General features: G+C 39.1%; 2 protein-coding genes across 4 annotated transcripts; both read left to right on the plus strand.

The window, feature by feature from the left end:
• The first annotated feature begins 4,252 nt into the window (after positions 1-4,252).
• syt9a (synaptotagmin IXa) lies at positions 4,253-29,308 on the plus strand. Its single transcript, XM_086070672.1, has 7 exons — positions 4,253-4,729; positions 10,257-10,755; positions 11,421-11,976; positions 21,991-22,111; positions 22,206-22,377; positions 22,502-22,631; positions 27,733-29,308. The coding sequence occupies exons 1-7, from the start codon at positions 4,582-4,584 to the stop codon at positions 27,799-27,801; spliced, it is 1,695 nt and encodes a 564-aa protein (XP_085926798.1). The 5' UTR covers positions 4,253-4,581; the 3' UTR covers positions 27,802-29,308.
• Positions 29,309-32,885: 3,577 nt separating this feature from the next.
• ppfibp2a (PPFIA binding protein 2a) lies at positions 32,886-54,526 on the plus strand. 3 transcript variants are annotated; one of them, XM_086070671.1, is made up of 22 exons: positions 34,737-35,216; positions 36,676-36,762; positions 37,688-37,801; positions 39,813-39,947; positions 42,625-42,903; positions 44,202-44,294; positions 45,194-45,305; positions 45,427-45,488; positions 46,780-46,858; positions 46,998-47,122; positions 47,193-47,257; positions 47,330-47,390; positions 48,369-48,480; positions 48,976-49,090; positions 49,194-49,322; positions 49,928-50,078; positions 50,324-50,435; positions 50,514-50,602; positions 50,678-50,800; positions 51,840-51,965; positions 52,046-52,234; positions 53,283-54,526. In XM_086070671.1, exons 1-22 carry the CDS (start codon positions 35,169-35,171, stop codon positions 53,505-53,507), a joined length of 2,631 nt encoding a protein of 876 aa, XP_085926797.1. In that variant the 5' UTR covers positions 34,737-35,168; the 3' UTR covers positions 53,508-54,526. The 3 variants fall into 3 exon arrangements, with proteins under 3 accessions (XP_085926796.1, XP_085926797.1, XP_085926795.1); XM_086070670.1 differs by lacking the exons at positions 34,737-35,216; positions 42,625-42,903 and adding an exon at positions 32,886-33,028; XM_086070669.1 differs by lacking the exon at positions 42,625-42,903 and having other exon boundaries at positions 34,741-35,216.
• The last annotated feature ends 17,563 nt before the right edge of the window (positions 54,527-72,089 follow it).

Here is a 72,089-nt window from a genome sequence, read left to right on the forward strand (position 1 = left end):
CTAATCTGAGTAACTCAGTCATGAACGCGTGGCAGAATAATCAAACTCTGAGGTTTTATATACATTTGCACAAGTTTTCTTAATTTCATTTTATTCAGTTTGGATGCATACGTGATACGTTTGGCATGCCCAAAACAGTGCTCTTTTCACGACAGTGTGCGTAATAAGTGTTTTAATAATATTATTTGGGGGGTATTATTTTCTGCAACATGTCATTTGATAAAATGAGTCATTTTTATTAGGGTGAGTTCAATCATACAAAAGCGGCTCAGGGTAGAGCCAGATGAGGTGGCTCGGGCACTAGATTGCCCCCTTGTTAGGTGTTCCGGGCACGTCCCATTTGTGGGAGGCCCTGAGGACGACCTGGGACCCGCTGGACAGACTACGTCTCCCGGCTGGCTAGGGAACGCCCTTTAGATTCCTCCGGAAGAGTGAGACGAAGTGGCTGGGGAGCAGGAAGTCTGGGTTTCCTCGCTAAAGCTGCTTTGCATTGCAAATATGGAGTTTTCCCCAGAAACCTGGTGGTTCGGGATGGACTGGGAAACAAAGTTGGCACAGGAAATATTCTTTGGTTGAAGAACGAACAGCGTCGAAACGTATTCATCCACGGGATGAACGACAAGCGCTGAAACAACCGATCGACTAAAAGCCTGGCGGGCAGCCAGGCATATAAAACACTAGGGAGAACCCTAAAATTCAGTTCAGGTTCAGTTCGATTATGATTTTTCCCAATTTGATTTGATCCGCTTCAATTCAATCAATATTGATTAACTCATTTGCTCCCAAAAACGTATAAATGTTTTAAGTGTCCCAAAGACGTATTTATACGATTTTTATGTTTGTTTATGCTAGTACATACAGAAGGCCCTGATGCAGCCTCTCAACTGCAGAGAATGTTTGAAGAAATGGTACTTATTACAAAAACGGCCAGCAGATGGCAGCAGAGTACAATAGATAAACCAGGGCCATTTTGCAACAAGCTCTTTCTGTTTTCAACAGATTTGTGAACAATGATGTAACTTAGCTGTATTCTAATGCTAATTGCTGCAAAATGGAAACAGATAAAAAAAAATATTTCCCGAATGAAAGAAGAGACTCTAATCTTTCTTTTTATAGCAATATAACACAATATTCTGTGAGGGGGGGGGGGGGGGGTTACTTCTGTGAAAATAGACGGGAGTGAATGAGTTAATTATGGAACATCAATTATTTTTAAAAATCGGGAGCATGCTTAAAAACTCCACAAACAAATTCCAAATAAAATTTTGTGGAGGCTGTATTTGGTTAAATGATTTTGGTTATTAATGGAAGTAACCCGTGTTACACAAACATTGACAATATATTTAATATGAGACAATATTTCCATAATTCTAATTCAATTACTGTAAATAAAGATTCTGAATGGTCTTAAAGGGCAATAAGTCACGTAAGAAAATACGTTTAAATTCATGTGAACAATACATTTCAAGAAAAAAGTCAGATTTAAAAAAAATCTATTTTCTTATGAATTTATGGGAACAAAGAGATATTAAAATAATCGATTCATGGTTTTATGAATCAATATCAGGCTCAAAAAGGAAAATCGATTCAATATTTATTATTTGGTTTTTTTTAACCCAGCTCTACTGTTTTTTGACTGCAAAAAGAGTACCCAGAGACAAACCCTCAAAACCTGAACCCTCTTACCTCCACAGAACTCACCAATGGACTATTATGCTCTCCCCGATTGTGCAACATGATAAACTTGCCTCCAGTTAGAGATAAAATAGACCGCGATTAAACTCTTCTAATCCTGTGTAGAACAGTGAGAGCCAGTTGGGAAAGACACAATTATAGAGACGCAACTCATGCAGTGCCAAGAGCGTCTGCAGGCATTTTTCACAATGGCCTTTTAAAAACGGAGTGAACACTGCGTGGTGAGCTTGCTGCATTAGTTCACGACCAAGACTGTGAGTTTGAAGCGGATGAGGAAAATGTGACGCCAATGGAGATGAACAGGAACTCGTCACAATCATCATAACCGCTATTACACACTCAGCAACCTCACGCATTCATAATTGCCAAAGATGGACGCCATATTTTGTGTGATATTGGCTGCGCTTTCATGATTACGAGGCGGAGCAGCTCGACGGCGCATTTCTACAAGAGTAGAGCAACAAGACAAAAAGCACGCGGGCTACGGCTCATTAAACGTACTTATTGTTAATGGGCGATGGCTGCTGTTTTTCTTTCTTGGTGCGATAAGGATGAAAATGACGCCGCTCGCGCGCTTGCTTCTTTTGAGAAATTCAAGCTGATAATATCCCGAAAGCTGCTGTCAATGACATTTTGGAACAGCAAATCTCTTGAATACTTTTCTTTGTTTCCAGTGATTAGCTGACTGCACTGTACGACTTTTGAGTCAGCGCATGAATTTGGTAAGAACGGGTAGAAAAATATTGCAAGCATGACATGTGCTGTAACAGTCAATCAAAACGTGATGCTTGACAGCACAAGCAAAACAACAATAGTGTGTGTTCTTGTAAGAACATGGCTGTGTTTGATAGATATGCGCTTTTAAGACAATTCCCTACTGCTTTAAGAATAAACCATCCACTGACAGTTGATTATATGCACCTGTAGATCACAGGGAGTTCATCATATAATTATTTGTCAATCAGTGAACTGTGTTCAATGAAGCAGGAAGTGATTGTGTGCCGATTTGGAAGGATTTCATCTGGTCAGTTGTGAGAGTGGAAACAACTCAACAGTGGATGTCATTGATGATCCCTTCACTTGACAACAATTAGAATCGAGCTCAGAAAACTAATTCAATTGAGGAGGAAGATATTATTCATATATGAGAACGTGCTTAGCACATTTTTCGCATTAGCAAAAATGGAAAGGTCCCCCCCCCCCCCACACACACACACCCGCCGCCCACCCGCCTATATTCTCATATGAGCTCGGTTTTATGACAGTGAATCAAGCTGTCATATAGTTCAGCTCATTCAGTTAAATATAATTGAATTCATAATTCATACACTGTAGAATAAATTAAGCATTACATTGCGTGTCACTTTTTTTCATGTCAAAAGACAGACGCTCAGCAGCCACAACATTAGGCACACCTGCATAATCTAATGAGATACAATACGCAATCAGTCTAAATTTACAAATTGTATAATACTAATGCTCAGTTGTGACGGATAATGTCATTTTCTGACTTTATTTAGTGAATGAAGTCAGAGAAGGACAATGAAACTGAATTTATGTACAATACTACGTACTACAGGCAACTACTGTGACAGTATTTCTGATTAGTTGTTATAGGACCTTTTTTCAGGTACAAGGTACTCGTAAAATGTTGTCCACAAGTTGTACAATTATGTAAAATATTCATGTCACCAGCAGCAGTTAGAGCAGGGTTGTCAAACATGCGGCCTGTGGGCCATAACTCGCCCAGCAGAGGGTCCAATCTGGCCCATGAGGACAGAACACAAACTGCAGTTTCTCACAAAAATGAACTGTTGCTGCTAATTTTGTCCACCGGAAGGGGCACTGAACACCACTTAAGTGACCTTCTGAAATGTGGCTGTTACTCGGGGGTTGATGCAAAAAATTTGCATTCATTTTTGTTACGACATTTCAAATTAATCTGATAATTATTTTTGCAGATTACTCAGATAATAATAACTGGGAATATTTTCAGAATGCATTCATAATTATTTGCACACACAAAGAAAAACAGGAATTTTCCACCTGTTGTTATTTATAGCTGATTAGGCCACAGACATATTGGTCCTGTCCATTTGAGTTCAAACTTGGGTGAAAGTGGTCCCTGAAATAAATGCGTTTGACATCACTGAGCTATAGGATTTTTATCGACAGAATATGATATTGGGGTCATCAGCAGGAAAAAAAAAATCTTGGTAAACCTCCAAGCAAATTATTCAGTATTGGTGACATTTATTTTATTTTAATTTTTAAGCAATTTACCATGAATATAGGCTATTTCAAAGGACGTGGATTGAGCTCCCACTGGGTGACTGTTTGAATGGCTGTATGTCTTCAGATGTGCCTTGTGATTGGCGGGCGACCAGTCCAAGAAAAAGAAAGAATACACGAAAAAATCCTAAATCATACTGAATCGCATGTTATGTCATATCATCGTGGAAACACATTGATAATTTGACACACTGCTCTACTTTCCCGAACATATGAACGCACCACACCACACGGTTTGATGGCGCACCCGTCGTCCGCGGAGGCGCGCGCGTGCACGTTCCAGCACCGTGGACAGAGCGCCACGCCGCAGTGTCAGTGCGTGGATTCAACCGGTGGCTTTCCAGCGTGCGGCCGAGCGTGACAAATGAGTGAGCGGCACACAGCCAGATGCGTTTACTGCACACGTGGGACACGCCAATCGCTTTTTGGCTTACTTTTGGTTTGAGTTTTTCATTTGTAATCGTCCATCGCGTGGGTAGGCGTGCCGCCAGATGAGTGCTGGGCTGGGCTGCGTGGAAAAGCTGAGTGTGAGGAGAGCGGTTGGCTGTGGTGGTGCCTGAGAGAGCCTCCATGATTTAAGGATGCTGTTGGGAAATGCCTGGAGACAGAGATGACGAGATTTGTCAAAAGGCACTTGAACTCCTCTCTGATCTTTGTTCCAAAGGGGAAGTGCAGAGCGAAAACTGCCTGGATTTCATTTACTATTTCCGCGATTTGGCCAGGCCACGCTACACGGACTCAGGTGAGGATCAGCTTCATTAAACGATTTGAAACGAAATAAGGTCAAATGTGACTTTGTTTGAATGTGCACGTTTTTAACCTGTTTGCCATTTCTTCTGTTACCCATTTCCCAGTAGCCGTTGCTTTGGATTTTGATTGCACTATAATGGGATCATCATAATCTAATTTTGTTTGTCCAATCACAGAAGGGTGACATATTTTTAACATTACTGAGCATGTTCCTGCTTGCAGTAAAGCCACACTTATCTTCTATGAAAGTTGGATTTGCATTTGTGCGTGTGTGCGCGAAATCAACATGGATTTATCACTGGACTTCACTGAACTTGCTAAAACGTGTTGCAAAGGGGAAAAAAAGAGGTGTGGATTTTCTCAACATTGGCTCACACATTCAGTCACGTGAGAAAATGAATGGTACGTTTCGAGCACCCAAGCCAGTGCGTGTGCATGTGCGAACGCGCGTGCGTTTGCAATGGAGACAGAGAGCGAAAGCAGAGAGCATGCAGTGTTTAAGTGCACATTTTCAACATGTCTGTTTGATCAATTCTCATCATTTGGTTTGAAATATTTGACATTATCCGCCATCCCATGAAGTCATTAGTAAATATCTGCGTTCTTCTCTTGGACATCCTCCTTTTGCTCACACTCAAAAGGAAGTCATGAGGTTAAACTAGAACACACCTGTCCACAATGATAAAGAGTAAAGAGTAAAATGATAAGGAGGCATTTATGACTCCGAGGAATGGTGCAATATTTGCAAATAAACTTCCTGTAGAAAAATGACAGCTTTAGGGATCTGTAGACTAGGGCAATACCCTTAAATTACTCCCTGGATACTAAGAATAATTGATTAATTGATTATTGGGATTTTCAGTAACACCTATTTGGCATCATTTGCTTGACTTGAATCTTTATCTTATGCTTGACTTTACCTTAACCTGCAATTATTACCTTGGAATTAATTTTTAAAAGAGAGAGAGAGAGAGAGAGAGAGAGAGAGAGAGAGAGAGAGAGAGAGAGAGAGAGAGAGAGAGAGGAGAGAGGGAGAGAGAGAGAGGGAGAGAGAGAGAGGAGAGAGAGAGAGAGAGAGAGAGAGAGAGAGAGAGAGAGAGAGAGAGAGAGAGAGAGAGAGAGAGAGAGAGAGAGAGAGAGAGAGAAGAGTCCAATGGGGTAGGTTCATGTTGCAGGATGAGAAAACAAGGTGTGGGCAGTTCCACCGATGTTCCAGTGACTCAAACAAAGTCTGTATTGCACCTTTTTCCAAAATGCTACCAAAAATGTCCACTTACAATACAATACGGTGGTGCCTTGAGACATGAGTTCAATTTGTTCCTGACATCCTGGATAAATGAAAATGCCCATAGTGTCAATATTATTTGTGGCCGCCATTATTTTCACAACAACCTTTACTCTCTTGGGCATGGAGTTCAGAGCTTCGTGCGTTGCCACGGGAATCTTTTTCTACTCCTTTATGACGACATCATGGAGCTTGCAGGTATGCGAGACCTTACGCTCCTCCACTTTCCATTTGAAGACACCCCAGAGATCTTCAATGTGTGCTCAATTTAGACATTTTCACTTGGGGGTGTACTCACTTTTGTTGCCAGGGGGTTAGCTAGTAACGGCTGTATTTTGAGTTATTTTGAGGAGATGATACATTTACACCATTCTATGAGCTGTACACTGACTACTTTTCATTTTGTGTCAGTGTCATTTTTTTCAGTGTTGTCCCAACGAAAGATATAACGAAATATCTGCAGATGTGTGGGGAGGGGGGGGGGGGGGGGGGATTGTACTCACTTTCGTGAGATACTGTCTCACACTGAGGGAATCTTCAGACAAATAAGAAGAGCTTAAGAGGGAGGCGTTCTCAGATTGCCTTCTCAGCACTAGGTTGCCTCCTACACTGCTGCATCTTTGAAGGGCCCCATACTCTAAAATTGCCTCACTCTCTTTGTGGTTATACAGTCTCCAAATCCTTCTAGATGACGATAGATTTTGCTCATGCTGCTCTCTGGCAGCCTGTCGCTGTCTTCACATGGCAGGTCTCTCCATTTGTCTACATTCCGCTTCCAAACCTCACATCCTCTGGTTGGTATTCACAGGATCTCTGAGAGCAGAGAGGACTCTTTGTCAGTTAGTGTGTGAAGCCTTCTGATGGTGCCCACACACAAGTCTTGTTCTCACTCGTCGCCGTGATTTAGTAGACTCAAATTATCTTAGCCAATGTTATCATAGAGAAGCACCATTTTATGATTTTAATTCAATATAACAGGTAGGGCAATGTTTGTACTTTTCCACAAATAATTATTCAACACTATACTAGAATTATGTTGACTCAAGCTGGAGTAAAAACAATTGAAAGGACTACATTTGAAAATATACCAAGAAAGGGCAAGAATTTTTACAGGATTAAGACAGGCACAATGGGGGAAAAAAATATCTGAAGACATCAAGCATGATATACTGTATACTAGGGGTGGGAATCTTTGAATGTCTCACGATTTGATTTGATTCAGATTTTTAGGCCTGCGGTTCGATTCAGAATAAATTTTCCATTAAGAAAGATTTTTTGATTAACCTAAAATAAAATTAAGATGTTTTTAGAGGCATTATTGGCATCTTACAGAGCAAGCTACAGTGCAGTAACGTATGGTCTTAATGGGGTGGCGTGGCTCAATGGTAGAGTGGTTGTCTTGCAACCCAGAGGTTGTGGGTTCGTTCCCATGCCATTGTGACCGTGTCAAAGTATCTTTGAGCAACATACTGAACCTCCTGTTGCTCCTGTTGCTACACCATCAGTAGGTGAATGAATAGTCGAATGTAAAGCACTTTGAGGGCCTTGTAAAGTGGCAAAAGCACTATATATATGTACCATTTACCATTTAGTTCAAAGGTATCATTTGGGAAAGGCTGAAAAAATAATTTCCAAGGAATTGAATATACAGTTTAACACAATGAAGACAGTTGTCATCAAGTGGACAAAATACTGTAAAGCACAACAGTGACATTGGCAAGAACTGAACATCCCTCCAAAATGGATGAACTGATAGGAAGAAAACAGGAATTTCTGGCAAGTACATATGACCAAAATCTTCTTCATGTCTAGGACATCCACGCTCGGTTAAATTGCGCAAAAACACACTTGAAATCTTATGTTTTATGGTCTGTTGTTGAAATTTTGGCACGCCACCAACATTTGCATTCATGATTTAAATACTGCTCATTATTATGATAATGGTTATCTATATCCAAAGGTCAAAAGGCAGCTGCTAATTTGACACTTTTGGACAAGCATTGTAGAAAAAGTTAGTTGAAAATCTGTTCCAAAACTATAACTCTATGAAATGTACCGACTTTATTCACCAATAGCACGTGGCAGAGTCAAGACACAACCTGAGTTCAAGTCTGCCACACTGCCCTCCCACAGAACGAGGCGAAACGAGCCAATAATAGGTATTGTCAGAATGATACAGCAGACAGCACTGTGCTAGAGCATATGTGTGAGCATGATCTTAACTTCAAGGGAGGTGGTGAGGTCATTTGCCAATTAATCACAGTAGCTAACAATTTGCCACTTCATTTTCCTCAATCATTAGAAATTGGAACCATCTTCACATATAGATACCCATGCTGCTTTTCCCTGCTGCTTCTCAACAGTTGTTGCTGGGCAACAGTTGAGTCCTGCACATGCAGATTAAAATGGTAATGAAACAATATTAAGAGCCTTATTTCATACAAGAATAATTAAATGACAATGCTTGGGAGTCCCGGAGAGAGGATGCAGTCTTTGAACAGCCACAGGAAGAGCATTAATCATGAAATGACCACACAATGCAAAGCTAGCTGCCTATTATATATATATATTGTTACTGTGAATCCAGAGGTGTTTTATGATTTTGCATTTACACACCACTATAATGGATTTGAAATCAAACTCAAGATCCAAAATGGCTTTATGCGCATCAATCAACCGTAAAACTTCAAAATCACTTATGTAGAAACAAAAATGCATATGCTGTACTTTCTTATGTTCCAGCAGCTTCTTTTGATATATTTCATGCATCCCACATGAGACATTTAAGAAATGTTTCACAAAACCTTTGATGATGATTAGCCCGCTCTTCACCCCGCTGCATGGGGACGAGCACACCATCTTGGCGTAAACAAGAGGTGTCCAAACTATGACCTGGGGGCCAGTTATGGCCCGCTATCCACTTTTAAGCGGCCCGCGGCATATACTAAAAATGATACCTGCTTCAAATAAATTGGGTTTATACTGTACAGCTTTTCTAAATATCGTTGCTGCTATAAGAAAAACATTTGAGACCATTTTTGTGTTTAATTTTTTTTTTATTATTTTAAACATTTTTTAGATGTCTGCATTCAGTTTCATCCCAAAAATTTAAAAAATGACAAAAATTAACTTAAGTGTTTTTCCACATAGCAGTGCCAATATGCGAATTAACAATTTACAAAGAAACAAGTAACAACATTTATCTTCCTAACACTGCAATGAATAAAGAGGTTTAGTATAAATTGAAATTGAAAAAAGTTTTCCTGTCAATACATCACACAAATGATTTCCGACTGCTTTAAAAATGGTCATTTTACGGCAGATTACCGTCTTTGTTCTAAAAATAGAGAATGAGATTCAGCTGCTGTTCAGTGCGACGCTGATATTTTCTGGTGGATTATAGGGTCTCAAACACCCCAAACTCTTGTACAATCTTAAACTATTTGCCTTATAGATATCTGGTCGCATAGCACTTTTGCAATAAAAAATTATAAAAAATATGCAATTGCTTGATTGACTGATTTTGGTGTGCTTGATATAGTTAAATAATATTTAAAAAAATCAAAGTAGCCCTTGAAACCTTCAAATTTATTTTGTATACGGCCATGGAAGAAAAAAAGTTTTCACACCCATGGTGTAAACAAAACCCACCATTACACACTTTCCTGCTATTAAAAATAAACATGAAACACTTTTAGAAAACCATTGTTCGGAAGTGTCTGGCTTACTTTAGGTAAATGTTAGTGTATCTCAACATGAAGCATATTGTGTTACTGCTATTTTTGTTTTTGTATTAGAGTTCTACTTTTTTCTTTTGTATCAGTACATGCTGTGAAGATGACAAGTTATTTGTTGTTTGGCAACGTATTAGGAGTTACAGATCATTTTAACTTCCTCTTGCAGAGATTTGACGCCCCAGGGGATAATTGAGAGACTATCTTAATCAAATTCAGGACTTAAGTTCACTGCGATTATAAAATGTTGTGCCTGTAGAAAAGCAGCATTATTTTTACTTGAAAAGAACTGGTTGGGGGAACCAACCATGGGTGGGCTACATTCCAGGAAACTACAGCAAGTGAGAAACGCAAACACTCTGGATAGTGCCCCAAAAGAACACTAGTGGATCCAGTGGGCCCATTTCTATAATACAAAGTCAATATCGTAGGAGAGTGTTGCATAAAAGCAGAAATGGTTGCCTTTTGTTCAAACTCCTGTCACTTTTTGTCTTCTACAGATGTGTCGGTGAGTCTGCTGTCGCTTGTCGTGACAGCCTGCGGCTTGGCTCTGTTTGGGGTCTCCCTGTTTGTGTCTTGGAAGCTCTGCTGGATACCATGGAGGGAGCGTGGTCTCTCCCCCACAGCCAAGGAGCCCCACGGGGGGCACCTCAACCCAGCCATGAGCCCTTTACCCTCACAGCCTGTCCCGAGGCAGCCAGTCTACACGGCCGTGGACCCCCCGGCCCACACCCTCCGTGAGTCATCCCACTGCTCCATCGCCAAGGAGCCAACGCCTATGGCATCGGTTGTATCTGTGGAGGTTCCGGTAACTCCCGTATCGCCGCCTCCTGTCGCCCTGGCCGCACCGGAGGCAGCCATGAAGATCAGTCACACATCTCCAGACATTCCACTAGATGCCCAGGAAAAAAGTCGGGAAAACGGGGTTCATACCAACCCTCGGATTCAGAGACAGACGACAGAACCCTCATCCTCCGGGCACTCCATATCAGAAATTGGGTCAGTTATTGTATCATATATGTTTAAAAATTTGTAAACCATAAGTACTTGTATCACTGGTTTTCAGGTTATGTTTTATCATATAGGGGGGGTGGACCACAATCCTGTATCTTTTAGATGTTTCCCGCAGGATCATTATCAGAGCAGAGCTTGCTAATGAGCTGATCATTTGAGTCGCCCACCTCTGATATAGATCAAAGGATAGAGGAAAAATCTCAATGAAATAACAAAGGACAAGTTCAAGCATGTGTTCAGCAGGTGGGTATTTATGAGGGCGTGGTGAGGATTTAAGTTAGGAATCTTCAGCCAACCAAACAACTTTATTTATATAGCACCTTTCATACATCATAATGCCACTAAGGTGCTAAACAATTAAAACATCTACATTACAAAAATGAAAAACACCCATCCCCTCAACAATAACACACAAACATGGCGGGCACAGAGAAACCATGTGAGGAAAAGCACCCAGGAAACCCTGGAGCTAAAAACTATAAAAAATAAAATAAAATAAAAAAAATGAAAAGCTAAAAGAAAACAGAATAAAAGGCAAAAACTAAGCTAAAAGACAATATGGTAAAAAGAACTGGGAACTAAAAAAAATGAAATAAAAAGACTCCTATGTCACTCTAATGATGTTTGCTGTTGACCTTCTTTGTCCACAGACAGGGCTCCATCCGCCGGCATATGAACTTGTCAAACCCCGACTTCAACGTGGCCCAGTTCCAAAGGCAGGACTCGCTGACTGGAATGGGCCTGGGGCTCGGGCGCCTCAAACCTGAGCTCTACAAACAACGCTCTCTAGAAGGAGACGACGGAAGTCACAGAGGCGGAGGATGCGGGTGCCTCCATTTCATCCTCAAGTTTGACTGTGACCTGGAGCAGTTGATAGTTAAGATCCACAAAGCAGAGGACCTCCCAGCCAAGGATTTCTCTGGAACCTCTGACCCTTACGTTAAGATCTACCTGCTGCCTGACCGGATGACCAAGCATCAGACCAAGGTTCACCGCAAGACGCTAAACCCTGTGTTTGATGAGGTTTTCTTGTTTCCTGTGGCCTACTCAGAGCTTCCTACACGAAAGCTGCACTTCAGCGTCTATGATTTTGACCGATTTTCACGACATGACATTATTGGCCAAGTGGTTGTGGACAACTTCCTGGATCTGGCAGATTTCCCACGGGAGACAAAACTCTGCCGGGAAATCAAATACGTCTCCACGGTGAGTAATTAAAGGCTTTAAAAATGAGGCAGCGTTAGAAATTCCAACTTTCTTTTTAATCTAGAGCTGAAAACTACAATTCTTCAAATCTTTACAGCCACAAAACTCTCTTTTAGATACAGCGCCATCTGCTGAGACTTCCCAGGAAAATCACCAGTAAACGCAGAACTGAAAAATAACCGCGTGAGATATTATTGTGACTCGATTTTGAAGTCATATTCCTGTGCCCGAGCTCAAGTTCAAACACGCAAGCTTGGTGCAAATGAATGTACCCTAATATAAAGATGTAGAAATCGGACGTCAGACAACAATGGAGGCATCCATTGTGAATGTAAAACCTGAATGAAAACATTGCATAATCAATATTTCATCCAATCAAAGGGACTGAGAGAAAAGACAATTAAACTACCCTTAAAAACTCACATTTTCTTTGATGAATGCAGTCTGTGATACACAATCAATAAGACACAGATGTTCCAATTAAAAAGGGACCCATTTTAGTAGCTCTCTGCTGTAAACTGAAAAACTGAAAATTAGAGGTGGCAAGAGATAGATTTGGACACACTTTAGCTTGTAATCTCAGCAAAGACATTTTAACAAGCTTGTAGTAGACTCTCATGTGCAGACAATATATTCTATTTTATTTTTATTGTCACTCAGAGAGGTATTCATTCAACCGTGATTATTATCTGCACTGGTATAGCGATACATTGCATCATACTGCGAGGAGTTTCTAATATTTGAGTCACCTGAATCGGGTACATGAGAGGGTGAAAATATATGATGTAGTGCAGTTATGATTCGCAGTAAGCTGCAAATAATGCTGCAATAATTCACTTTTTTTTGTTCGCTGAATACAATACAATCAGTGTCAATCAAAACTGAGGATAATCTTTAGAAAGATACGGCGAGTGTATTTTATATTGTGTGAACTTGGTGAACCTAACGTAGCCAATTAAAAGGAATTTTGGAATTAAAAAAAAATATATCATTGATTAGGGACATCATTATCAACATAACAAAACATTAACAAATAGAGCACAATTTAATTAATTATGGTCTATATTTGTGCGTACATTTTCCGATAGGCATGAAATGTCAGTGTGAATTGGAGTCTTCAAACAATTAAATCAAATTAAATACCCGAAACACACAAAGACCAGAGGAAGCAATAGGGGCTGTGTAAAGAAGTCATTAGCAACAGCTTCAACATACTTTTTTGTGCTTGGTCTCACTGGAAGGAAAAGGAGTAAAAGCTGCCCGTGTAATTGCAAGATCTCATTTATTGAAATTACAACCTTCAGCAAAAGCAATCACACTACACAATGGCTGAGTATAATGTCTCCAAAAGACTTTGAGTGCATTTTGTATTGTTAGAGTAGACAATATTAAGTATTGTACTCTTTGCGTGTTCAATTAACTGAATGGTGAGATTCTGTTGAAGAAGTTCCTTTGCAAAGGTTTTAATTACCAGAAGCTTCTGGTCCACATAGACAAACCATCCAAGCGATGTCTCTGTTCAAATGTGGCTCTCTCTCCAGCTCACATCGTTATTTATTCACAAAAAGGGTTCAAAAAAAGGTCAGCCCACAACACACCTGGTTACAACTGAATACAAGAAAATCCGTTCCTATGGGTATAAATCAGATTAAAAAGAATACAATAATAATAAGCCTGACTCCCTTCCGACACAGCAAAATCCCCGGAACCTCCCTTTAGATTACGAATGAATAGACAGACCCGTTGCTCTTTCTCATGAAAGTAACACAGATAAGAATATAGGTCTATTCATACAGCCATACTGAGTTAACATAATTATAAACGGCTAAAATATAATTTAAAACTGAAAAACAATGTTAATAACTTAACAATCCCTCATTTGAGCTCATAAGAGCTCAACACATTAAAACATTTTTTTTTTTCAATGGTTGTGTGGTAAAAATAATTATCCTTAAAACATCCCTTTAGCAGAAGAGGAGGTAGTTTAGCAATCATTTGACATTAAAAAACAATTTGATACATTTAAAAGATTTTTAGTGAAATAAGCATAGCATATGTGAGGCTTAACATAAAATGTTGTTCATTAAAAAGTGTCGCAATGTATCGGCAGACGAATATGTGTTCTTTGAAGCCATCTTGTGATGAAGTTCTTTGAAGGTCTTTTTTTTTTTTTAATGAAAAGAGTGTCGCAATAGTTCGTCTCTTCTTTAAGAATTTGGGGTAGACTACCCAAATTCTTCAATTTGTCACCTGGGATTATTCTGCCCAAAATGTGACTGATCAAAGGAATGATTGCCCAAGAAAAGGCACTTGCTCTTGATCCGTTGACTGATGTCCTCAAAGGTGTCGAATGATGTCGAAACGGCCGCTCCAGAACGATCACTGGGTCAGCTGACGTGGCTCCAGGTCGGAGGTGATAAGATTGATGATCATCAGTTGATGAGATAGCCGAGCCTGGCACGTCTCCGGAAGCCTTGTAGACCAGATGTGGAATTTTCTCTGTGCAGAGAACTGCACAAGATTTCCTCACCAACCCCCTGGGGCCGTTCTCCTGAGTGCAGAAACTTTTCATTTTTAGTTTCTCATAAACTCACATAAATTTTATTTGGAGGAAAAAACCCTGATAGTTTTTGTTAGTTGGGATTAATAAATGTTATTTGATTAAGATCCATAGGTCCTGTGCTGTTGGAACAGGAAAATATCTATTTTTGTGACATTAAAATAGAGCCCAGCCCTTGATTGAGTTGAATGACATTCGCTCATTCATTAATATAAGACAGAGCTTGTAAATATTTATCTTTCAAATAGGTTTTGTTCAATAATAGGTAATTTTTTTACCATGACTTAATTTGTTCTAAATTTGCATAACTGTGCCTTTCATATCTCTTATTCTCTTCCCAGAATCCCATGACCGGCCGAATCCTGGCATGCTGGGAAAAACTCACATATATTCATATTATCTATACTCTTTTGCAAACACTGGGCTCCAAACATTACATTTTTCAAATATGATTCTGAGATAAAAGATATAATATAATATAATTACCTTCATTCGGCGAATATGCATTATTGTCCTTGCTTGCTTCAGACTTACTTTGCGATCGATTTCCTCTGATAGATTTCTTCAAACTGTGGATTATCATTTTCAAACTCATCCTGTCAATTGGAGTGTAGGCCGATACCCCACAACCTTTTTAATTTCGTTTTTAATTTTCTAACTCGTCTACATTGGTTAAATTCTTAAACATAAACTCCCTCATTTGACAAAGATCCACTGATTTTTTCAAACACGTCAAGATAAAGGGAGGACAAAATAGAGACCTCATGACTCAAAAGACGTCATAAATAACTCAACCCTCTAAATCAGGCTATGAGATAAACAAAAGAGCTACAAAACACTATAAAACTAAACATAAGCAGATACAACTTAAGACACTAATATATGATGACTTTGGGGCCATAAAAATAGAGGTAACCATATTACTCTAATTCTCCTAGAGTCCCGAAAATTATTTAAACTGCCAATTCTCCTAGAGTCCCGAAAATTATTTAAACTGCCAATCAACCTCACCTCTTTTATAGATTAGTGGGGCTGAGGATAAAATCATCTTCAAACTGCTAATCTTTCACATATTAGCGGGGCTCATAAAAAACACAGCACACAAAATATTTCTGGGATTTATAAATCACAGTGCTGTTAAAAAAAAAAAAAATCAAACTTAGCCATCAAACTCTTAGTTAGTCTTTTACTCGTTACTACTCATTCTATTCTATTATTTATTTTATACTATAGCTGCAGCTGGACGAAGTCCAAAAAAGTTCCTCACGGGGAAAATAAAAATATATCATATCATAACATATTAATAAAATTCCCATTGTACCAATTCAGAAACTGATTCTCCCAAAAATATATGCAAATTTACATATGTCGTTTTCTGAAATATCTTGCTATAGATCACAGTTCCCCACTCAACACATTAAAAATGCCTTGCATATCACTATGTAGCATTTTACTGAATGGATCACATCTCATTCCGACCACCAACTTTCTTTGTCCAGACCCCCAGCAAAAGGCAGGACGACAGCTGTTGTCAATGTTCAGTCCTGGCCAGCATGGCGGCTGTTGTGGCAGCAATGTTCAGAGCAGGCATTTAGATTTCCTCTGGATGCAAAACAGCCATAGGGGAGAAGTCACTAGAATGAGGCGTATACACAGTCACTGGGCATTGAGGAATTTGAACATCATGTTTTTCTTAGGCACAGGACGAGAAGACTGTTGCTCTGCGGCTTTTGACCTTTGATCTCTGCCACATCCATTCAGACGCTGTCTGCAATGTGGATCCGATGACACACAGTCTTTCTGAGAGCTCACCTGATCAAAAAATGCACATTCGTTGATACAATGCTTTAAAAATGCCAGACTGAGGATATGGGATCATAGCAAGACAGTTCACTCCCTGCTTTCTCAAAAATGTTTCGTAAAAAACACAGCCTCTTTATTCATTTCTCTTTTTTTTTCAATACCTCTTCAAATAGCTACTAGCCATACAACGTATCAGCAGCTGGGGCGCATCAGTGAAGGCCATCAAACCCTCATCTGCCTTGGAACTCAAACATCAGTTTCTGAAATGACACACTCAAAAAAATATATATATTAAAAATCATTATCAACATGTCAATTCCAAAAACATTCATAACTCCTTATTCAACTATCTTACTTCCAGCCACAGCTATAAAGATGTAGGCATAATTATATCAACTCTCAAACAAAATGCCATTATTTTATCATTACTCTTTATTCATTTGTCCCGAAAAGGGAAAGTTAACAAATTAACCATCATCATCAATCATTAAAGTGTAAAGATTTATTAGCTCAGTCAAATACTATTACTTATTTTATATTGTTTATCATTCCTCTCTTACCATTTTGACAAAAAAAGAGTCCCATTACGAGGACACATTATGCTCACAGCGCACAGCCCAGCCCCCACCTTTTTTTCTAACCTAGAAACGGGGGAAGGGGGGGGGGGGAATCTTAACATTATAAATCGCAAAACCTATTTTATCATATTCCCATTAATAAAACAAACGCCACTATCACAACAGTATCATCTCACACAAAACAACACCAAACTTAGTTAAAATATTAAAGAAAAACAAACAAAATCCCCATATGCACACTTCTCACTTACAAACCCCCACCTTTTTTTAGAAGCTAGGTCACACACTCAAATGCATACGCACACACTCTTCAGTCATTATAAAAAAAAAAAAACGGTGTTATTCCTTCAATTCGTTGTCTACAAATCTTATAGCATTTAAACTGCAGTTTTATACGGTGATTTCAGTAAACGGGTAACTTTGAACAACCCATCCGTAAACTGCTCCACAAATGCTGGAGTCATTTTAGCATCAAATTCAGCCTTTTTCCATTACCAACAAAGAAAATACAAAAGTCTGACATACCATTTTGTCCAGCGAAAGCTTTGTATACAATCGATCCATAGTTCGTTTTTTTCATTGTTCATCGACGCTTTTATTTTTCGCTGAACCGGAAGCGCATTCAGGACAAACCATTCTGTATCCGGGTCGAAATCGCCTCCATTTTGTTTATAGTTTTTGATGTATACATTCGGATTCAATACAGTGACGTCTCACTTTCAATATTAATAGTTCAATATGTTAACACATATGGCCACACACAGACACACATAAGAATCACGTGACCTCTCGTTTATACACAGCGGTTACCCAATCCCGCTGAGCTAAACTGTTCTCCCTTTATTGCAAAATTTTTGCAAGGCGCTTTATTAAATAATGAAATTTATCACGTGCTAACGAACTCAACCGTGGAACAAAAGAAATTCAAACGGGAATCCTGACCTCAAACCACAATAAAAGCGCCAAAAAAAATAAAAGTTACACGTAATCTCTCGATTGCAAATACAGTAACACAAATCCAATTATTACTGTAATCAACCTGGACCCTCAATACTGTTCAATTTCAAACAGGCGCTTTTTCAAACAAAAAAAAATATTACGTGTTTAGGACGTTTTCACCAATTGCCATGAACAATTATGATAATAGTCCTCAAATCGGCCAAAAACTGCCAAAGCAGAAGCGCAATACTATAATCTACAGGCTGCACTTCAATGCACCGCCTCACGACGTGTGTAGTTCAATATCGTCGGAATTATCACAACTCACAACATCAAACTACAACTCGTTCACACAGATCTCTTTTAAAATTTAGATAATTTGCAAGACGAAAAAACCAGCTGCAGCGGACCAGACAGACAAAATTTCTTCTACGTGGATAAAGATCTCCACTTACCGGAATTAATATGGCGCCAGAAATTCCGCCCGTCAGGGAACGCCGCAGCCTGCTCAACGTCAACAACACCATCCGTTTGGTTCAACGGAGGAGACCATTCGTTATAATTCAGCGTCGGCGGTCACCATTTGTTAGAGTAGACAATATTAAGTATTGTACTCTTTGCGTGTTCAATTAACTGAATGGTGAGATTCTGTTGAAGAAGTTCCTTTGCAAAGGTTTTAATTACCAGAAGCTTCTGGTCCACATAGACAAACCATCCAAGCGATGTCTCTGTTCAAATGTGGCTCTCTCTCCAGCTCACATCGTTATTTATTCACAAAAAGGGTTCAAAAAAAGGTCAGCCCACAACACACCTGGTTACAACTGAATACAAGAAAATCCGTTCCCATGGGTATAAATCAGATTAAAAAGAATACAATAATAATAAGCCTGACTCCCTTCCGACACAGCAAAATCCCCGGAACCTCCCTTTAGATTACGAATGAATAGACAGACCCGTTGCTCTTTCTCATGAAAGTAACACAGATAAGAATATAGGTCTATTCATACAGCCATACTGAGTTAACATAATTATAAACGGCTAAAATATAATTTAAAACTGAAAAACAATGTTAATAACTTAACAGTATCCACACAGGGAGCTTTTGCTGGTTCGGAAGGGCCAGCTTAATATTTTTGCCTGCTTAATTGGGCCAGGCTAATATCAATAAGAAGTTATTGATATCAATCCCAATTTTTTCAGCACTTCCAAACGTAGTCACATTGGGATGCATTATGTAAATGTGGTCACATTTGTTTATGGTCATTTTCTACATCATGGTGAACCATCCAAAACGGAGTGTGTGCTTAAGGCAATTTTATTTAAATATTTGCTAACATACTGTATGAGGCTGTTGATCCTGACATCAAATTTTGTGAGTAGCAGTAGGATTTCATGGTCTCACATTCATCTGAATGCTAATATCCGTATCATTACAGCTGGCCTCTAAAAATACTGTTTATTTATTAGTGACGCTAAAAAGAATCAACTTTGAGTGTGCTTTATCCAGACCATCAAAGCACAATGCGTGCATTTGCGTTTACTCACGGAGGCAGCGTCAATAAGGATGAATAATTATAGAGTGAGCGCAGATGGATGTCAATGTCAGCCACATTTGTCATCTTCAATTCTCTAATATTACTTTGTGATGGCTGCTGACCTTTATTCCTGGTGTCATCTCATCTTGTATTTGATTAATATTAATCTATTGCCTTTTGTTTATTGGAGCGTCAATAGTATGAGCTCCCAAAAAGTTGATCGAGATGTTGTTCTCAGAGACTTGTGCGGTTATTGATTTTGACAATACTGATTTGTGTGCAAAATGTGAACTGATGTTTGCTTATGGGCCTTGCCATTTCCCCCATGTCGATAGTCAATCGGTCCTACAATAGAATAGCATGTGTCAGTGGCATATGATTGGCTGTCTTGTGCTTTCCAATCATATGATGATCTGTTTTCGTTACCATTCCTGGAAGCTCAGCTCCGGCACACACAAATACACGCACAGCACAGACTGTTGCACACTGTGCACAGTTTGCCTTGTCGCAAAAGCCGACACAGTCTTTGTAAATACTGTACAGTACATCTCAGCAAGAGAATTAGTTGCAGCCATCGGCAATTTAAGCAAATTCAATCGACTGGAGAAAAATTAGAGGGTAATTGCTGCATCAATATTTCCTGTGACGCCGACCATATTGTGTGTTTCATTGCCAGAGTTTACAATCTGCTATAGCAACATGATTGAGAATGCATTCACTAAAGCACAATTTTGCTCATATGATATATGCACTTATTGTCACTGTATCCATTTTATAATGACATTTCAGGTGCTTGTCTCAATAAAACACACAAGTTTTAAATAATTAAGTATATATAAAAAAAAAGAAGAAGGTAAATACAAATAAAATGAACTCCTTTGTTTTGCACGGACAAATTGACATATGAAATATTTTTCATTAAATGAGACAGTATGTAAGATTTCGTGCCAACTAGTCATCTCCCTCTGCTTTGCTCTCACTAACTTTGGCTAGCTTCTACCGCTAGCTGCTCCTGTTAGCCACTCCAGCTAGTTATTGCTAGCCATTCTTGCTCACTAGCTCATTCGCTCGCTTACTCCAAATAACAATTGGTAGAAATTAGTGTTTAGTTTATTTAAAAGAACAAACATTAAACAGAACATTAAAAATGGCTGCGCCAGATTTAGCACAATGCTAATTATGAACTGTAGTTCCCAAAGGATACAGAATAAGGCACCGTAAGTTCACCACTAAATGGCACTAAATACTATAAACTGTCCTTTTAATACTTCACACACAACTTCTTAAAGTCTTGGTGAAAGCTGTTATTTCCAGCTATTAGTTTCTACGGGGCTTGTTGCTAAATGTAGCCCTTGTGTGTAAACGTAAACCGTAAACGCAAGCGTCAATAAAATGCGAAGAAAAGGCAAAATAGATAATGTTAGAGTAGACAATATTAAGTATTGTACTCTTTGCGTGTTCAATTAACTGAATGGTGAGATTCTGGTGAAGAAGTCCCTTTGCAAAGATATAGTTATAACAGAAGCTTCTGATCACACAATTGAAGTCACCCAAGCAGTGTTCTGTTCAAAAGTGTGTTCCTCCTTCAGCCCACAGTACAATTATTTGCAACTCAGTGAATACAAGAAAATCCCCCTTCTCCTCCCATCAGCAAGTTCAGCAAGTTCCCATAGATATAAATCAGATTAGAGAAAAACAATAATGCCTCCCTTTCCGACAGAGACAGGTACCAGACACATACACTCCCTTATTTTCTCAGGCGTGTGAGACAGATACAATAGACAATCCCATTCATTGAGCTCCACAGCTATAACTAAATCCAAAACGGCTAAAATATAAATTGAAACTGAAAAACAATGTTAATAACTTAACATTAACCAAATACAATGAAAGATTCTGATAAAGATTTTTAAACGTGCAATAATTTCTGAAAAAGCTAAACTAAACTAAAACACAAGTATGTTAATGTGCTGCAATAATTCCATGGAGTAGGATTATAAATAATGAAGGGTAATTAAATACCATCATCTGCTTCTGTAGAGAATACTACAAGTGCCTTCTCTCCCCACTTCTTTTTGCATCTTAGCGAAGAAGATGCACTATTTTTTGTTATTTTTTGTGGTAGAGTGCCCATGTGATTAATCGCAGTAATGCTTTGGCTCAGACTCAAACACCGGGCCATGATTTATTGAGCATACTAATTGCATGTGCATCAGTATAGCTCCTTGAAATGCCCACTTGCACAAGTGAAATTCCACCTTAAAAATGTTTTGCCTCGTCACATACAACAATTATGTGAAGCAGTTCAAAGCAAATCAGACACTAGTTTTGCACCAGATATATTTGTGTGCTGCTTCTCACCTCTTCTCTGAGTTATTTAAAGAGCAAGTGATAAGTGTGCTTCTGCCTTTCTTCATTCTAACATACCGCAAGTCTCCATTTGTGCAGAAGCAAGAGCATGCCTTAATTAAAGCATTCTCACATCCCTGCACACTTAGCCCATGCCATAAAAACCGTAGTGAAAAAGTAATGACCGTTTACCTTGATTTAATATCAATCATATGATTCGTGATTTGTCTTTTTCTTTTGAATCTTTTAGGATAACGTGGACCTGGGTGATCTCATGTTTTCTCTGTGTTACTTACCAACTGCCGGAAGACTGACCATCACAATGATAAAGGCTCGCAATTTGAAGGCCATGGACATTACGGGTGCATCTGGTAATTACAAGCCTCATTCTGTTTACATGACTTGCTTTGACTTGTGTTCTGAATCTGTTTGAATATGGTCTATTTCCCCCCCAAAACCTTCCAGATCCATACGTGAAGGTTTCACTCATGTGTGACGGTCGCAGACTGAAGAAGCGGAAGACCTCCACAAAAAGGAACACTTTGAATCCGGTCTATAACGAGGCCATTGTTTTCGATGTTCTCCCTGAGAACATAGAGCAGATCAGCCTGTTGATTGCGGTGATGGATTATGACCGGTGAGAAAAGTGGCTTTGACTATTGCAAACTTGGCAATCACACAAAATGTTGACCTTCTTTCCTTGTTAGTCACTTTCAATATTGTATAGCATTATTGTCTTGTCTTTGCTCCTGTGTGCACAGAGTCGGTCATAATGAGGTCATCGGCGTGTGCCGCGTTGGCAACGATGCAGACAACCTCGGTCGGGACCACTGGAGTGAAATGCTCACGTACCCACGAAAACCTGTCGCCCACTGGCATCCTCTTGTGGAGGTGATGACTTGATTAAGATCCGTCTGTTATGTGTGTCTAGCAGGACTGACATTTTCAGTATTCTAACATTTGTTGAATACAGTGGAACCTCGGAGTTCGAACGTCTCGGAACTCGTACAAATCGGACTTCGGCCAAAAAATCGGAGTAAAAAATGCCTCGGAGTTTGACCGCATTCTCGGAATTTGAACATCCAAGCGAACCCAGCAAAGCCGAACGTACCTTGATCGGGTAGCCGAGTGATGCCGAGCGATGCCGAATGCTCACGTTGCGCTAGTGGAAACGAAGCGCTGCTTATTTCCAGTCGGAGCGGGTAAATACTCCCGAAGGTGCTCTGTACATTCGCGAGTGCATTTGGATTTTTCCACGACAATTTTCTTCACCCTGGGCCCAAAGAAAGACAACAGTGCCGGTGGCAGAAAAGAAAAACGTACAGTGCTACCAACCAAAATGGATTTAAGAAGGAGATTATCGTGCCGTTGTAACTGCTTCCGTAAATACTGGCACAAGGACCCCCCTTAGCTGTTCAACAACGTGCCTGACGCTAAACAGCGCACAAGGACCTCTGGATAGTCAATATGCCCAATGTAAATTACACTAACTCAGCATTAAACTAAAGCATGCATTCATTAACATAGCATTTTTCATCCACTAAGGCAATCACATCACAACAAAAAAGGTCAGCTATTCTTTATTGTTTAAATACTGTACATGTTTTTTACATAAATAGTAATTAAAATAGGAATTTTCTGTTTTTGGAGCTTGGGAACGGATTAATTGCATTTACATTATTTCCTATGGGAAAAAATATTTTGGAAGTTGAACAATTTGGACTTTAAACACTTCTCAGGAACGAATTATGTTCAAACTCCGAGGTACCGCTGTACTTAAAAATGCTAGAATGGAACCTAGAAATTTAAAACGAGCCACTAGTTGTACAACCTGACCAAAATGTTTGGGAGAATTAGTCCTCAAAAGTTGTCCAGGAACGTGCCTTTTTCATCACACATGAGATTTTAACAAGACAACAATAGTCAGTTTTCCAACCAATTGTTTTGAATTTTTTAAGCGAATTTACTGAAAATGTGCAAAACGGACATGCGACTTATGCCCATTTCAATCTGTTCTTCTCTTGTGAATATTAAAAGGCGACTCCGCTGCTGTAGGTGGCGGTATACACCATAGAGATGTGATCCAACAGTAATTTAAAAGAAGAAGAACACCAGGAAGTGACTGCGCCGTGCAATGACGTTGTATGAGTTTTCTTTTGTAATTCTTGATAAACCGTAACGTTTCTTTGCTGTTTCCCATCTATATTCGCTTCTTTAATTAATTCCAAAAAGATTTATGTTTCGTCGTCCCCCCAAACATACCCTACTTTATCGTCCGACATTGCTTTGGGACTACAAACGTACGTGTGACGTAATAGCCGGTCAAAACATAGCCAAAATTCGCATTCTCCTTTTTTTGATACGCTCTAAGCGTAAAAAAAACAAAAAACTTTTTTTTTGCAAATTTTGGGCCGTTTTTCAAATTTCTAGCGTTTTAATTCGGTTTAATTTTTGCATTTCTTGAAATTTCGAATAGAAATGGGTGGATGTAAACCAGACTACTGACATCATCAGTAAGAAAAATCTTTCTATTTACATTTCAAAGAATAGCTTAATAATGAACTAGTTCATACATTTGTACAGGAAATTGCCGACTAGATGATGAGTATGGGATGCCGAGCCTTTTATTATTTTTAAAGGTAAAATGCGTACATCTAATGAAGTGGCCATGCAGTGAGTCCATATTGGCAATGTGCAGAAATTGTCCAAGTAAAACAAATTGAAGTCTGGACTCGGTGGACGCATTTTAGAGTCTAACCTCGGGGAAAGAGGTTCAAGTGTTTTGGCTCTGGGGAGACAGCTTGAAGTGGAGCGAGAGAAAAAGCTCTCTCTGCCAGGCTTGGCTTCAATTCCGAAGCCCATGCCTTTGAATTAATTATCTGCAAAATCGTGAAAGTCTTTTGTCAGAAGGAAAAGAGGGCGTTAAGAGAATTCATCACCTCATTAACTTCCTTAATGAGAAAGGGTAGACTGCTGGTCAGATTCTATTGTCACTGTGAATGGTGGCAAGTGGACCTCCTAAGTACAGGAACAAAAGCAGGCATACAGTACACTTTATTTCCTAACTAGAACTTTCAACTCAACAAATTGCTTAGGGATACTGTGACTGAGCTGAAAATGTCCCAAAAAAAACCAAACTACGAACCAAAGACTATAATAATGGCTGGTTTGTCTCATCTTATCATTGTGATTATAGACTAATAGTGCAACATGGACGACACCAGAGCAATGTCACTGGATGCTTTTGCTTTCGGAAGAACGAATGCCAGAATTTTTTGGCAGCTTACAAAAGTACACTACTCATAATCAGAGTTGGATTTCGCATAACAATGCTCCCAAGAAACACTCAAATTCTCTCTCTCTCTCTCTCTCTAGATATTAGAGATATACCGATTATCATCATTTTGACGAGTATCAACATCACTGTTGGTTTCCTTCTTTTTTTTTTTTTGTATTTCAGAGCCAGCAAGTGCCAAGGTTGAGAAAATGAACACCTCACTCATCCGAAAGAGACACATAACATTTTGATTGAGCTTAAGTCCTTGAGAGATGGCACAGCTATGCGGTCCTTTCATAAAACTGCTTAGCAAATTGAGCAGTAAAAGCGTAAGAAAAAGTGAAGAAGACTGACTCACACATGATAGCATTAGTTTGAATGGTTGGCTTTTAAATGTCAGTCAATAAAAAATAGAATTAAATAGCTGGACTTGAAACAAGCAACTAGAAAAAACAAAAAAAACAAAAGAGTGGTGTCGCACAAGAAAACATGGTGAGACAAAAAGACCGAACAGGGAAGGAGACCAGCAAAAAAGCAATTGAGTTCAATGAAACTAGTTGAGACCATGCTCGCAACATCATTCATAGCATCTCATGTTTTGTACTTATCAAAAAGCTCCCTGCTTTCCTCCTGGCTTGTACCAGTTACGTCATTTTAAATCGTTATCAGTATTCTTATTTTAAATAGCGCGGTGGGAAACTAATGAGAGGGAAAGGCAAAGACAAAGCCTTGTCATGATTTGGCCTAAGGCAAGATGAGATGGTTTTTCTTCCACTGGAAATACAATCAACTTTCTATGGTCAGGTCACATGGCTGTTAATAGAAAAAAAAAGATGGTGTGCAATTTTCTTATAATAGTCACATTTTGTTTGAATTAACCATGAAAAGAGAAAAATAGACAATTTAATCTGTAGATTTCAAAGGCCTCCCCTTCGCAGTGGCTGCAGTAATACAGCAAACAACCACCAGGTAGCAGTAATGATCCTTTGACTTACATTTTATTGACCTCAATAGTGGCCGAGCAAATGATACATTCTGTAATCATGTTCAGTTAAGCAACATTAAAAAAATAAAAAGCTATGTTAAGAGCCATTTTTGTCATCTGTAATTAACGCAGGTCTGTCATATTCTCCACTATTAATCCACACTTTTACATCACTACTGTATTATCAAAATATGTCTGCAACTTATCATGAGGGTGAACAAGGCAAGCTCGAGAGCAGGGGACGATTTAATTGACACAACAAAACATTTGACCGATTCTGTCATCTCAATCTCAACAAGCTCGAACATTGATAAAAATGGCATAGCTAGCCACTATAGCCAGCTAGCTAGCTGAAGTTTGCTGCTCTAAATTTAAAATGTTTGTTTGCACCCGTGGTAGCCAAATACTGGTTTGCCTGGCTTATTTACAGCAGACATCTTCAGTTTAATCCAACTTTTCTTCACAATACAATACATTCATGAACAACCTTTCGTCACAGTATCCTTCATTTCAAGCGGGTTAGCACTTTTGCTAACGCTACATGCTAACGAGCCGAGATCAATAACAGCATAGAAACCCAACAACAATGGGACACAAAAGTTAGTTTTGAGCTAAAAGATGAGAGGAAAGCACCTAAATGGCTGAATGTCTCATGAATGTAAGCAGAAATTGACACTCAAACACATTTTTGTGTAAATCTTGTATACTTGCGCTTAGGCTTTGCCCAAAAAATATTCTCAATAATAACATTAAGTAAAATGCCTTTTTAGTTCTTGATGTATTAAAAATCAGAAACATCTCATGAAGTAAATAAAAGGCAAGATGGAACGTATTGCACATGTTCATAAAAATGAAAGTGTGAACTGTGTTTTGAATTAAATCTATTTGGGGGGGAAATAAAAATGAAATTATTATTATTTTTTTGGGATTTGTTGGAATTTAGATGTTTCTGGGGTTGGGGAAGAATTCTGGTTGGTGGCCCGATGGGTGGTGTCTGGTCGGTGCTGGATTTCACTTTCCTTTGTTTTCTTTGGTCCCCTCGGGTCTCCTGACGGCGGTGTTCGGTTTAGGTGAACGGTATGGGATTTTTTCTAATAGGTTTTTGGTGAGCTAACAAATACACGCACGCACGCACGCACGCACATACACATACTCAACCACATACAAAAATATATATATATATATATATATATATATATATATATATATATATATATATATATATATATATATATATATTTTAAAAAAAGAAGAAAAAATGCAAAGCAATGATGATGACATTACCGAATGAACAATACTGAGCTCTTTTAAAAGAGAGAAAAAAAAAAAGTAAAATGCCTTTTTAGTTCAGAAACATCTCATGAAGTAAATAAAAGGCAAGATGGAACGTATTGCACATGTTCAGCAACATGAAAGTGTGAACTGTGTTCTGAATTAAATCTATTTGGGGGGGAAATGAAAATGAAAGACCCGTTCTGGCCCAAATTCAGAGCTAAAGCACTGTTAAAAACACAATATTTGGAAATAATCCAAATAAAAAACAGTGATCTGGCTCTGCATTAAAAACAAAAACTCCAGTGAAATGTCAACTATGAAGTACCCCCTTGGTTGGGAGTTTTGGTTGGCTTTATTTAAAGTCAAGTGTTATCTTTGGGGAGTCACTATATTTGCCTGTGAATACCACAATATTTATACTACCAATATTTTCCTTCTGTGCTTTTTTTTTGCAGTACCAGGGGACCACAGGTAGTAGCCAGGGAGGATCCTGTAACTCTCTGAAGGCACCTCCCTCTCCATAGCCCAGAATAACATTTTATGTAACATCTCGACAGGCCCTCGGCTCAGCCTTGTGCTGCTGTGGATTACTGCACATGCACAATGGAGAGAATAGTGCAGCCATCCAAGATGATTCAGGATGGAGAGAGACACAACTGGATCAGTTGCATGTTGAATGATCACATTGATGGATGTTTTGCTTTTTATAATGTTCCATGAGAAAAAAGCGGCATACGAAGACATCCGTCGTCTGTCTTCCTGGGTTTACACGAGTCACTGTTTTTACATTGTCTTGTTATTTGTCTTTATCTGAGGTGAATCTGTAATTGCAAAATGTTCTTTACAACCAGTCAAACTGCCTTTCTCCTCTTTCATTTGGTGGTGATTGGTGCATGAGGTCTTGCTTGTTGGGATATCTCCCCTTGTTTGTTTGTTTGTTTGTTTGTTTGCCTCGACTTTGGGCTTTTTATGTGTTGTTCTGTTTGTTGACGTGTAGTGAAAGTTGATTTCTCAAGAAAGTGTTTGTCAATGAAGAAAAAAAAACAACAACTAAATATTGTCAGTAAATATGATGAAATCAAAAATAGCCATTTTCGATCCAATTTTACAAGCATAATTGTTCTCTTTTCAAATTGATACTTTTTTTATTTTTATGCTTTGACACGTTAACAACTCACACGCACTTGTTTACCTAGCAGATTTGAGAATCTTTCAAATAATAGGCCCACATTAAAAAATAAATAAATAGATAATTATACAAGAAGAAAAAGTCAATACTTGGGAACGAAGCTTAATATTACAAACATAAATCTTCATTAAGATTAAGACGATGGATGACGTCTCGTTACATACTTGCAACAACGGACAAAGTTGGTGAGAGACGGTGGCTGCTGTGTACATATGTGTTCATATACGTATATACAATATAAGAGTAGACCTCAAATATTGTAATTAACAATAACCCAATAACAAAAGGCCTTCAAAAATGAAGAAAAAAATTCTCGGATGGAACAGCTGCTTGTAGAAGCAGATTGTGAATTCCAAAGAATAGTTTAAACCCTAAAACCTGGAACCACATCACAGTCATCCCTTTCAATGCTCCATCAGATGGATCTCAGCCCTGGCACTTCGGACACAATCGAATGTGTTATTCATAATTTGTCGAGATGTTGTCCAACCCTAAAATGGTTGTCTTATGACAAACTTGTGTTTTGGTTCTTATTTGCATGCAAACATGAAATGGCTGAAGGTGATCCTATTGTTGGTCTGGAAAATAATAGCAGATTTCCACACTCCCCCCCATTGTAATCAATTCAAGAATGACTGCATATGATTGGACATCAAAACATTCTTTTTTTTCTCTTCCAGTTCCTTGTCATGTGACCTAACAAATGTTCTTTGATCTACTTAAAATGTTTTGAGATTGCCACGTCTCTCTACTGGGCCTATGTGGATGTTATTTTTAGGCTAGCGCTGTTCTGTTTTACCTGTTTAACGGAAAGCGGTTACAATAAAGCGTTGTAATTGCAATCAGATGACTTTCCGTCATTTTTATTCCCAGACACTACATTATGCTTGAAGGTTTGAAATTAGAGAATGGAGGCATACTTTGACATTTGTTTTATTACACTAAAATGCCATACAATCAAATACTCGTACCGTGGGGAACGTTTTGTATTTGTTGTGTAAGGTCAAAAACTTACTGACCATAAAAAAAAAAAAAAATGTTTTTTTTGCAACATTTGAAGTACTGCTGTAATGCTAATTAAAAGTTTATTATATCAACCAGACAAGGGATATGACATGATAAAAACTAAGCTGTCCTTTGAAAAGTCAAACTGAAATCTGAAGACTAAATTTCAGAATTAAATCAAAAATATTAAAAACGTTTCCCCATTAAAAAAAATAAATAAATGTGCAAGTGTACCTAATGTTGTGGCCAGTGAATGCACATCTGAGTTCAATTAACAAGTGAGCTGTTTCATCTTTGGCTCTCATTGATTTTAATGATCAGATCTTCATGAAGGCATCTTTCGTTCGCTTTCGTGTGTCAGATTTCCACATGAATAATGCTGTCATACTTATAAGTCAAGGGTCTCCTTATGCCGTGGCCACGTCTGGCCTTTATGCGTCCGCACAAGCTTGTTAATAACCGCGACCTTGACCTCTCCACCTTTTTGACTTCTGATTAGACCTCGGCCTGTCTTTTCATAGCGAATAACGTGCAAAACGGCACAAATAAATAGGGTGGAGGTGGTATTATTTTTCAAGCACAAGATGTGTGTGGGTTGCTTGTGAACATCTCATTAGTGAGTGTTGCATATGATGTGACACCCGTCTGCGTTAACTAGTAGCCAGCCAGGATGAAGCAAACAGAGGTGAGAGTGTTTCTTTGCACAACATCTTACTTGGTGGTGTAATTATCTGTCTGATATTTACTCTGTATAGTCAAACACACTGGCAGAGAAGTCAGCATGACCTCTGAAAATATTAATACATAATGCAACATATCAACTTGTTGTTGCACCTCTTATCCAGGATCAAGTATCATTACCGGTTCTGCGGTCGTCATATTTTCCATCTTTGGTGGTCAAAGATGAATGATGATGTCAATGTTGAGAAGTTACCGATGTGGTCAGATGTAAATATGTGTCTCATGGAAAGTGGAGATTGAACAATTTCACTTTCCATGGCCGAGCTCGTTTCCCTCTGTGGCTTGTCACACTTATCATCATCTTCGGATTCCCTCATTTGTACTCACATGTTTCACTGTAAACGTAATTGTCAATGAGGTTTTCATTTATGGAAACTTTCAGTTTGAAGTGGCACGGCCAGTTCGTCACATTAACTCGTTTCAACAGTGTAATATAATAGTGATGCTTAACTCATTCACTGGCATTGACGGCTATAAATGTAAAAAAATCATTTGAACTATTTATATTAGTTTAACCTCCCCCCCCACACACACACACACTTTTGTTAACAAGAGTATGAAAACATAGATTTTTTTTTTGTACATTTATATATCATTTTTATTGTACATTTAGAACAGATATAACATTTGTGATTAATCGTGAGTTAACTAGTGACGTCATCATACAGAAATCAGCGAATTACTATTGAGATGCTGAAATCCGAGTGTTTGGACAATTTTAAGTTATACAATGGCTCCAAACGCTGACTCGATTATTGAAACAATTGTGGATTCATGTTGTAACCCATTAGTTGTCGATTTGACACCTCTACCTAAAACCTGGATTTCATCGGGCCATAACAAAATTGCCGTCAAATTTAAATCCACTGTACATGCCCTGCAAATGCGAGCTGCATCTTCCTTTAGTTTCAAGCAATGATGTTATGTAAATATGAAATAATCATAAAAACATACTTCTATAACGTGATTAATCCACAGTACGAAGAAGAATAAATCCAGCAATGACATCAGGCATGAAGCTGTCTCCTTTGATTGTATTATGTCAATTTAAATGAAGGCCAATGTTTCATGCGACAGACAGTTTTGTGCGATGTTTTGTGTGACGTGTTAGAAGACGACGCGAGCATGCAAAGGCGGCCACAACTCACTCTTCTGCTTCACTGTGATGAGTGTTTGAGGGTCTTGCTATCCTCATTTTGCATATGCTTGGCATCTGTAACATGGCGCTCTGTTATGCTGCTTTAGCTACAGTGCTGTCTGAATACTTCTGGAAATCTTCCCATGTGCATATTTTGCATGTGCACGCTGCAAGATTGCAAGTCAATTTAAGTAAGTAGCGCAGTTACGAATGAAAAAGCGAATCTTGTGTGAATGCAAAGGAGACTGGATGCTTTGGTTCCTCAGCCACATATTACACGGTCGCCGCTACCCATGATTTTATTACTGGTTGAATATTATATAAGAGCGATTTATGTTCCGCGGAGCATTTTGCTGCTTTGTTGCCATAACCACAAAAGGCATTACACGGCTTTGCTGACTGTTTAGTGTCTATTGTGCTTCCTCGCCGCACATGTGGCCCATAAGGTCTTTAAGCTTATCAAGTGCTCCAAGTTGTGTTTGAATGCATGGCCATCTCTTTTAGTCAATTTATATATATATTTGAAACTGTTGTTGTGGTCATTTTGAGTCTATAAATATAATATTGCTACTGCGGGTCGGTTATGAATGGATGGCGGGCCACAAATGGCTCCCGGGCCATAGTTTGAACACCACTGCACTATACAATCAGGACAGAAAATGCATTATACAGTATACTTTTTTTTACGATATGCGAGAACATTTTGACATACACTACTTAAGTATTTGATTATATGCAAATACAGTGTGATAAAATATTTAATATCTTATTCATTAATGTATGCATTGTTACACTTAGCAGTATTATTTAGAGTATGCTATTGTTTATTACTTTTGTAGGTATGTACTGTTAAACTTCTACTTGACCGTCAGTAGTGAAATATATAATATCATTTACACTCGCTTTGTGCATAGTTGTATTGTTCATACTGTACTAAGCTGCCAGCATTGCGAACCCCTTTCTTCATATCTTTGCCTTATTGCAATCAATATTGCTTAATATCAAGCATTTAGCATTTACGTGGATTTCAATGGGGAAAGATGAGTATGAGTATTTTGAGTTATGAGCATACAATCAAACTCGCGTCTCAAAGCACCACTCTATACATGAATAAATATTGACTTGTTTCTAGCCTAAGGATTATGAGTGCAGAAAAAAAGGAAGTTTTATCTCTAACAACTGACACAAGCTCTTTGTATCAACACATACGTAATGCTATAACTATGAGGATAATATGAATCCAAAATGTGGTCAGATTTATGATGGTGTGATCATGAAAAGTCAAAGGAGAAACTGTTAAGCCAGATGCTGTTCAGATGCTCCAAGTTCATTGTACGGAATTTATGTAATAAATCAGCACAAACTGAAAGGAAATACAAGACCAAACGGTTCTAAATATGACAATAGGTTTGGTGTCTCGATGCGAGCAATGACAATGGGCTGCATAATGAGGGGAGTGTTTAAAGCCAAAGTGAGAGTCAGGGTGGGAAGTTAGTCAGATGCCTTGATAACTTTCAGAAGTCGGAGTGAAGTTGTTTGAGGAAAAGAGCTTCCTCCAGCTCAAAGTGACAACTTAAAGCCACTAAATGAGCATGTCACCGTGCCACTTTCACTGACAGCGAGCTGGTTGCCATGGCGTCAGATGCCTGGTGACAGCAAATGGATGACATTATTGCAGGTAAGAATTTACATTTTATTACCACGTGGTCTAATCTCACATCTCCACTTGGTTTCACATTAGTACATCTCAAATATGTTAAGTTGTGACTGTTTAAAAAAAAAAAAAAGCCATAAAAGATGTTTTTTTCTTAAGTGGCTCAATCTAATGAGATACAATCAAAAAGGTGTATCACATTTTTAGCATTTAAAAAGTAATAGTTGTTCAGGTTAATTTAACAATATTATCTTATATTAGAATTATATTAGAAACACCTCTCATGAACTTCTCTGATAGCTGATAGCACAGCGACTTTCTCAAAGAGGTGATAGATGTTTGGGATTACAGACTGTTATCTTAAATCCTCTCAGAGAGGGTCAGAAAAAAACACATTTCTAATAATAGATGTGGCAGCACAGCCTTTTGCAAACTGCTGAGACCCTAACATGCCTGATAACAGGTTATCACTCAAGATACAAATAGTTATGATGGCAAAAGTCGCATCTTCTTTCCTGTGTGTTTGACTTAATTGAAGGATCGCAGCAGCGAAAGCACTTTCTGCTCAGATGGTGTTATTATAACTGCCCGCAAATTAAACCTGTAATTTGAGGGTAGATGAGATGGAAGTCAGATACACTCCAAACCATTTGATGCCGTTCATTTACAGCTAGGGGAAAAAAAAACATGCAGTTGTGCAATATTGCTCCCAACAGGCAATCTCAGGAATTGCTCTTAACATAGTCCACATCAATACTGTGGGTACACCTACAAAATCCCCTCACATGCAAAAAAAAGTGTGTATATATATATATATATTAATTACGATTAATCACATTTTTCTACTTTTTTCTTCAAAGCTAATAATGGAATTCATGTAAAATCAACAAATAGAAAGTATTTTTTATCATCAAACACTGCTCTAATGTCTTTCTTTGAACCATTAGAGTGTTTATGCCTAATGAAGTGTCCAGTGAGTACAGTATAACGTTGTATCGGGTACTTAAAAAACTCAATATCGATGCAGGGAACAGGAACTATCAATTTACACATCTGCTTTGAATCCCCTCATTGTTCCTTATTTCAGGTCAAATAAAAGAAAGACTCATACAGTGCCCTGATGTCATTGGACGGACAGACTCTTACACCACAAATAAAGTCCTCTTTAAAGGTTCTTAAGTTGACTGACATTTTGGGGGCACTGCAGGAGGTTGAGGGGAATGATGAAGAACATGTTCTCTCTGAGGCAGCACTGGTCGTACTAACGCGACTACACGCACGCACGCACATATATCATCTAATACAGAAGCACATTTCTATCAAATGAAATCATGCACACCACAGACCACTACAATTGTCGTCTTATACTTTTGGTTGTGATCAACATCTGGACCGGCGTGTCCTGAGGGAGTGAGGTGAATGACGGCCCTAATGAGAAGCAGAGTTCCTGTTCAAACACAAGCAATCCCATTTCTCTTCCACTCTCCCTTCATCTTTATACCTGCATTTTCTTGCTTTCATTTCCTACAGCGATTGCTACGTCTCCAAAAGTGGCCTCGCTTCACAGCTGTAGCCATATTTTCTGCTTTGAACTGCGATGAACTCTACACTCGCAAAGCTTCCTCCTCCTCTTTTTTATGAACCCCTTTGCTCGACACCACATCTGAGAAGCATGTGCTGCAGAGAACACCCCCCGAGCCCCTTTAGTTTAAGACCAGAAGGTACTTCGGCCGGCATGACAGACAGCAAAGGGCCACAGGAAGGACCGGAGAAGATGAGAGCAGTAAATGTGTTGTTATTGTGCATACAGAGGCAGTTTGAGTTGTTTTGAGAAAGAAAGAGAGAGAAAAAAAACACAGAGGAGGAGGTAGAAAAGAGGTAGGAGAAGAAAAGGGAGTTGAGCCAACTGGCATTATTTGAGTTATTCAGCTCAACTCGAAGAACTCTGTCCAGACTCAAAAACCACAGAGGGCCTTTCGGTACTGTCTGCGCCGCGGATGGTCTGCATGAGGAGTACACGAAGTTCACACGCGTGAGGATTTATCGCTGGGACTCATTTATGACACTGGACTCTGTTTTCCTTCTTGGCTCAATGCAGCACACAAACTAAATCCTTCGTCGTATCCAACTTTGAGAGCCAGGGCTACTACAATGGGCCTGTAGAATGGAGTATGATATTGACTTCTACAAACACTTTGCTTGGCTTAGAAAGGTAAGATACGCTCCACGTGCATGTTCTCCTCATGTTGCTTATTTTTCTCCTTTGTTGCTATGCTGTGACACGCACACACTGAAAAAAAGAATGCATGCGCATGCGAAGTTCAATCGTTTCCTGCCACAAAATCAACACGGGACCATCATGATGCCATTAGAGAGCCATTAGTCATCCAGCAGCATCCATTATGTTATAATTATAAAAAGCCGGTAGGAGGCACAGAAGACCAACTTTCACACAAACACTCATATATATATTTACATTCATTTATAGTCGCGATGGAAACCCTTTGCTAAAATATACAAAAAATAAATGTAACTTTTTTGCATGTTTGCTTGTGATATTAAGACTCCAGTGGAATTCCCAAGGTTGAATAGAATGAAATAGAATGGAATGGAATAAAAGGCTCAACCCGTCCAAGAAATATGAAAAACAAATGACCAACAGAGGGAGACAGGACGGACAGTATAAGTAGTATAAGCCTGAAAAAAAAAAAAATCACAGCGTGCATTACGTTACTCCAGCAAGATGAAGTTTGAATGTAAACAAACAACTGCAAATTTCTAACAGTCATTAGTTCGTTCGTCGGCGAATAACACTAAGACAAATTCTATCTCCTGATTAGTCCTCACTCTTGCTTCAAATCTCATCTGGGATGCATTTTAGCAAGGATCATGGACACATGATTTTCTTTTGCTGGCCACATGAAAATGACATGCTGGGCCTGATCTGGCCCCTGGGCCTTGAGTTTGACACCTGAGACTCAAAGGGCATTTCAATTTGGAGATTTTCGAGTGAGATATGGGCAGCGTGTGTTAACTGTATTGTGTGTGAGGTGGCTCTTTATTTTTCCTGCTAAACAAGCATCATGAATTGAAGGTTTTGTAGAGCGTATCCAATTTCAAAGGAAGGAAGGATAACTAACAAGATAAACAACATGTTTGCGTTTAGGAATTACGGAGCCTTTGGCAGGAAAACACTTTGCACAGAATATCTACTAAAATGATGCATGTAAAAAATACACCAATTTTATTGTAATGCCTCCTGGAAAAGACCTTTTTTGGTTTCAAACAAATCTACTGCAAACCACTTGGGATTCTTGGCGCAGGCTTGATGCTGAACTACATAATGTTTCCACTAGTGCGGTTTTGAGAAAATTTCAGAGTAAATGGGCTGCAATCATACATCGCTATCCCTAAATACACAGGAAGCCCTGAGGCTTCATCCAAGCCCCCGCTAATCAGATGGAATAAAATATATTGTACAATTTGAATGCAGGATTAGGAGCAGTAAACCTCTTACAGGCGGAGTCAGTGAGCAGCTCTTCAAAAACATTTTTTTTTACGGCAAGTTGCTTCAGCCTCATTTGAAGAAAAGCAGATTTGACCTATTGGGGAACTGTTCTGTTTCAGCAACACAGCAACTAAGCTTAATAGCTGACCTGTATATTCCAAAGGTAAACCACCAGTCGTCAGACAACAGTGAGTCCTACCAGGAGCGTTTATCACGTCTGGAAGGAGACAAAGAATCTCTCAAACTGCAGGTGAGGTGACTCCATCTGTGATTGCAATTCCTTTAAAGCGTCAGTTTTAGATTGCATCTTATTTCAAAATGAATATATTCCCTGTCCTTGTAAAATTGTGAGACTGATAGTTGACCCAAAGCAGGTCAAAGTGTAAAGGTAGATCTCAGCGTTATGCTGTAAATGTTGCATAACTGTTGTGTTTCTCTTCCGCCAGCAGGAACAAAGCTCCTGTGTCGGTTTAACGCTATTACAACACTAGAGTGTTGTGCAAAGATTGTAAGATGGACTTTCAGGGACTGCTGAATCCGTGCATACCTCAGACAGGTTAAGGCTAGTATGCAACCCCTGCACTGAAGATGTATGCGTGGGAACTGATGCCGTTTGTTTATTTAGTTCTCAGATAGAAGCGTCATCTGGGGAGACGGCTCCAGTTGAACGTTACAGCGTGCGTCCTTGCTTGCGTGACCCAAAACAGCAAAACTCAATGTGCACAATGTGGATATCTAAGACGACCAGCTATGCTTTTGCATCGTTCCAGTTTTACTTTCCACTATTCCAACAATGCTCTGGCCCCGTGAACTCTTGCAAGCTTGCACGGAGACACTCAGTGTCATTCATTGAAATATAGAGGTTGACATTCCAGCTCAAATGAACATTGAATATACACACAGTAGATTGAGGCTGGCCCATCTTTCGTAATAGCCTAAATAACCAGACAAAAAAACAAAAACAAAAAAAAAGTTTTCGTAGTTTTAATCTTCGCTGAATGGAAGTCAAGTGAATTTTGCTGTCATCATCTCACATAATCTCGGAGGTTTCATCAGAAAATGGTTGAATTCCAAAGCAAACAACCTCTCGGTCAGTTCACTTAAAATGTTCCACTGCGTTGTCCTTTTGCAGTGTTGACAACTTGTTTTGTTTGCACACACACACACACACACAGGTTGGTGTGCTCACAGACCAGGTGGAAGCTCAGGAGGTAAAAATCAGCGACCTGCAGACTTCGGTTGTGGAGCATCGGCTCAAACTCAACGCCACAGAAGAGATGCTGCAGCAGGTACGATTGAGTTCCGCTCATTTCTTGGACACATTTACTTCTACTAATGAATGAGCTTCGAGATGACCCCGATCAGTCATTCGCTACAGATCCCTCCTGCAGATTCAGCGTCAGCTAATATATTTTGCTCCCTGGGAATAAATTCCTGTTCAGAATTCCACTCTATGGAGCCGCAGATTACCTTGGAAACCAAAATATTTAGGATGCCCAGACTCATTCCAGGACGCTGTCGCAGAGTCTTTGCCTGGGTTATGCTGGGCTCGACTGGTCTGTCTGGGCAGGTGATTAGAGTTGGAATAGCCACACCCCTAACCTTTAACCACAGCTTAGTCTGCGCATGTTTTCTCACTCTAACACAGAGAAGAGAAAAATAGAAAGGAAAGGCAAGGCTGACTAATGGCTTAAGAAGGGAGGACAAGCTGAAAAAAGGTGGCGGGATGGGCGGGATACCGGGTAGGGGTTGTGCTTGTTGAGAAACAACCTTGCACTTGCAGTTATTTGCTCTCGACTTGAACTCTACAATTGCTAAACTCTATTAAACACACCACGGAAAAGGATATATGACATTTAAAGCGTCATGAGCCTGGGAACTATTCGGGAAGCACACTTTGCTCTGCTACAGGCAGAAGCCAAAGTACAAGGTAACGCATTGCATAAATGTGTGTCTTATTTGAATGTTCCTCTCTTCATCTCCAGTATTCACATATTGCCAACCTGTGATCTTACTTAATGATACAATTTCCTGGGACGAATCTTATTGTTTGTGGTTAAACGCACTGTGCAGAGCTGTATGGGTGCAGCATATCAAAGGGCAGCCAGGACCGGTTTGCTTGAGACGTGGTCATTATGAGGCTTTGGACCTGAGCCGTAAATCTCTTCCTGGTGACAAAGCTCTAATATTTTCCATATGCCCTCAAGAAAGAAGGGCGGATATTTTCCATAGTCAATGTTTCAAATACGCATGTCCACGTGGGCCTGCTGCTTCAGATGCTCATTTCTGCGCTTTGAATGATTTAACACCTGCTTGGAAAGAACCAAATTAGCACCACATTTTCCCGCATGGTAGTGTAGAACTCTCAATGTTGAGATTTGTCCGTAGGGTGACCAGATTTAAAAAATGAAAAACAAGTAAGATAGATATACAATAATTTCTCACCAAAATATAATCTAAATCACAACTCAATTTTCGTCAATGGGGGTTGGTTATTACTATAGCTAATGATAAATGCTAGTTCAACAGTGCTAATTATCCAACCTTTTTTGCTCGGTCTTGGCAGCTATTGGAAACTGGCTGTGTAGTTTATTTCGCGCCGGTCCCGCATTGGAAACATGCCACCAGAAAAGCTCAGCTTGCGCTGGCTTTGACCACCCACAACCGCAAGAGTAGGACAACATTTCCCATGATTCTTAGACACGGAAACAGGAAGTAGTGCTAGTTCCGGTATAATAAAAACACGCCTTCGTAAACGTGAATTTGGAAGTAAATAGGAAGGAATCTAACAGTTAAATTCCCTTTTTAATTAGTTTATCGTATGAATCCCTATGACAACTGTGGGATTGACATACACAAGGCCAAAAAATGAGACGCCGGGAGGGAACCTGCGTAATAACGGGATAGAACAATAATTCGCCGGGCTCCAAAACGAGACTGTCCCAGTGAAAATGGGCCGTCTGGGCTTTGATTGGCAGAAGTTCAAACTGACAGGATAATTACCTGTTAAAGCCATTTTACTGTTGTTTTTAAGAATGTTTTGCATGTTTATACATCTTCCCCCTCTTTCCCCCCCCACACCAGTCCTGCTGTGTACTTAGAGTGAGCTGCTGTGAAATAGGCATTATAAATAGTGGTCATGCTTTGTGTATATTTAGCCCCCTGAAAGCAGTGGGTTTGTCCAAGGAGACTGTTATTACAGACCTTGTAGCTTGCTGTGCCTCATACCTAATGTCGCCTTTGTTAAGTAAGTCTTGCGTAGCCTTGTATTTGCAGCGGGTGTCTTTTGCTGTATGACAGGAGCTCCTGCATAGGACGACTCTGGAGAAGCAGAAGCGGAGTCTCAAGGGGGAGGTGTCCTACCTGAAGCTGAAGCTGACGGACATGGAAGAGAAACAGAGCCATGGAGGAGCAGAGAGGCAACATAAAGCAGAGGTAAGGCTTTTTAATAAGACATATTGGAAAAATATCCAATAGAAATACAATTTAGTCTATAGAAGATGAACGAGGCTGTAGTTTTCTTAGTTTCTAATCTTAAAGAGGTCATTGAGTTTTCAGAACTTCTTAACTGGAGACATTTTTGCAAGTGAAAGCGAGACAAAGAACCTTATATCTTATTTTCATTGAGCGTATTTTCAAGGAAGAGCGAGTTTAGCTTTAATCTCCTGGGAAACTTCTGTTTGGAGAACCTTTGGAAATTCTAGCACAAGCCTGCCAAGAATGACAGGGCAACTTACGGAAACCTGTACCATACGGTGGACTTGAAGTCAGCTGCTGATTTTATGGAAGTCCATAAACACTCTCAGGACAGATGGGAAGGAACATTCACAAAACCCTGGCACGGGTTGACGCTTAGTCTTAGTCCAGTTTTGTCCACATTTCAAGCAGAATTGCACATTTGCAGAAGAGTGTTGTGTCAGATTACCAGTGGCTGAACTGGACATTTGGTGGCTGCTATGAAACTGAGAAGAAGCACAATTAGAGCCAGACCGAATGCTGTAGCATTCCTGTCAAAACACGGCCAGTCAAAGAGCCTTTGTGTCCTCAGGTGAAAAGAGTTCAGGCATAGTAGAGCTGGCATAACGGACGGAGAAACACATGCGAGGCGTCACAGCCCACAAGATTTTGTTCCTGGAGGTTGGCAAAGATTCACAAAGTCATTATGAAGAGAGGAAGCTCTTGGGGAGTGAATGAGGGGGCCCAATTTGTTCAACCACATGTGAACAAAAGTGTGTTTGACATTGAAGCAGAAAAAAACACCGTTGATCATGACAGCAGAGGGCCACTCTTCTTGTCAATGCACTTTCATCATATGCTCGTTTCCTTGCAACATATGTTTGGAATCAAGAACAGGGGGGGGGGGGGGGGGGGACTTTCTTTGAACACTAACAACACCTCTCATGTGCTTTTTACTACACAAACAGACACACAACATGTTGAAGCGCCCCCACCCCACTTTTGAACCAGTAAGCTCAGAGTTAAATTTAGCCACGGAGGGGCTTCATATCATCTGTCATATCCTCTGAACTGGACCCCATGCGAGACTTCCTCTGTCGACAGTACCAGCATAGCTTGGGTGCTGTTTACAACCACTCTGATAGAACACGGGCACCAATTTATTTCAAAACATGTATCAACTATTTAAATTTAAAACAGTTTTAAATTTGGACAGAAATGATTAGCCAAACTTGCTGTGATGTGTCTTGTCATACAAGAATTCACCAGCTCAGCGAGCAATTAAAGGAGGTACAACAAGCATGTTTTGATTTGTCGTTGGCTTTTTGGGCTTTTGTTGTAGGCCAACGGAAGAGTGAATGCCAATGATGAAAAGTTGTAAACATTTGATGACAGCCACATAAAACCGGAATTGAATATTTTGTGACATGGGCAAGATTTGTCACGGTGTGCTATGTTTATGTGAAGCGACTCGCCTCCCATGTCGCTGATCTTTAAAATTAAGGTCGACTTGGTTGATTATGAACTTTTTTTGGGTGCTTTTTACACTTGTATTGTACAGTGTTCTCTCACTATAATAGTGCTGTTCACCTTTCACGCCCTTGCTGTTTCACAGATTTTTACAGTTGTGTAGCTATTTTTTTTTAATCTATGAATGTTTGAACATTGTGAGTGTTTAAACAAGAGAGAAATGTAAGAAAATGTTAATGCTTGTCTGAGATAAGTGAATAAAACAGTCATCACCAACTCTGGTCCTTGAGGGACCCTATCCTGCATGTTTTAGAGATTTCCTTCTCCCAACACACCTGATTAAAATGATCAGGATCATGACCAGGCTTCTGCACAGCTTTATGATGAGCTGATTATTTGAATCAGGTGCGTTGGAAGAAGGAAATATCTAAAACAGGACCGGAGTTGGTGACCCCTGGTATAAAGTGTGTGGTGAGGGGTTTTACAGCTTTTAAACATATTTAATAAATGAAAAAAGAAAATAAAAAAAAAGCTGGCTACTTTGTGGATTTGACCTACTGCGAGTATTTTTTGGAACGTAATCTCAGCGATAAAAACGAGGGAACACTATGTTGTTAATGGTAAAATGTTAGGTCAAACATTTGACTGGTTAAACTTCATTCATCCATCTTCCAAAGCACTTTTCCTCATTAGGAATTTAAAATATATTAAAATGTGTGCTTTTCCAAAGTGGGAGGAGGCACGAGGAGAACACTCAAACTTCCTACAAGAAGGCCAGAGCTGAGATTCAAACCCAAACCTTTCGAGTGCTAAGCAGATGCGCTAACCACAACATGACTGCGCTGAGGACGGGTTAAATTAATAAACATAATTAATACAGACAAATAAAATCAAAATAGAATACGTTAAATCTGAACAAAGGGGACTTCAGCCATTGATTAAACTAAATGAAAAAGCATGATGGTAGAAAGAAGTGGTTTTAAGAAAATTACAACATTAAAGTTGATTTTATCTCGAGCAGATCGCAAACGATTGCACTCCTACATTCTGACCTTGTCTCTCTTCAAGCAATGTGTCATTCAGAGATATGAACATAAATACAGATACATACATCTCCTCCGCCGCACTTCCCCCACCCTCTAAAACACTCTTTCAATGTTTCTCTTTCCCACACTGCATCTGGCAGAGCGTTGTGAATTTCATTAGTGAGCTGCAGGAGCAGATGTGTCGGTTTCAGAAGGAGATCAATAGCAAGATCCAGGAGAAAAAAGCCTCCGAGAACCCATCTGACGGCGGCTCACCAGCGCCAAGCCCCGCCACGTCCACGTCCCCCGAGGACTCGCGAGCCGACCCCTCACGTGACACAGGTGCAGAGGTGAAGAACAAACTAGAAGAGGAGGCTGCAGACGGGGTTGATGAGGGTAGCTCAGATGCAGAGCAGCTGCCGCACAACGGTGGAGAGAGCGTACGCAGTCGAATGCATGACTCGTGACGTTGTGCACGGCATGCTTTGTCTCACTTTGATGTGTGTTTATCCCTGACGCTGAATGGGACATATGCTTACCAAACAGCGGCAGGAGGGATCTATGTTTGTGATAAGTCAATAAACTCACTGGGCCCCATTCACTAACATTGTGCATTTTGGGTGAAAGGTGTGTGTTTGACGGGGTTTTTTTCTTTCAAAAGCTGATCCTTCACTCATCATCATCATCATGCGTTGATGATGAAGCAGTGCACTTCACCGCATGGTTTGCTACGCTCATTGTAAATGATTTTAGAGGACCAAGCTAAATGATTTTTTCAATTTGATTTTCTTATCATTTTTATTTTGTTTTGTTGTTTTTAATACTCAGTTTCTTTTCATTTCTAAAGTAGGTTTGTCAGTTTCTACTTTTTTAAATATACTTCATTTCAGTTTAGCTTTTATTAGTTTAAGTTTTTTTTGTGCTTGTTTTTTAAAATAAATTTAGTTTTTGTTGAGTGCAAGATAAAAAAATAAATAAAAAATAAATAGTGTGTAGTAACGTAAACTACTGTAGAGTTCTCGAACAAGTGTTTGACCTTCCTTCTGGATGGAAGTACAGCAATACCAAAATAAATATATTTACCCTGAACGCTAATGTATGATATTAATTGAAAAAGACATGCAGGACATTTTTACATGAATTATAGTTTTACACTCTAAAAACAGTTGCGTCAAAAATAACCCTATTTTAGGTCAAAAATGGACTGACTGCTACAATTTTCTCAGTCGCTATGTACAAAACTAAATTTTTCTGCGTTGTCTTGTACAGCTCTTTTTTGTTGTTGTCTTTTACAAAATCACCACATTTTTGTGTGGTTTTGTGTAAAACAACCCATTTAGGAAACAAAATAGCCCAGAAAGTTTGGTGATATCAACCCATGTAGTGGATCGGTTGCTTTTTCAACTAAACTGGGTTATTTATTGACCCAACAATTTTTTTTGTTTAGTTTGTTTTATAAATGCAAGATGCAGTTTCAGTTAGTTTTTTTTTTTTTTTAAATCATTTTCTTTTCTTTTTTCCATTAACACAAATGTTTTGTTTTATCCAGTTTTATTTGTTTCATTATTTTGGTTAACTAACCTTGCAAAGGACTAGTGGAGCAAAGGGACACTTGAGGGTGAAAGGACAGAAGGCACATACAAGCTTGAACATTAGCATCATCGAGTGAGACAGTGAGTGTGGAGTGGCTGTACGCAAACTGTGTTCAATAATGAATGTACATTACAATATGTTGCAGGGTTTGGTACGAGAGCTCAAGATCGTAAAAGACAAAGTGCAACACTTGGAAGATGAGAAGTTGGAGTACGAGAAAAGACTCAAAGCAAGCAAGGTGAAGACTTGTATTTTATAGCAAAGGCTACACCTGTGATTCCCAACTGATTTGTCGGGACCCAAAAGTGGACTCATTGTTCTTCCCCTCTATAAAAGTGCATTGCGACATAGTGACAACAAGAAAATGTGGGTCCGAGGCCGACAACAGTTGAGAACCACTAATCCAGACTATACAGTATCAGTTTTCAACTTCCATTGCTAACTGTCCACCTTAACTTTCCTTAATGCTATCCAACCAATCAGACGTGCCAGGCAGTGAAGTGAGTCACTCATTTTATGTGCACACACTTAATTATGTTTTCTCTAGAACAATTTTAAATATGGTGTAAAGACAGAAAAAAAATAGATTTAATGACTTTCCGTAATGTGCAACAGCAACATTATACTTTACTGCTGTGATTTTCTTCACTCTCAGTCATTATCTTTTTTAGAATTATGATGTGTTTTCTATATATACCTTGTGTTTCATAAGAAAGATTATTTTCAGCTGGCAGAAACAGAGATTTTTGACTGCATTTTTAATATGAATAAATCTAAAGTATATTGAATCCTTTGATATTTTGAAAACACGTTTTGAGCTCGAAATGCTTGCCATGTTTCAGTCGTGTTTTAAGGCAGGAAGTTTCAATGTTGACATTTTAGGTACCTAAAACAGACTCATGTCCTGCACTGAAACATCTTTGCCACAATGATGAACTATTGTGAATCTAAAACTATGCATGCATTTTATATGGAATTTCAAACTAAATAAGTCCATCATCATTCTCCCTACTTAAAATGCCCTTTTACTGTTAAAGTAATGTGTGCGAGACATACAAAATAGGTACATAGTGAACTGCTAAACTTCTTATCTTCTGGTAAGCTTAAGAATCTAAACTGTTTGGTCTGCACTGACAGGTGGAGATCAGCAATCTTCAGCAGCTTCTCCTGAGTAAAAATGCTGAGATTGAGAGCTTGCACACTCAACTTCTGGCCAGACCTCCACTTGCGACTGAGAGCTCTGAGAAAGGTAATCAGAACATCCAGCCTACCAACATCCTTTAGAAATGATGTTAAGTCAAAGTTAAAACATGATATTAAAATCAATGTTTTACGTCTGATGATGTCAAATGTATTTCTCTTCATCATAGACCAGGAGCTGAAACGACTTCGAAGTGACATTAAATCCTTGGAAGCTGCCAATGATGAAAAAGTAAGTCTCTCTATCCTATACATTTGTTTACCATTAAATTGACCACAATGTGTTAAGTTCGCATATTCGCTTACCATTCATCCACCGAATCCTCAAAACCATTCAAATGGGTCACTAATTGTACTATTGCTCAAAAATATGTCATAGTCCAAAAGAAAAATCCAATTTGATCATAATGGTAAATGGAGTGCACTTATCTTTATCTTTAAAGTGCTTTACCAAGACTCATATTCACTTTTTTGAAACATCAGCTTATACGGTACAAATGCGGCTGGCATGCTAACGTAGCTGCGTCAACCTGTGGAAGGGTTTTCTTTTTTTGTTAAAAACTAACTTACTTTATTCTCCAGAATTCCTCATCGTACACTGGCCAACGGCAGGACACAGGGAGTTTTTTTATTTTTTATTTTGGTAAAGTTTTAATCCATCCAGGTTCTGTTATACCAGCTAGCTAGTGTTAAAATAATCCAGGAGGGTTCATCTCTCCAGTCCAGTGTCCAAGTTTGCTAACTGCCTTCATGCTTGGACCTGAGACCAACAGTCATATAACGACAAAAGCGTTGATACACTACCTACATGGGCTTTACTGACTGATTGGTTAATATAAGTTGAACATAATAATCATTAGCCGGCTAACCATTGCCGTACGTGCACAAACACGCTTCACACGCGTTTCCATTCAATATGCTATAATTCATTCAGCATTCATTTTTTCTGACGGCCAATTCACATCTTGAATCGCCACCAATTTACTACACAGTATAGATGAGGCATCATCGGGAACAAGCATGGAGGCTTGCACTTTCTAAATATTGTTATTGCTTGCTAACGGCACCGCCCTCCATCCAATTATAGTACAGCGTTGCTTTTGTATCCTTCCTCGTGGGGAATCTTGGACCTTAAAGACTTGCAGGCGTGGGTCTACATGTGGCAAAGGCTGGTGAACACACACGTACACGCCCCAAGGCGAGCCATTTCAAGCAAAGCCACACTTAAGCAGGCCTCGACCTGCCAAGCCTAATTTGGGAGAAGTAAGAGAGCCACGATGAAGCCAATCTTGGGCACCACTTCAAAAAGGACACATTCGCTACAGCTGGTCACCGCAACTGAGTTTTTAAGTCGGGCTGATGTCAATCCCCTCCCAGATGCTCTTTTCATGTCGACCATATGGTGAAAAGAACATCGGTGTGGCCGAGTGGTCAAGAGCAGCAGGAAGTGTGTTTCTCAAGCTTAGATAAAAATCTTAATGGTTTTGTTAACCTTGAACACCCTCTCGTTCCTATTTTTGGAGGACCGGCGCATTGAGGAGCTCACGCTGCTCTTTAACCAGTGCAAGCAATTCAGAGATCTGACACACAACACAAGGCAAGGTAAGCAATTGTTTCTCTCCTTCATCATCGAGCATCACCATCTATCGTTTTTTTTCTAACAAAATATTCAAAGGCAACCATTGGAGATAAGGAAACGTCAACACAATTAAAATAGTTCCTACTCCTGCTGTTACTGTAGCGCCACCTGCTGGCCCTTCACTGTCCAACGGTAGGACACATTCCAGTAGCAGTGAGGAAGAGGAGCAAGGTCTGAGGAAGAATGCTGATTCTGCCAGTGCAAAGTCGGAAGATCTCAAATCTGATGTGGGTAAAAACTAAACAGCCTCATTTATGCTAGTGCTAGTGTTTATAATATTTTTGTTCCATGATTAAGGTTTCCACAAACAGTGTCTCCTCTAATCAAACATCCATTTTGTCTCAGAAGGACAGTGATTGCAGGTATTTCATCGCAAATCGTAAATCTGTGGCATAAATAGTTTTCCACTAATAATGTTGCTGATGTCTTTTCAGGCCAGAGACACAGACATCATCCAGCAGCATGACTGACTTAACACCTGGCCAGACACAAAAGGTGGATTTCTATTGTTTCGTTTAAGTAACTTAGATTATAAATTACTTTATTAGTTACTTTCAGCAGACACTGACAATTCCGTCTGGTCTTGCCAGTACTTTATTGGAAGTGCATTTTTAACAGTAATGTTTCAGGATAAGGTTTATTGAAAAAAATAAAATAAACACAGCAATTTTGACTTAACAATTGTTTTTATAAAATATATTTTTTCTGGATTTCACTGAACATAAACAGCTAGCTTCTTCTGAAAGAAAAAAAATATTTTTTGACTTCACTTACCATAAATGCATTTTTATATAGGATATAAAGTAAATCTTTTTTTTTACTTGACATATTTAACTTGTAATAATGTACCGGAAAAACAAAATAAAGTACAAAGTTCAGGGACCTCCTCCACAAACTGTTGGGACTTTGTAAGCCTAAACGTACCGTGCAGCACCTTCTCTCGTAGTAAACATACTTTCATAGAACCATATCTAGTAAATCACCACTATTTGCAGGGAACAGACAAGCCCTGCCATGAATAGTGACAAAATGTGAGTAATTGAGAAAAGTCTACTCATAAAAACGTTTGTAATTGTCGAAATCAACATTTTAAATCGTAAACATACCAAAAACTATGATCGCCAATCAATTTACTGTAATATCATTTCAAAGTTATTGCCCTTAAAAGGAAATGGTTTACAGACTTTCTTTAACTTTAGCTACCAACCCAGCCAGGATCAACTCAGCTGCTCCGTGACGCACGAAGCTTGTCCCTCAGTCGAAGAGCACTTAACCAAATGTCCTTGACATTAATTGCTAGTTTCTCATTTACCCAGGTGTTTGGAGTTAAAGGACAGGTTTAAAAAAAAATCAAAAATAAATATTTTCATGATTGATTAATTTCACAATGACCCCATAAGCATGTGCACATTCAATCAGAGATGATGTGTTAATGAATCATTTGTTTGTATCTGTCATACGCTCTTCAACCAGAGGGAGACCAGGAGTCCGATGATGCCTGTCCGTTCGTCTCCCACTGACAGCAGCACTGAGCTCCAAAGTGAACGCTCTCTAGATGACAGTGAAGATGGAGACTCCAGCCCAAGTAAATACACAGATATTAACAATATTATATTACCAGACAGAGCTTATATTCAGAGCAAGCCGCTCCCTTGTAACCAGAGGGACGACTACTTTTGATCATGAGTAATTGCAGGGACTTCAGACTGGGAAGGATCAGGGGATGGATGTTTTTTTTCCCCTGACCAAACACACCCTTTCCTCTTTTTTGATGACCGCACACAGCCCAGCTCCACCCACCACTGACTATTATTACTTTGTACTTACCCCAATTGATATTGCTGCCTACAGAAATAAAACATATAGCCCCCCCCCCCCCCGACACATGCAGATGTGCACAAATACACAGTTTGAGGTTAAGCAATGATATATAACCATCAGTGAACATTATCTTTTTAAATATAGCACAGTATATGGATGTGCTAATATAAACCTGTAGCCATTGTTATCACTCAAATGTCAGAGTCGGTCTCCAGTGCATTAATCATCATTCGTGCATATGTTTTTGTAACTTTTTCAGCCAAGTTGGAGGAAGGGAACAACTGCACTGGGACAAACAGCCCACAAGGCCAAAGAAATGTGGGCTCGCCTGAATACATGAAGACAAATCGGAGCCTCAAGAGACTTTGGGGAAAGTGGGTGTGAGAAATGCATTGCATGATGTGGGAAATAATGAATGATGCATCTCAGAGAATGTATTTATTTATTTAAATTCTATTATTACTCTCCCCTACCTAGACTTCGAAGAACAAATTCTGGAGGAGGCGATGGAGGTGATCAAGATACTGTTCCTTTTAGAAGAGGGGGTTTCCGTGCTACCGCAGGACCCAGACTCACCCGTACCCCGGAATCTCCTGACTCTGTACGGTAAGAGTCCATAACATAGTGGGTGTGCTGTACTCTCTGCCACAAGTGAAGACTAGCTATTTGCTGTTGGTTTGAAATCGTCTCAAACATCTTATTTTTTGAAGTACAGTACGGTGCGTGTTATTTCCCCCTATAATACTAAGCGTATCATTTTAAATACAAGACATTTTGAGACCTTCGTGAGTATCATATATTCCCCCCCCCCCCCCCAATTAAAACACTGACGTACATGATCTGACACATGCATTGCACGGATAATCCATTAGAGGGCAGACCTTGCAAGATCGCCCCAATATTAATAGTGGGAAATGTTCTTTCAGATTTTTGGAATGACTAATATGTTTGATATGTCTGTTTATTATAATATTTTTGACAGTTATAAATGTACCAATTTAAAGCATTGTGAGTGACCGGATGTATCAAATATGACACATATCAAAAGTTATAAGGGGAAGTTGATTTTTTTAAAGTGCTTGTTTGTTTTAAAGGACCAATAAATACTTTATTTAGAAATAATCCGAACTTTCTCTCATATGTTTCATGGTTCAGGCTTTATAGGGTTAAAATACTCATTTGTGTGCTTATTTGCTCCTTTTTCCTGTCAGTGACATGAATCTCCCGTTCGGCCAGTGGACCAAGGAGCAGGTGTGTGGCTGGTTGGAGGACTACGGTCTGGGCCACTATGTCAACCTCACAAGGCAGTGGGTAGAATGTGGACAGACTCTACTTTCTGCCACGCCTCAGGATCTTGAAAAGGTTAGAGAACTGAAAAGATGACTAAAATAACTACATCAATGTCAAGGTATAAGTTGAAAGTCAAAACAGACGCCAGCTACCAAAATATTGAGGTAGTTTCAACCAAAATCAGTTTTTCTTGGTTGGACTGATTTTTAGCTTTTACCACAGCTACATTGGTAGTTTGTATTATGGTGAAATGTATAGGGTCCTTGCTGGGACAAAGAAGAAATCATTGCCAGAAATTTGGTGCTTTGTAACCTCAGGAGATGGGTATGAAGCACCCTCTGCACAGGAAAAAGCTGCAGTTGGCATTGAAGGCGTTCACGAGCAAAATGACAGAGAAGTCATCGCAGCTGGACCACATCTGGGTCACGCGTAAGAGTCTTGCTCTTATTTAAATAAGCTCAAACCCAACCCAAGTGATGTGAATGTTACCTTAAATGCCTTTCATAGGATGGTTGGATGATATTGGTTTGCCTCAGTATAAAGACCAGTTCCATGAAGCCCGCGTGGACGGCCGCATGATACAATACCTCACAGTGGTAAGTCGTGCTGAATGTGCAAGTTCAAATGTTGACATTTGCACGAAGCTCATGTTACCTTCTCAAATTTCTCAGAATGACCTCTTGAGTCTAAAGGTGACCAGCCAACTTCATCATCTCAGCATTAAATGTGCCATCCACGTCCTCCATGCTAACAAGTTCGACCCCCACTGCCTCAGACGCAGGCCTGGGGAAGAGGTAAGCACATTCATACTATGGCCTGTACTACTATTATAGTATGTGTCGTCACATTTGAGGGTTTAAATCTCTATTTAAAATCGAACTGTGCAACATATTGACTGTAATGCATCTTTTTTAGTAGACATTACAGCACGTGCCCACAAGATGGAGACATATACATTTCTATTATTTCTGCTTCTGACTACAGTACAGTCATACTGTACATTTGTATCAGTAAGAGCTTAGTGGTGCTTATTCATTTAAATAATCATGAGTCTTTTTAATCCTTTATCTTACAAGGACATTATGGGCAAATATAAGCGTCATGTTTGTGGGAACTGCTGGAGGAAGTTGTCTGTTCCTAGTGTTCAAAGCAACCTCCATAAATGCATGCTGAGATCAGTTCTGAGCGGAAGAACCGGAGATCTAGCCATGACTTCAACTCATCAAATACTTTTGGGATGAAATACAACAGAATTATGAGCGAGGCCCACTAACCCTTTGACCATACAAATATTCTTGAGGATGACAACACAACACAGGGATGTCCACACTACAGCGTGGGGGCCATTTGCGGCCCACCATCTATTTTTCAGCGGTCTACAGTTCATGCTAAGAATGACACAGCCCACAAGGCTAGTTAAAAAATAAAAAAAAGTGTGGAGGTTGGCAGAGTGAGAAGCGAGGGTGTCAAAAAAAAAGCGTGCAGTGCTGTCTAGATACAAATAAAATAGTTGCTCGTTAAACCTAACCCAACTAGAAAATATAAATAATACATTATTTCTTTCTTGATTCAGTGTGTTTAATAAATTAAAGTCCAATAATTTCAATGAGGCCCTCAAATGAAAATGTTAGCGCACCCCTTTTCCAACATCTTATAACAGCTTCAAAAGGAATCAAAGCTATTAAGGGGATATACGGCAACATATATTTATATATATTTTTCATTTTTACTTCAGTGATAATCGCCAGGTGCCCTTCAATTCTGCCTTTATAGCATACAATGAAAAATGAGTATTGTATAAAACCTTGAGTATCAGTTTTTATTGTACTTCAGAAACAGCCTTCCCCATCGGAGGTAGTGCAGTGGTCGAACCACCGTGTGATGGAGTGGCTTCGTGCAGTTGATCTTGCAGAGTATGCACCTAATCTACGGGGCAGCGGTGTCCATGGTGGACTAATTGTGAGTCATTCACTAATGCTTACGACACAGGCATGCAGACTCTCACTTATTCCCACTATTGTCAATATGCATCACTGTAGATCCTGGAGCCACGTTTTAGCGCAGAGACTTTGGCCCTGCTTCTAAATATTCCCCCACAGAAAACATTACTCCGTCGCCACCTGGCCACAGCTTTCGCTGCCTTGGTGGGGACTCAGGCCACGCAGGAAAAGAGGGAGTACGGCAATGCTACCGGCCATGTGCCACTCACGACCACATCGAAAGTGAAGGTAATTTACAAAGGCATTTAAAAACAAATTTACATAATCAAGATCAAGATCCTGAATTAGGAAAATCTTGTAATGCTTCAACATTTTGTTATCAATATTTATTTATTTTCCACGTCAAAATTTTGCAGTAATACATTTAATAATAATGCTTATATTTGTGGAGACTGGGGTCAAGTTGTATTTTACAATTTTGAAAAGGTGCAGAATTTACTTTATATTAAAGATTAGATAGCTCTTAAACTACTGTGAAAAGAAAAATGCAGTGAGCTGTCACTGTCTTACAAATGCAATTATGCCATCTAGTGGCAGAAAAATGACTTCAACACAAATCAATATCACACTCGTTTTTTGTTTTTTTTTACAGTACAGTATTTTTTTTTTAAACAAAATATTATGAATTATTATGAAATTACTGTATCAATGACTAAAAGATGCAGCCATATTTCAGTTAGTTTAACATTGTTTCCACTTTTGTGTTTACAAGAGTATGAAAACAAAATTAGAACAGATATAAAGTTTGGATTAATCGTGAGTTAACTATTGAAGTCGTCGGATTAATTACGATTAAAAAAGTTGTACTCTGATACTAGAGAATCAAAAGGAGAGGTGTTCAATCAGCTTAGGCAAATGAAACAGTGCTGTCCCCTGCTGGCTGTTCTCTGCATGTGAAGCGAACAAAAAGGAATACAAATATAAAAAAAAAAAGAAGCTTTAATTTCTACTATGTTACATGAAAGTGTGTGACATATTTAGCCTTTCTGATTGGCCAGAAAACTGACTGAAAATGTAAGATGGCGGCAAGAAAGTACATTGCCGCTGCCAGCATGCGGCAGTGCTGCAATCTGATTGGATTGTTACATGAATACCAGACAAATATTTAAAAATTCCATTTTGGCCTTATATGAAATATATGTTTCATTAAAGGTCAAAACTGAAATATAGGCTAATCTTCTATTTTGAGTTCCTATTTTTATATCCAACTCCAGAAAATACAGTAGATACTAAATAAAATATACTGTAAAATAATTGTGCTTTGTGTATGTTACAGCCCAAGAAACTGGGCTTTACCCAGTTCAGTCACCTTAGGAAGAGGAAACCTGACGAATCTGAGGACTACATCTGCCCCATAGAGGGCGGACTGCTGACTGTGAACGGGATTTCAAGGACGCCCTCCGCAGCACTCAGGGGTATTAGCCCCAACTTGGACAGACAGCCTAAAAAGTACGAGCACGGCGAGGGCAAGTCATGGCGGACTAACACGAACGACTGCTAAGACAATCACACCGGTCGGCTTCCCACGTTGAGCTCAAGAAATCCCCAAAATGCATTGCTGGACAAATCATGTATTTATTAATCGCATAATGCTTGAACATGTTTTCTATGAAATCAGTGTGTTTAATGTTAAGTGACAGCTTCTCTCTGCATTCCTTTTACAGTTGTTTCATGTATTCCATACGCTTTTTTGAAGGTGTGTATGTATTGGATTGGATGTACATTATATCTCTAGTCATGATGCTTTATTCATATTCTACAGCTGGACTCACTGAGCTCTTTTGCATTGGACATTTGTGAACATGTCTTTTTCATAACGACATACTTGTGTGTTACGTAGCATTTTAACTTCAGCTAACCATGAGTTTTTTTTAAGGAGACGTTTAGTGAACATCAAGTGGTGAACTAATGATTAATTCCTTTTAAAAACCCGCTATTATTCCAATAATATGCTGAGCCGTACAGGAGGCTGAGACATTTCGTCGCCATCTTTCTGCTATGGATCCCCAAAAGGAGAACTTCGCAAACATAGTTAGCCTCTGGTGGTAGTTGCAGCTTGGGTCGACCGCCGCTTTCCTTCCACTGCTGAGAGCTACAGGTGGTCATCGCTAAGTCAGATGATTCGGGCTCCCGCCGCTTATCTCGCTCTGCTTTGCTGTCGTTAGCTTTTGCTAGCTTCTCCAACTAGCCACATTTGTTAGCTTCTCCGAAACGCCGCACGCGCTAGTTCATGCTTGCGGGGTTGCTGTACACTCGCTCACTCCAAAGAATAATTCGTAGTAATTGGTGGTAGGCTTGCAGATTGTGGTCTGTCTGAGGCACGGTAGTGCGCTTGGTTCAAAATTCTTCTATTAGTTCACCACTAAATTGCACACTTTATTTTGAAATCTCCGTACAGTATCATCAAAACTTTTAAAGGTCTTGCTTAAAACCTTTGAGAGGAGGGTGAAAATAGTCTAAATATTTGCCACAGAGCAAATGTTCATCCTTGTTGTAAATAATAAATTATTGCTCAGTTGTTTTGCTGGTTCCAAGTTGTATTTGTTGTATTATTTGTATTTATTTATTAATTAAACATTTAATTCGTAATATATTAAGACTCAATTAGACATAATTAAAATGACATTTGCTTCCTTACAACATCCATGCTGATAACTTTGACCATCTGTACAAAGTATATATAACAGAATGAGAAAATAGTCCTTCAAAGGGCGATGTTGCCCCTGGTGCAATATTTCCAAAGGGGGGAAGGGGGGGGGGGGGATACCAATAGAAATAGAAGTCATAAATCATCACATCAGAATTGCAGCGGACGCATTGACATCGTCTGCCTTGCTCCCCCAGTTCCTACCTGCTTAAGAATCCTTGTCAGTCATAGCCAAAGACAGCTAGGAGGTCTCCAGGGTCGTCAGGACATTTTTCTTCCTCCTTAGACTAACATTAGCATTATATGTTTTTTTTTGTGAATTGACACGGTGACACGTAAGGTGACAAAAACATGCTGACTCACTTATGCATTGCATCATCAATAACTATATTACATATAAATAATATGCCATGAAGGTAAATGATAATGATGATAATCAAACTAATACATGGACTTAAGTGGAACTCAAAAAATATTCTCTAATATTTGTATTTTATGTTTTGTGAGAGTTTTTTGAAATGTTGAAATGTGGTAGTTGAAACATGTAACGTATTTAGAGGTTTGAGTCGGTGACGCACAAACGACTACAAATTACAGCTTGAGGTTTCTTGGGGGCCAATATTGGGCTGCAGAACACACTTAGAAGCATTGGATGCAACCTGTGCTATGCCACAACTTCAGTACTTCGGGATGTCCAGTGAAAAAGTTGCTGCCTTTAAAGTTCTTACCATCTTGATTTTAGTCAGTACAATATTCAACATTTTCTGATATGTTTGTGAGTGGCATAAAAAGAGAAAATTAATATATTGAGTAAATCTTACAATAAAAGGCTGTGTAAATTCTACACCCAGCAGATGTCAGTGTTGACTGCGAATCTGCTCTCAGTCGTCAAGCCAAGCAGTGACCGGGGCTGTCCAAATGTCACAGTTGATGTTTCATTTTACGTTGAAGCAGGTTGTTATAGTAGCCTATATATATATATATATGTATATGTTTTAACCCTTTTTTGTTGTTTAGTGTGAGTAAAAAAGTTAAATATAGAGTTAGAATGATGTATTGTATGAGGCTAAATCGTACAAATGGTAGTGCTTTTTGGATCATTTTTGCAAATGTCTGATATTATTGATGCATCTACTCCCCTGAGCCTTTATTTGCACTATATACTCTATGTATATGTTAAGAGATGCTGGCATTGTTTATAATAGCGTATCTGGGCTAATTTCACTAATGCGACTCAGCCCCCACTATCTGACAGCTTAACAGCTATTATTTGTGTCACCCTCTCTCATAACACTTAGCAGTAAATTGTTGCACGCACGAGACGGCGCTATGAGTGGCATTTTACCTTGCATTATGATATCTATTGTCTTAATTAAGTGAAAGCGATTGTGGCATTTATTGTTTTCTAAGACACTAGCTAATGGCAGTGTGTGTGTGGGGGGGGGGGGGAAGTGGCAAGTAAATCATCATGGTTTACAATACATAAATATTTTGCAAAGCATTTGCTAATGATTACACATTAGCCTCCGCCGTGACTGTCAATCCACGGGAATAAATCACAAATAAAATCCCTGTCACGCTCGAGCCAACTCTTTATTTATGCGGTATCACTTTTGTGCTATGTTGGAAATGAAGGTGGAAATAAACGGCAATATCAACGCTTCAGTTATGAATGTGATGAGCCTTTCAGTCAGCCCCCGCCAGCATGATGTATGGACTTACTCAGATGTCTTAAGTGGAGCCTAATCATGCTTTTTCTATGATGTCATCGCTCGTTCTTGTCATTAACTTGCCACCAGCTTGCCACTTTGAGGAACATATTCCATGGAAGGGCGGTGCATGTGTTGCATACTCCCCGTCCAGACACTAAAGCTGGATCTCTCGCCCAGCACACCAGTTTGTTCTGACAGGCCCGCCACAATGATGACGGCCATCACCCTGATGAGGCCTAGCAGCGTGCGAGCCGACCCTGACGCGCCGTCAAAAGGAGCAGCCGGACGTCAGCGAGGACCTTTTTCTGCCCCGTTGAACCTCAGGCCGGCCACCCTTAATGTTTGGATGCCAATAGATTGGATGTTGGTTTGCAATAGATAATCAATAATTAAGGGACTATAAATGTAATTGAAATACATGATCTTAGCTTTAAGTCGTGCCCCTGCTGTCATGCTGAGCAATGAGAGTTATTCACACATTTGAGGAGCCTCAAAGATTGAGAATTAGGCTGGCACTTTTGTTAATGTTTTGGAAGATGAGAGTAATAATCACTTATGTTACAAAATTAAGTAAAATCTTGACTAAAGACGTTTTATAGTAATTAGGAACGTAACGATACGATATCCAATCACTATATTAATCTCTCAGTACGATAGTTAGCAAAATATTGTGGGGAGATTGGTGTAAAAAAAAAAAAGAAGCTCATATATATATATATATATATATATATATATATATAAAAGAGCCCAGTATTGTGTTTTTGTACTTAACAGCAGTGAAATAAATCAAAGAAAGCCAGTCATTTTATTGTGTTCCTGTTGGATTAGTGGTGCAAAGTATCATGGTCTATGTAGTTCACAATGCTGCGTTCGGCTGAAATAAATATCTTTTTTTTATTGAAATGTTGACAAATATTGATTGTACAACTGATTTATAGGCTTATAAAAGTGATGACTATGCATTATGTCTGTTTAGAACATAGTTTAGTCTATGTGAGCAACACCAAGACCAGCAATGTCGTGTCTATACAATGCTAATTAGATGAGGTCATAATTAGATATATAGTTCAAATAGTAATAATGCATGCACACATTGTGAATCCAGTCAATTCGTGGAGGAACTCAAACATGTTACGTTCCCCTTCATCTGGCAATTTAGGTCTTAAATGTAGGTGGCCAAAACACGCCTAATTAAAATTAAAAAGCACTAACAAACTAACCACCAGAGGGTGCTGGAACTGCACAAATGGAAAACAGCCAGGTCTTTATTTTTAACTGATGTGCTGCTATCAATAACGTAACATGACACGGCGATATCGTGGCAATTTTAATATCGCAAAATGATTGCGTTTTCATTATATACCTAGTGTGAATAGATGAAAGTTGTGGCTCTTAGCCGCAGCTTGCAAGTGAGTATTAAGACCACACTGAGAATGAAAAAATATATATATCAGACATATATTTTGTTTAGATTTTTCTAATGTTACTACAGTAGCACTCTATTCTAATATTTAGACTTTCATCTCATATTACATATTTATTCTTTAAGTTTAAACTCTACTCCAGATGAAACTGAAATACACCCAAGAAGGTAGAGCGTTAAAAGCATTTGTGGGTTATAAAACATGCACAGCTGACGTCTCAACCTTCCAAATGGTTGTTCCGGCTGCCAAAACTATCAGAAAAGTGCTGAAACACAAAACAGTTTAGATGTCAAATGAAAGGAAGCTATTTGGTTTCCTGAGGGCATCATCACGGTTGATCAAGACTGACATGCATCACCAGAGGCTTTCATTTCCAATGAGAGCACCTGTCCGGCTCTCTGAAAGTGGACAGAGGCATGCCATTGCAAATAACATTTCACATGCAACGCAAAGCCTTAGTAGACAGAGTGGGAGTGCAGATTATACAGTTGTAAAAATGCAGAAAAAAATAATTATTTAAAGGAAGTTGTTTTTCAATGGAAGTGAATGAAGCTATAAACAAAATGTGTGGCCATTGGCTCAACCCTCCTGTTGTGTGTGTGTGTGTAACCAAAAAAAGAAACGATCATGGATTAATTTGGCCAGCCTGTATGTTTTACCCTTAATTTAATTCAGCCTCCAAGTAGCTCCTTGTGTCACTGCCAGGTATACCTGATCATATATGATTTGATTGAACAGACTTTAAACCCTTTAAAGGAGCTTTGCATCAACCAGTGAGATCCACCCGACCGCCGCCGCCAAGCCATAGCAATGCAGTATATACACTATATACAGTGTATGCACACTATACATGTTCAATAGATACAGTATATATGTCATACGTTGTTTCTGGTATATGCCGGAGTCATCCACCCATCTTGGAGGTGTCTGCCCACAGTGCCAGAATTACTACCGGCACCACTTTTGCACTCCACATTTTCTCTCATTCTTTCTTCAGTCCTTAGTATTCCTCCAAATTTTCGTGTTCCTTTTTCTGGATGTTGATATTACTTGGCTTTGCTACATCATGACTGCTGAGTTATGTTGTTTATCCAACACCACTATTTTTGGCCACCATCAGTTTGTGAGTCTGGATCCGGAAGTACCACATGTCGGTCTGGTTGTTCTTAACCACCTTTGGTGGTCATTGCCATTTTGATTCTGGCACCTATCTGATTATGCTGCTTGCCTCACGATGTGCTGCACTTTTTCTGGGGTGTCTTTGTACAGCCTAATGTGGGTGTGGCTCTATTGTTCTGTCTTTTAGTCCAGACATTTCCATTCACAGGTAAATTTTGTTGATGTCAGCCACTTCTTTTATTTGTTGTTGGTACATGCCGTGCAGGGGCCCATCTTTCCTTGGCAGCCCATCTGGCTCCTTCTCCTTACTGGACTTCTTTTACCTGAGGCATTCACTTAGCAGATCGTCCCTGGGGCCGATCCTCTTGAAGTATTGCTGTGCTTGATTTTTAAGTTTACCAGTCATTGGGCATTCATGTGTTAATGATACTTTTCCAGTATTGCTCTGTGGCAGCCTTGGGTGGGTCTGTTTCGGTCTTGCTACATTGTGACTGAGAGTAGAGCTAAGCTGCATTGTTGGAGAACATCATTCATTGTCTCTCACATTGTGTATCTCCTCAAGCAGGTAGCAAAGGCTGTGGGTGTATTTCTTGGGCAGTTCTTTCTTATGTTTCGTACCTTTCTTTGTTTTGTTAGGCTATCTTCACTCCAGGCCGCCCTTATTTTTGCTGTTAGCCTTCTCTTTCAGGGATCTTTATCTTCCAAAACATGGAGCCGCAAGCCCAATGACGTGTCCACCAAGTCGTTCACCCATCGGCAGAAAACATACCCCAAGAGTAAAAAGTGAATATCAGCTGGAATATCAAATTCCATATTCACCCATTCAATTTCAGAACAGTCTATCCAATTGCCTTCAAAATCAGTCACAATAAATAATTTTGTATAATATTTTTGAGTTTGTTTGCACTGTTATAACACCTAAAACAAATAAATAAATAAACAAAAAACCTTAAGGTTTTATAACACCTTCAGCAGAAGAAATGTTATTACTGAAATACTGTTGCATGTAACCATGAATTACAAAAGCGTATTGCATTCACTTGAAAAAAAACAACTCCTGTTATTAATGTTTTGGGGGATCTTTTTTTTAGTATATATTTTTTTCTGAATATTTTTTTTCTGTCAAAAAAATATTTCGAAAAACAGGCTGAAAAAAATATTCAGAAAAACAGGAGTAAAAATTACTTTTTGGGGGGGGAAAAAAGTATTTAAAAAAACAGGGAAAAAAATGATTCCAAAAAACAGAGCTGGTGTTCAGTTTTTCGGAATAAGGGAAAACCCTTAAAAAAAAAATCTGAAAAACTGAAAAAAAATATTCTGAAAAACTGAAAAAAAATATTCTGAAAAACTGAAAAAAAAATATTCTGAAAAACAATGATTTTATAAAACAGGGAAAATATACTCAGAAAAACAGAAACAAAATATTCAGAAAAACAGAGGAAAATATTTAGGGATATAAATAGGGAAACAATATTCAATAAAACAGAAAAATACTTAAAAAAAAAAAACAAAGCCCCAAAAATTAGTCAGAAAAACAGGACTGCATACAATGCAATACACTTCCGTAATGAATCACACAGAACGCAAGCTGTAATTAGTTTTTTAACTAAGTCTTGCCACTAAATACAAATGTTTTATTTGGCGGTTATTTTAGATAAAATAATGAAAATGAAAATAGTCAAGAGTTAAGTACAGTTTTGTCTTTGTGGGCAAAGATCCCAGTATGCAAACACACACATAGTCCATGATAGCCCCCAGCTGATTTTGCTTAGGGGGAGCTGTGAGTTGCACACGGAACCTTCACAAATCACACTGAAGGGAACACTTGGAATACAACCAGAACAAGTTGGATTGCAGCCATTGTTACACCCCCCCTCATTTTGTCTCTTGTTGGTGTTACAAGTTTGGACAATAGTGTTATAAATGACTTCCAGGCTTATAAAGACAAAGTGGGTGGACCTCTGGTAGGGGAAAACAGCGAGCATCACCCTTTTGTAGGTGATCTTGGAGCAACATTGCGTAGGACGCAGAGTCACTATGACTTTATTGATGTATTTCTCCTCAAAATTCTGGTCAAATTCTGAACAGTACAGCATTAGAGATTTCAACTTCAGAATTTCAATGTTGGCTTGGTATGCTACCGTTGCATCTTCTGGGGGCCAGTTCTTCCTTTGTGCTAGCAACCCTTGTTGGATGGCACATATATAGTACAGGAGTACAATAGAGTGCTACGTACAGTGTGTGCGTGTGTGTATGTGAACCTCAAAAATATCCAGCAAGGGGGCTGTTTGGTGATACGTGAGCGCCTTATCTGGCAAATATTGCATAAAGAAATATGCAGGAAAACAAACCCCAACAGCGATGCTTGATGAAATTAACAGACAAAAAAGGTCTCTAATGAATAGGCACTTAATTACTGCTTGATTAGCATAATTATGCATGTTAATAGCTTCTCAAATGAATTGCACTTGTCAGGAGGGAGGAAGCATCTGTAGCGTCGGCAGTCTGATACATATTTTCTCCTCTCCAACAGCGTTGTCTAACTCTTCCCCTTAAGTGTTCACCATTAATCACCGCACACTCCTTTTCCTTTGGAGTAAAATTTGGCATTTTGGGATAATTGGGCTATTATCATGTGCCTGTCACCTTTACACTGGTGAGCTGCCATCCTTCTTATGTGCTGGCATTCAGGGAAGATGGAAGAGCAGGGATTTGGAAAGTATGGCAGGCAAAGATAAGGCCAAGTAACACAAATAATCATTTTTAACCATAACTTATACAAAACCTACATGTTGTAAGTTTTGCACAATGGAAAAATAACCACCCAATTTGTAGCCATCGACGGTATGATGAGAAAAGCAACGTGCTTCACACAAACTGACTTCTAGAGTGAAAATAACCTTCAGGTGGTCAATTTGCATCCTCTATCCCGCAGCAATCGAAACACCGATAAACCAGCGCTCCACATAAAACAAAGATGAGACAACCATGTTGAACATTTCCTCCCGCTGCCACTTAATCGGACTTCTTGCTATCGGCGCACCCGAGAGTAGAGGGAAGACACGGGCGAGACAGGGCGGATCTCAAGGTTGCAGGTGTTAGCCAGGAGCATTTATGGATTGAAGCAAAGGGCAGGGTCGGAGATGAGCTGCGACTGCATCATCGGGAATTCTCCTCAGGAGTATGTGGCATTTAAAAACATCGCTAATCACTTTGACTTGGAACACTGTCGAGGAATGGGAGATGCTGGAACGGGCTAATTGCAAACAAAGACGGAAATGCCTATCGCTAAAATGTGAAAATGGGCCATATTAATATTACAGTAATGCTTCTGCCAGCAGCCATTGGGGGTGTGGTGGTGATGGCTGTATTGGATATTAACTCACTGACACTGGGTGGTCTGTCATTCTCGCAGACAGCCTCTTAAAGGCCTTAATGGCTCATTTACATTATTGATGAGCCAACCCTGTGTCACCTCAAACGCAGACCATTTAAAGGATATAATTTTATGCAAACTACATATTGATGCACTAATGATCCATTGGCCCTGGTTTTGTGCGTTAATAATCCGCAACTGTTGCAGTGAGGTGTGCATCTCCAATGACTGTGTTACTCTACTTCAGCCGTAATCAAACATCATCAAAGTGCTTCAATTCATAGGTAGCCTTCAAAATGGAAGGTTCAGCTGATGAGAGAAGCAGCGGTAATCTTTTTGTGCCAAATGAAACTTTTTCTGGTCTCCATTAGCAGCTCGCCATCATTGCAGTAGTAAATAGGATTACGTCATGCAAATGTTGGTTTTACTGCTTGCGTGATAAGATAAAAGATGCACGTATTCATTACTGTTACAAGGACGCACGCTCATTTTCTGCCAAGTTTTGCACTAACCGCAGTAATAGAGCGAAAAGAAATGTAAGAATAAATGGCCAATTATGACAACAAAAGTGGTCATGTGAAAATCTTGAATATTAAACAATAAGATATTATGAGGTAGGGGATAGGTCTTTATCATTGCTGTTGGGTGGAATCCTCGCTTACCCAAAACCACTACTTTTAGGAAGAACAATTTAAAATGTCCAATCACTAATCATATAATTTGCTAATATAATCACTGGTTAATTATGCTCCCATTGATTCGAATGTTATGGACATGTCACCGCTGTGACTAGTCATGTCCATCAAAGTCTCGCATTGAACTCCCGACATGAGAAAAGTCTAATACTTAGCAAAAGCTAACAACTGTAGTTTGGCTGTCTTCCTGAACCCGATTTTAAAGGTCGCAGAGCCAAGCCTGACTGTCCATAGTCATTTCTGAAAATTATTAAATGGATCATATTTGGACGAATGAGGTTTCTGCCGTACAGATACATTGATGTTTGAGTTTTATTGATTTCTCTGAGGAATTTGTTTCAAAATCCAAACAAATTTGAGGTTGACCAGCTTTCAAGAGTGAGGGAAAGATACCAGCTTAGCAGTTAATAAAATGAGAAATTAACTGCCCTTGATTTTGTCCTCATCTACTCTATGAGACTATCATTATACTCATTAATCAATTTAACAGATTGCACAAACTGATGTGTTGAGTCCTACCCACCACAATTGTTTACCACAAAGATTATAATAATAATATACAACTTCATGGCAACAAAAAGTGGGCTGCTGTGAGACATTCTTTACTTATTTCTATGAAAACTCTTCGGGATGCCAAAACGTTCCAGTAATTGAAACTCTTCACTCACATTTTCCTAGTACTTCTTTTCAGTATAATATATGCTCCTGACTTGTCCCTTTAGAAAGGTCAGAAGATACGTGTACAATCTGATTGTTTAACTGCTCTCCGGAGACATCGCTTTCCTTCACCAAACAATAATCAATAATTCGATCAATTGCATTTGTTGTTCACACGGTAATGCAAATGGGGCGCTATTGTGTGCCTGCCAAATTGGGAAGCTTGTTGGCATGCAGAGAGAATGGCTGTCTCACACAGAACAGTGCAAGAGCGACACGGAGGATTTGTCTTCCTGATTGACCGACTTCATGCTTAACCGCTTATCCATCTTTTTGATTTCAGAGGCGTGGGTGAAATAATCAACCTCTAGTGGACACATTGAGGGAAGTGGCAACGTAGTGCTGTTAAACTCATGTTCCTTTAACAAAAGTGCACTTTTTCAAGGTCTTTGGGTAAAGTGATTGATTTTACGTCTTGGACAGAGACACTTGGGACATGCCTGTCTTTATATGCTGCATATATGACGTACGTCATATGCATATCACAACGGTCTCACCCAATCGCAACTATATCACCACAATGGACAATTCAAGACAACAAATATATCTATACACCTCACTGTCTCATACTCATATCAGATCATCTCCAACTGTCCTAAATGTTCCCACGTAAATGTTTCAGCCATTAATTTACACATGCCCATGCACAGAGCGTTGACATTGTTCAACCTGTGGTCAATCATTGCCGCCCTTGGAGGTCAACCCCCCGACATGTCTTCTATGGCGGAGTCTGCCTCTCTAAATTAAGAGGCCCATAAAACAGCTTCACATTTAGGATCTCAATCACAGGGTGAAGACCCATCACCACCCCTTAGGGCTCCTGGAGCCAGCCGAGCCCCTTTTAAAATGAATTATTACCTTCTCCCCCCCCCCCCACCCCCCACCCCCACCCCCCCACCCCCACGTCCATGGATCCCAGTCAGATTGATGGTCTAAATTAAAACGTCCCATTTTACTTTGTCTCTTTCCACTTATATTAGTTGCCCGAAAAGCCACTGTCTAACAGGCCTAATTCTTGTATTAAGTATGTTGATTGTTACCTTATCATGTTGTATCATTTTGTACAATTAGTTAGGCGAAGTAAAAGGGATAAAACCTGAATTACTTTAAAACCTATGTGTGTTGATTTAGTGGCTTGTTACAAGAAGGTAGAAAATATGAACAGAACTTCCGTGCCAATGTGGTCAACTTCTTGTCACTCTTGTGCAGTCTTGTAATGTAGCCGAGTACAAATGCATTGATACGGCACTTTCACTTTTACTTCACTACATTTTCTAAATGAAATGTACAGTCTGATACATTTCCTCTAACCATATTTGCTATTTGTTACTAAAAAATAAAACCAGAAGAAATTGTTTTTTGACATAATGGCTGACCACAATTAGTCCTGCTTCTACAAATGTGATGGGGGGAGGTCATGAAAATGAGATGCAGGTAATCACGCGGTCAAGTGATGGCCTGGTTAACTTCGATCCGATCTGAAAATAAGCCACTGAAGTAAACCAGATAAATAACATATATTTAAATAAAAACGGTGAATGACTGGTTAGCACGTTCGCCTCCCAGTGCGGAGAACGTGAGATCGAGTCCGGGCTTCGGCCTTCCCGGGTGGAGTTTGCATGTTCTCCCCGTGCCTGTGTGGGTTTTCTCCGGGTATTCCAGTTTCCTCCCACATTCCAAAAACAGGCACAGCAGGTTGATTGAACACTCTAAATTGTCCATAGGTGTGATTGGGAGTGTGGATGGTTGTTCGGCTCTGTCTGCCCTGCGATTGGCTTTTAAGAAAATGGATGGATGGATAAATAAAAACAATCAAAATCCTAAATATTCCTATTGACCTTTATTTCCAATACTTAAGTGCATTTATTATAAAATGACTATTGATAGTATTTATAATTCCATTATGTGAAATTAAAGTAAGAGTTTAAATATCAGCTCAGGACAAAAGCATGATCAACCTTGGTAGTTCCAGTTATGCCAAATTGTTTTGCAATTTGATGTACACACAATTGAGAGTGTGATGTTTGAATGTCACGCAGATGTTCGTAAAATCTACGCCAAAGACACAAGCAGCTACATTTGGAGAAGGCTAATACAAAAATGGCGACGACAGTAGGGAAAAGTTGCAAAATGTATATAAATATGTATTGCTATGCACATAGTTGTGGCATTGCAAGGTCTGCTTGGCAAATGTCAGAGGAGAAAAGGGACTCCATATAAATAGGAAATTAGTAGGGAAGGTGGTCAAAAGTAATTAACTCTCCTCCTCACCGCTGTCCATTAGCCCTGACACAATGACACAGGAGGAAAGTAACATCCATGTCAGCTCTGGCAGCCGCCTGTTCTGATCAGATAAACAGTTTTTTGTTTTGTTTTGACGGCTGATTACAAAATGATTAGCCAGCGTGCCTGTCTCCTCCTTACCCTTCACCTTCCCTGTTGTTTGACTGACAGATGTGGTGATACGCTGTTGGGTCTGGCACCCTTTTAGACACAGTCGCAAATACACTGTGGCTACGGTGTTTGTTAAGTGGAAAATCACATATTAAGTTCAAATGGAAAGCTCGTTCAGCAATATAAAGGTCATTGTGCTTTTATGTAATTATTGCACATACTGGAGCAAGAGATTTACTAAAATAAAAATAATGTTGAATTCCAACTCCCACTACTTAACATTGAGACACAAATTGACTGCAAATCTTTTTTAGAATTGATTATCCTATTGATTACTTGATTAATTGGGTAATACACAACGCCCCCCCCCCCCCCCCAGCTGTACTTTTTTTTTTAATGACAAAGATGAAGATCTTCGTTTTTGTCATGTATACAAAATTTGACATTCAACCATCACACAAATTACTAACTCACCTGAACTGTAACTGTTGTTTTGTTCTTTTGTTCACATTTCGATGATGTGAGGTTCTCATTACTTTTGTTGTAGAAATCTCCCCAACAGACTTTACAGTGCATGTTTTTTATTCACATTTCGAGAGCCCAAACACTTTTATCTTAAGGCCCTTAGAGTATCACCAATAAATCCACATTGGTTAATATGTATTTTTTTTTTTTTTACATAGCATTTTGTAACTCTGTGGTGAGCTGTGACTTTGTAAAACAATATACCACTAGTTAGTTTTATTTTTAGGGGGTAGGACTAGATAAGTTCATGTACTACTACTCCCTTTGAACATGTAAACTATGAAATTACTTACGATTCTTTTCTTTCTTCAACTTTTATTTTATATTGTAATGTCAAATGTGTTTATATGTTTATATGTCCAATAAACCAAACCAAACCAAACTAGCCCCTTAGTGCCCATGATGATAACGTTTTGGCATGAGCACTCTGTTCGGGCGGTCAAGGAAAGCAATCTATTTTATTTATTTCTTTTTTTTTTTTTTTTTTAATGCAAGTGTTGGAGAGATTACTGTGTTGTGACATTGTGTAAGTTGCGTCTTTGTGAAATAAATAAAGGTCGCATATATATACAACATAACTGTACATGTACAGTATATATTCAGTATCAGTTATCTGCCAATATATCGTATATCATCAGATATTAAACTGGCTTCTTCTTCTTTCTTTTTTTTACCCCAATGTAAATTGTGTGTCAGGATGAAATGGCAATAATGGACAATCTTTTGAATGAGTTGTCAAGGAAAGCTTAGTTTGGTCTGACAACAATAAAACCTAATTTGAATTATAAAAAGTGTGCATGAAAGTGTAAATATAGCAGCAAAAGTCCAATGATTCAATGTGATTATTGGCATGTCCTTTGCCAAGACATACTTCTGTCAGTGCAAGTTAAATATATAAAATGAAAGAACACTTTTGCATGGGTATTTACAGCAGTAATCATGCTGTCACATCCTTGACGTTAATCATTTACCTGCTCCTGATGTTTGACACCAGCTTTGCACTGCCAGAGATAGCAACAACAGATAAGAATGTAATCAAGTACGGTCATGTTTCACGCTTGAGGAGTGACCCTGGCATTTTACAAACCTACAATCAAAACTAAAACTTGGGACTTCTTTTTTTTTATGAGCAATGTCATTGATATTTCGATTTTATTTGCCAAGTGTTTCTTGTCGAAGACATTTGAAGAAGATTGTGACCACTGATGAACTAATGAATTTTGTGATCATTTGTTTTGATAAAGATGGCTGGAACATAGGATGTCCTTGTGTTTGGTTCAGTAGCAGTAGGAATGTCCGCTCATCCATGGGGGGTGTAGGAGCTCGCATTTCGATAAGGTTGCAATAAAACATGATAAGGCCACTATCTTAAATCTTTGCATGTATTGATTTAGTGATGTGAGTAAAAATGGCGAGCAACACCACGACCACACGCATATCTTCTCCACTCATGGGTCAAAATATATATATATATGCCAACACACAATGGTATTTTAATACTTAACAAATGTTGCATGTAAAATTGCATTCGGTCATTGGGGAAGTGTTATTTAGCCAATCATAAGCCTGGAAAAGCAACAGTGGTTGTGCATTCTGACACCTACCTTTGTTTCTTGATATAGTGCAATATTTATAAGATTTGTCTATACTAAACATCCTGGAAGTATTTTTAAATTCAGCACTAATGTCTGTTAGAATGAAAATAAAATGGACTCACGCAGGGTGAGAACATTACACTGTGTACCTTATTTATTCAATGACAGTATTGTATTGTATTTATTTATTTATGGTGATTTAAGGTTATTAAATGTAATAATTAAAACCATTTGTGAGCCTCTGACAGTGTACTCGTACACTTGAAGATTTCTGAGAGGTGATGATGTGTATGAATACTTGAATACTGTCAGACAAAAAAAAAAACTTTAGTTTGAATTCCATTTTGTGTAATATAAAAAAATTATACCAAGACAAATCATTTATATTTTCCATCATTATTGTGACCTAAAACAACATGTGATTTTCTATTATTCTCTTTTCGAGGGGGGAAGTAATTGCAAACAAGTGAAATAATGTTTTTGCACAAATGTCCACATCCTTTCTTAACTGTGATGTGGCGGTGTTCTGAGTTAACCAATCAGATTCAAACTCATAGTAAATGTGAGTCATCATCACACACTAGCCACCATTTAAAGTACCTCTGAATAGCACCCAATAAAGTGAAGCTGTTCTAGCACGATTTTTCCTGTCATTTTCCCCCCTTTCTAGCATAAGCCTGAAAGTTCTGTGCTCACTGGCTGCATTTTCGAACAATTTTTTTTTAACTCCATTCACCTAGTCTAAGGCCCTAGATCCAGCCTCAAAGCATGACGCTGCCATCACCACGGTTCAAGACAAAAGTTACAGTCTGATGAGACCAAAGTCAATTTATATCATACATGATTACAATTTATTAGATTTTCCCGAATGCTCTCCTCACTGTTATCTTCAGGATGTACGGTATATTGAAACAAATGTCTATTATCATTTCCACCTTATTAAAGTCATAAAAGACACGACTTCAACTTTGGACCCAATTGACATAAGTGCATCCTTTCCCTGTTACGATTTTTGTGACCGGATGGCTGCATGGTGCCAATTACAGTAGTAAGTTGCTCAGTTCCACTGTAAAGAGGTCAATTCATGTTTATTCAGCATGGAATAGACTCTATGCAAGTAGTATGAATACATTTTCATTTGGTTAATGCCTCTAAAGTGAAACTTGTGCAGGTTTGGTGCCTTGTTTTTCTTCTCCCAAAAACACCTCGGCGCATTGCAGTGGTGCTGATAACAAGTGTTGTGCAATCAAACAGATGTTCTTGACGCCCTTAACCGACAGAATCATGTGCTTCCACACATGGTGGTGTGCCTTGGCCTTTGATCGCTGGGTGACTCAGTAACAGCAGTCACATTTCACAGCGTGCTCTTGGACGTGCGAAAAACTATTAATTAACTCACTAAGACTTGCAATACAGTAATGGTAAAAATTTACAAAAAAAAACCCAAAACAAAATCGTGATTTTTTTTCCAGAACAACAGTATATTTTCCATAATTTGAAATGTTTTAGGTTTGCGGTACATTATTTAAACAATCACATAACTTCATTTTCAAGTCCACTAGTTTAATGGCGACACATAATGGGAAAAGCCATAGACAGACTAACAAATAGCCTCTATGTGGCAGTGTTATAATAACACTTGATGGATATTCAAACACAAAAAGTCCAGCAACACATGCCGACAGAAAATACAACAGTACTCACATGTAATTTTTTATCCTATGTGAAAAATGACAAATACAATACAGATTACGGAGACACTTACAGTAGAAGTAGTGAAACTCATCTTTGTTTTTCTGCATGACTGAATTATACTGCCGCCCGGTGGCCAAGTTGCACATACCAGAAGGAGCCGCATAAAATGGTCTTTACAGTCTTAATTATGTTGTCATTATTATTATTATTACAATATGTTTTTATAAAGTAAAAGTGCAATTTTGATTAAAAACACATCGCAAAATTTGTTTTTGTGTTTTTGGGGAGGCTGTAACAGATTAATGACATTTCAATTGATTTAAATGAGAAAGATGATTTGAGATATGAGTGTTTTGAGCTACAAGTGTGGTCAAAGAATGAACTAAACTCAAGGCACAGCAGTAGTTGAATGTCTCAGATTGGGATGTTCAATAAATACTACTATTTTTCACACTAATACCAGTACGAGTACTCAACTCTTGAGTTGTCACCAATACCACTAGCACTGTTGATAAATACCACCTTCCTCCCCCAATAAAAAACAATGGTTGGTACTGTAAAGAAATACCTATAAATCCCAATATAACATTTTTTTTTCTTTGCATGACATTAATGGCATTTTTTCAATGCTTAAAATTTCTAATGTCTCGTTCCTGATCGTAAAATAGAGGTCAGTAGTGCCGTTGCGAGTACTGATACCTTGAAAAAAGGTCTGGTATTGGACTGATACTGATACCTGGTATTGGTACTTGCCCATCCCCGGTTCTCGGAAATCATAAAATTTGGAATTTGACCACCTTCAAAGAAGAATATGCTTCTAAACATCAAAACTCTGCAAAGCGTACATTAATGAGGTGAGTATTTTGGGCAAACAATTTTATTACATTTAGTTTTATTGATGAGGTGTTAACTTATTTTTGACACTCATTTGACCTCAGGGGTTGTGCCGCAACGGCCAAAATATGCCAGTTTACAATGACGGTTATGCCTTTTACATACAAAACAGACTGATTAGTTGTAACAGGTGAAGTGGCTACCCATGTTTTTCCTTTTAGCCATCTGGCGTGCTAAAGAATGGTGCTGACCTATGGTGATTGCTGATGGAAATAGGAATGAGCCAACCCGTCTATCTCTCTGTGAAGGCTTCCTGTGGAATCTTCAATATTCATGTTGAAATGTGATGAAGTCATAGCTAAGTTCAGGACGAGCTAAGTTCGGGACCTTCCATTATGCCACAACAGAGACTGGACGCTTGGCTGATTATAAATCACCTTGGAAACACACGCTGATGCAAAATCCATAATGCGAACATCATGCTGGGAACCATATTTAAGTATTCAGGAGCATTGCCGCGATTGCCTGTTAGCATGCGTTTTGCATTTATTTACCAATTAAAAATGCATTTGGTATGGATTTGAGAGTACTATGCAAAGCTGCAGTGCTCCTGTAAACAGATTATGGTCCTGGGGGACAGTGTGGTATTGAATGTCTAAATAGGCCTGCTATGATTTATGATAATGTATAAGAGAACAGGGCCCATAACTCCAACTGGGAATTGGAATATTAACATATCACTACTATTATATTTTTGTACTTCTTAGTAAAGTTGACTTAAATGTAATACATATCTAATGTAATTTTATTACCCTTCATAAATGACTTATAATAACCATTTTACATACAGAATATGATGCTGTTGATGCGACCTATCTTGCCAGTGGAATGGGAGCCACGTAAGATAGCCGAAAGAGTTCAAGTTTCCTTTCCTCCAAAGGAATCTGGGAACCAAGGCCAGCCTGCACTTGAGCAAGCTCTGATCTCACAGCTTTAGCGTACAGCCATGGCGAGGGGCCGCGGCCCATCTTAAACAGAGGCTCCACGAGTGGGAGCGAGGTGTTCATTAAGGTCTCTTTCATTTCCTTTGACGGCTTGAATGCTCAGAGCAAAGGGAGATTTGGGGCATCACTATATGTGACAGAAGAGCTTACAGAGGTAATCCTGCCTGCTTATCGGGGAATCATCTACTCTTCAAATTGCTCTTATTAACCGGTTTGCGCTCGCAGTCGGTGTAATTAAGCAGTCTCTTAATTTACACCTATGTGACTTAGTTTCTGTATTCAGCAGAGCAATCGGACTAAATATCTTTTATTCCGTGGCTCAGCTATGTTTCAGTCTAAGGCCGAG

This window comes from Leptonotus elevatus, chromosome 3 (genome assembly GCF_054856555.1).
Source record: "Leptonotus elevatus isolate MCC_2025b chromosome 3, RoL_Lele_1.0, whole genome shotgun sequence".
In the NCBI taxonomy this organism is placed as follows: domain Eukaryota; kingdom Metazoa; phylum Chordata; class Actinopteri; order Syngnathiformes; family Syngnathidae; genus Leptonotus; species Leptonotus elevatus.

Excerpts from the sequence above, each read along its gene's own strand:
- syt9a (XM_086070672.1), top strand. The coding sequence starts at position 4,582 with ATGCCTGGAGACAGAGATGACGAGATTTGTCAAAAGGCACTTGAACTC. Across the intron at positions 4,730-10,256 it reads GCCACGCTACACGGACTCAG|ATGTGTCGGTGAGTCTGCTG; the intron begins GTGAGGATCAGC and ends TGTCTTCTACAG. Across the intron at positions 10,756-11,420 it reads CACTCCATATCAGAAATTGG|ACAGGGCTCCATCCGCCGGC; the intron begins GTCAGTTATTGT and ends CTTTGTCCACAG.
- ppfibp2a (XM_086070671.1), top strand. The coding sequence starts at position 35,169 with ATGGAGTATGATATTGACTTCTACAAACACTTTGCTTGGCTTAGAAAG. Across the intron at positions 39,948-42,624 it reads AGAGGCAACATAAAGCAGAG|AGCGTTGTGAATTTCATTAG; the intron begins GTAAGGCTTTTT and ends TGCATCTGGCAG. Across the intron at positions 47,391-48,368 it reads CACCTGGCCAGACACAAAAG|AGGGAGACCAGGAGTCCGAT; the intron begins GTGGATTTCTAT and ends CTCTTCAACCAG.